At 38.3% G+C, this 72,089-nt stretch overlaps 4 protein-coding genes across 5 annotated transcripts in view; 2 read left to right on the top strand and 2 right to left on the bottom strand.

The window, feature by feature from the left end:
* Nucleotides 1–13,897, bottom strand: part of anp32e (acidic (leucine-rich) nuclear phosphoprotein 32 family, member E) — a 14,050-nt gene extending 153 nt beyond the window's left edge. The window contains exons 1-7 of one of the 2 annotated variants that reach the window (XM_073822046.1): nucleotides 13,711–13,897; nucleotides 2,822–2,971; nucleotides 2,331–2,453; nucleotides 2,024–2,186; nucleotides 1,810–1,934; nucleotides 1,668–1,725; nucleotides 1–1,595 (exon numbers count right to left, since the gene is read on the bottom strand). The exon at nucleotides 1–1,595 is cut by the window's left edge and continues 153 nt beyond it. In XM_073822046.1, the coding sequence (XP_073678147.1) occupies nucleotides 1,513–1,595; nucleotides 1,668–1,725; nucleotides 1,810–1,934; nucleotides 2,024–2,186; nucleotides 2,331–2,453; nucleotides 2,822–2,971; nucleotides 13,711–13,764 (756 nt within the window). In that variant the 5' untranslated portion in view covers nucleotides 13,765–13,897 and the 3' untranslated portion in view covers nucleotides 1–1,512. The remainder of the gene's footprint in view (nucleotides 1,596–1,667; nucleotides 1,726–1,809; nucleotides 1,935–2,023; nucleotides 2,187–2,330; nucleotides 2,454–2,821; nucleotides 2,972–13,710) is intronic. The other variant, XM_073822047.1, reaches the window with a different exon arrangement.
* A 17,570-nt stretch (nucleotides 13,898–31,467) lies between these two features.
* On the top strand, nucleotides 31,468–45,988 carry LOC141290081 (uncharacterized). Its single transcript, XM_073822277.1, has 5 exons — nucleotides 31,468–31,599; nucleotides 39,520–39,609; nucleotides 40,677–40,822; nucleotides 44,520–44,637; nucleotides 45,509–45,988. The coding sequence occupies exons 1-4, from the start codon at nucleotides 31,521–31,523 to the stop codon at nucleotides 44,592–44,594; spliced, it is 390 nt and encodes a 129-aa protein (XP_073678378.1). The 5' UTR covers nucleotides 31,468–31,520; the 3' UTR covers nucleotides 44,595–44,637; nucleotides 45,509–45,988.
* A 13,270-nt stretch (nucleotides 45,989–59,258) lies between these two features.
* Nucleotides 59,259–60,420, top strand: cart4 (cocaine- and amphetamine-regulated transcript 4). Its single transcript, XM_073822480.1, has 3 exons — nucleotides 59,259–59,499; nucleotides 59,797–59,877; nucleotides 60,005–60,420. The coding sequence occupies exons 1-3, from the start codon at nucleotides 59,374–59,376 to the stop codon at nucleotides 60,110–60,112; spliced, it is 315 nt and encodes a 104-aa protein (XP_073678581.1). The 5' UTR covers nucleotides 59,259–59,373; the 3' UTR covers nucleotides 60,113–60,420.
* A 2,984-nt stretch (nucleotides 60,421–63,404) lies between these two features.
* Nucleotides 63,405–71,286, bottom strand: jtb (jumping translocation breakpoint). Its single transcript, XM_073822117.1, has 6 exons — nucleotides 71,118–71,286; nucleotides 70,238–70,427; nucleotides 70,073–70,113; nucleotides 69,881–69,972; nucleotides 65,727–65,806; nucleotides 63,405–64,792 (listed from the first exon to the last, which is right to left on the bottom strand). The coding sequence occupies exons 2-6, from the start codon at nucleotides 70,339–70,341 to the stop codon at nucleotides 64,636–64,638; spliced, it is 474 nt and encodes a 157-aa protein (XP_073678218.1). The 5' UTR covers nucleotides 70,342–70,427; nucleotides 71,118–71,286; the 3' UTR covers nucleotides 63,405–64,635.
* Between the last annotated feature and the right edge of the window lie 803 nt (nucleotides 71,287–72,089).

The raw sequence follows: 72,089 nt of genomic DNA, 5'->3' as shown, positions 1-72,089 counted from the left end.
CTGGAGACATTAAAAACAGTGCTTCTTTACCCATGTTTGAGGCTTCCAGACAGTTCATGGGTCTCATTTGGAGAAAATCCCAAATTGTGTAATCAAATTACAGAAAGCTTTAGCAGACAAAGGTCCATCTTGAACAACATACCATGTCTTTTTAATAATCAAAAGGACAATTCACTCATTCATTACTACTAACTGAAATGGGGCTCATAATTAGGACAAAGGAGCTTGCAAACTTAAAAAAACTGACAGAAAAAAACCTAAACAAAACATCAAAATCCAACAACAAAACTAAAATCCTTTTAGAGAGAGGTTTACAGCACATAAAACCCCAAATACAACACTCGCACAACAACCAAGTACTTGAAATTTAAACAGGTGACCTGTGTGTATGTAAGTCCTTTGACATGTGCTTTGTAGTAAAACAACTGACCGAACAGATTAGTTAAAAAAAAGAAAAGGAAAATAAAACAACCTGTTGAAACAGATACTATATACATATTGCCATACGAACATTAGATTAAAGGTATTACTCTGTAAAATACCTCAACAAAAGGTAGAAACTAACCTGTTTCCACAGCAAGACAAAGATAGAAAGGTACTCAAGGGTACTGTTTAATCCAACAAAGCTGTTAAACCTGAACATCGTGAGAAATTTCCAGCAACGGCATTTCTCTTAAAAATGAACGAATCTCGATTTGAACGTCTAAGACGACATCTTGTCAAAAATAAGTGACTTCTGCATAAAAGGTGAGAAAGGGAACTGCTCATAGGTTACACATGATTGATCTCTTTATTAAAAAACTACTTTGAGATTAAAACTGAAATTCGATTTTGCCAACCTACAGCTCGACTCCCTCCATCTTTGCTCAATTTACATCACATTTACATACATCACACTTTAAAATTCACAAGATCACATACCATCTGGTCTGCCTACGTGAGCCTGATCTACAAGAAAAGCTGAATCAAGTGGAGACCATCCCATATAAAGAGTGTGACACAAGATCCTTGGCAGCGATTGGTTGATCCAGGAACAAAGGGGTTGACGCTTGGAGATGGTTGGCTTGCTGCTCCGTGTTGGGCTGAGAATGAGACCTGGAGAGGTAGATGAGGAGCAGGAAACGCTCTGCCTCCTCACAGAGGTCTTGGGGAGCTGGAGTTTCGTTTGCTGCCGTCTCCTCTCAGTGGTGAAATCCTAGCGCTGTCTTGAATGGGCTGTTCAACAGCTTATTTACAATCGAGAAATCTCACGCCCTCGCCAACCTCCCCGCGCCCACCCCCTGACGACACCGATTTATGCGCGTTGGGAATAAACTTGGAATGGCTATAAATGAATTATCAATAAACCCCCTTTTATATAGTGTAATATATAATGTATTTATAAAAGAAAACACTTAGCCTCTACAGTGATTTATCTATGGTTTTACAAAGAGAAAAACAATCTGCAAGATCACGGTCTTTTCAGGGTTGATCTACACCTTGGATATTGTTTCCAAGAAGTCGAACAAAGGGTTAGTCGTCGTCCTCATCGTCATCTTCGCCCTCGTCTTCTGCTTCCCTCTTTCGCTTCTCTCCTCGAACTTCGGCCTCATCTTCTGCACAAAATACAGGCATTAAAAAGCAGTTCAACTTGAAACATGATGTTTGGTTGCATAACGAATACTTACCCTCTCCCTCTTCCTCCTCCTCTTCCTCTTCTACATAGTCGCCATCATCTTCTTCATCCTGTTATGAAAGAAACCTGTTGTTATTGAGATGTAACTGTTTGAAAAACTCATTATTAATGGTAAAACGTTAAAGATACATCACCTGAATGTCCTCTTTCATTAGGTAGGACAGCCCAACTTCTCCACCCTCTGAGCCTTCCTCATCCTCCTCCTCTTCCTCGTATTCTCCCAACTGCCCTGCTCCTTCCTCCCCATCCTCATCATCATCTGCATAAAAGTAATAGAAATGATAACTTGAAGTAACATACTTTTAACTCATTTACTTTGCAGCATGTGTATGGACTCATGGTTCTTACCATCATCATCAACCTCAGAGTCTGGAGCTTCGTTGTCTTCTGCATCAAAGCCATCCAGGTATGTGACCTGAGGCAGCAGTTCGAAGATGCTTTCCCTGTAGTCCTCCAACGTGGTGATCTCACAATTGAACAGGTCCAAACTTTTCAGGTTCTTTAGGTTTTGCTGAGGGAAGAGCATGTCATACATCAATCAAGGTTGAAAAATGGCACTGGTATAATGACCGACTGATTGCATTAACTGTACCTTAATTTAAGAAAGAAAAATATTCACAAATATGTTGTGGTGTCAAATGTATTAATGTTTTACCAGGGCCTCCAGTGTGCTGAGTTCTTTGATCTTGTTGCCACTCAAATTAAGGTAAGTCAGGTTGGCGCATTTCTCTGCGAGTGTCTCCAGTGACCCTGAGATGTTATTATCACTCAGCTCCAACTGTAATAGAGAGAATTGCTCTTAAAACAAACTTATTTTTCACTGGAAAGGTTGAAACAAATGCTAACAGGACAATTAAAGCATGATTACACAAGTACTCAGTAAAACTCATCAATACTTATGTGCTTATAACACTAATTTATAACTACAATTATTTAACATGGATATAACTTTGTGTTTCCTTTGGGTATTCCCCATCCATTTTTGCACACTTTAATAATACAACGTGTCTACATTAATACGTAAACTGTGTTATGGTATCTGTTTTCTGCATGGTTAGAACATGAAACTTTCTTAAACGCAACAGATCTTGTTAAGAGCACTTTGCCTAGTGTGTACTAAACTGGATGCTTGATCTCTTGACTGACCTTCCTCAATTTTAGCAGTGTGGGTAGTTTGGCCAGGGAGGTGAGACCCACGTTGACCATGCTGAGGAACTCCAGTTCCTTAAACTCATCTGTCAGGCCTTCAATCTCACCGTCACTTGAGCGGCAGTTATCCACCACCAACTCTGCTACCTGTTGGAGAGATTAACATAATTAGTCCAATGGTTAACAAAGAATTATGCTATAGCCCTGATTTATCTTTAGGCTAAAGTTGCAACATCTGACAACTGAGAGGTTGTCCAACCAGCAGCCCATTAAATTAGAAGCTTTGTTTCAATTACTAAAATATTAAGATTTGTTACACACCAGGGCTGTCACAATTCAGTAATTCATTTAAAGTTAGGTTGTGCCGATAGACGATAGTATCGTGTATCGACGATAGTCAAAGATATCGCCTGTTGCTGATGCCTTTGACGATAGTAAGACGATTATTATTATTATGCGTCAAAAAGACATCTAACTTTAGCGATGCTTCAGAAACTTGCCGCGGTATGAACACAAGCATAGAGTAGATAGCGCCACAGATGTGTACAGTGAAAATGGGAAAGAGATTTATTCATCATACAGTGTACATAGATTAAGTGTAGACTTAAGTGTAGACAGTCATTAGGATAACAGAGGTAGTAAAATGTAGTTTAGGCTGAATTAAATATGATATGAGAATGTCTGTATATAGTAAACATAAACATTCACCTCAGTAACATCTGTATGCGTTAACTAGATGGCGATGCGATAAAACGGCGCTAAACATATGCACGTGAATTACACGGGCACCATTTCTCCACAATCAATATGAACTGAACTACAACATGAACTGATGACAAAGATCAGACATACAGCGGTAACACTATGACGGGTATAGAAAGATACATTCATTTACATTCACGCACGCACATTTACCGCTCCCTGAAGATAGCAGAGAATGAAACCGAAAGTAAACTTGAACCTATCCAACAGAACTACCGTCAGCGCTCTGTACACGCACAACTGTCACAAGTCACATGCACTACCCTTACAAAACGAGTAAGGAATTTATTACTTATTGACATATTTACATATTATTAAATAAATTAGAACGATAGTATCGTGTATCGGCGATCTCACAGGCTGACAATAGGACGATGTGAAAATTGTGCATATCGCCCAACACTATTTAAAGTACTCAAATATATATATAAAAACTTAATTGCATTTTGCCTGTGTCGGGTAACCCCTCAAAATACCAGAATCAATGAAATGCACCCTCTGCAGGCCTTTGATATAATGCATAATGTACATTAGTTATATTGTTTATAAGTCATTATGTATTTTTACAGTTTTATTCAATAAAACCATGTGATTTATTGCTTTTGATACTTTATTTGAACCAATTAGTATTCATTATGCAATAAGTAATTTTAAAGGCTATTGTTTGCTATTTTTATTATCTAAAAAAAAAAAAAGTATTAAAATTATTCGATTACTCTATTAATCGACCGATTGCTTGATTACCAAAATAATTGTTACACTCTAGATGCGTTTTCATTAAACTTCAAATTGTGCAAATTAAATTAGCAAATTGAAAATGTGCCTAATTGAAACGTCAGTTTCACAAAAACTCCTATATACTGCAAAACAGTTGATGTTCACATTAGGTGGTTTTTCAGGCAATTCGAAAAAAGAAATATTTCCCAAAACTGCAATGGTCCTCTGCATTTACAGCTTACTTAGTGTACGTAAAAGTCACATGATTTTTCTTTAATATAATCTCCAAGGAACATCTCTTATATGTAGCCACTCAGAAGTATAAGGAGCTTTCCTCGCCATTAATGCTTGAATAACCCCTTATTTACACTGCAGACATCTGCAGCACATTATGGCTTTAACACAGCCGCCGGAGCTGATCGCGGCCACTCTAGTCAATGCTTGCGTTTATACCAGCCACATTTCAGAAGCGGCTCTCTGCGCTGCTTTGCTAAAGATAGTGCGGTAGCGGCGATATACATAAACCTACCAACGATGGTCGTCATGACTTATCGTGAGAGGAAAAAGTGACGTTTTAGTTGCATAACATAAGGTTATGGAAACGCTGTCATTTCGCAATAGTTTTTTATTGACATTTATAAAATATCAAGAAAGTTTTGCACAAATCTATAATGAAAACGCAAATGTTTCACTTAATGCGCTACTAGTGGCACCAAACGGTACTGCAAAAACATTGAGCTTTTTCAAACAAGTTTCTCAACCCCATTGCTATTGGTCGGGCAAACATACAGCCCCGCCTCCAAACACACAATTGGTTAAGCCAGTTTTAGTAAGTTGGACTGCTGAAACGATTAGGGCTGGCTATTGTGACCAATTCGGCGATTCGATTCGATTCTTATTTTTATGGTTCCGATTCAATTCGATATCGATTTGATTCAATATCGATTAGCTATCAATATTTCATTTAAAATGTTAGTTTTGCAGACATGGGATCCATATTTTGATATAAATGCTGGTAACTGAAACTCTCCTACTTAAGTTTATTACCGAAATACACATCTACATTAATAATAGGGTGCACACAGTTTATTTTAAATGAACACTGTAACAAGAAGTCATAAATATGTGCATCCATTGTACACCATGTAAACAAACTGCAAAATGCACATTACTGTAAAAAATAAAAAGACTGTAAATGTGCAACAGTGAAATCTATTAAGAACTTCAAACATGTTTAAGAAATAAAACATTTTTCTAAATTCAAAACATTCGGGGGATTTCCCGAATCGATATCGTTGCATTAAACTGAAGATCGATTAAAATCGGAGAATCAATATTTTTTACCCATCCCTAGAAACGAACGTACTCGGTTACTAACGTAACCTCGGTTCTCTCAGAGAGGGAACGAGTACTGCGTAAGCGTTAAGCTTACGCTTGGGGAAAATCCTTTCCGCGAGAGATATTGAAGCCAAAAAATTATCCTTAATTTTGTATTAATGTAAAACGCGTTGCCGCAGTGAGCAGACATAGGCGAGGCGTCTTGCTTGCCTATTGGCTGCTCTGCAGCAACTGCAGCACCTATCGGGCGAGGCTTGGCGCGAAACCAGCTCCAATGAGAGCCTTTCGCGCCTAATACGTCATCTCCCGCCGAAAGTGGCGTGATCCAAGCCTATAAATATCGCTCGAAGGTAGCTACACTCTGGTTTTTTCATCATAAAAGCGCCCAGAGCACGCGCTTGCACGGCAAGGTACGCAGTACTCGTTCCCTCTCTGAGAGAACCGAGGTTACGTTAGTAACCGAGTACGTTCTCTTACGAGAGGTCTCTCGTACTGCGTAAGCGTTAAGCTTACGCTTGGGGACCCCATGTAAAACGCCGTGCATGCCAAGATCTGATACCATAGACCCGAGGGCGAATTGCCCGGGGTTCATATAGTGTTTGAACGTGCTTGAACATATAAGGGGATTAGGACCCTATAAACACTGGCTCCTGGTATATCCGGGCAGGTAAACGACCCGGATAAACTTGGAACATGGGTCTAGATATCTGTTAATATCTAGACCGATAGCAACTTGGCCTGTAGGGCGGGAACCTCCAAGTTGTAGAATCTTATGAATGTAGACGGAGAGGCCCAGCCTGCCGCCGTACAAATGTCTTGCAAGTTGATTCCACTCGACCAAGCCCACGACGAGGCCACGCCCCTCGTGGAATGTGCTCTGACACCCAGCGGGCATCGCATGCCCTTGGACTCGTACGCCAGTGCAATAGCATCCACTATCCATCTGGATAAAGTCTGTTTTGACGCAGCCATTCCTTTAGAATGCCCGTAAAACGAGACGAACAGCTGTTCTGTCTGTCTAAAAGCAGACGTGCGAGACACATAGACTCTTAGCGCTCTAACTGGACATAAGAGTCTCGCGTCAGCCTCATCATCCCCAACCGGCAGAGCAGACAGTGCGATGACCTGTGCTCTAAACGGTGTGTTAATAGACTTTGGCACATATCCATGCTTGGGTTTGAGTATAACTTTAGAGTCGTTAGGTCCAAACTCCATGCATGTCGCGCCCACGGAGAGCGCATGCAAATCTCCTACGCGCTTCACTGAAGCGAGCGCTAGGAGGAATATAGCCTTAAGAGACAGATATTTTAATTCAGCCGCCTGTAGTGGTTCGAATGGTCCGCCCTTCATAGCGTCCAGCACCACAGAAAGGTCCCAAGTTGGGACTGAAGGCGGTCTGGGTGGATTTAATCTCTTAGCTCCCCTAAGGAAGCGTATGATTAAATCGTTCCTCCCTATTGACTGACCTAGCGTTGTCCTCGAGAACGCTGCTATGGCCGCCACATAAACTTTGAGCGTGGACGGGGACCTGCCCTTGTCCAGCAGCTCTTGTAGGAAGGAAAGTACATCTGTCACTCCACAGTCTGTGGGTGAAGATCCGCGGGCTGTGCACCAGTCCGCAAATATCGACCACTTCGAGGCATAGAGCCGTCTAGTAGATGGCGCCCTAGCCTGTGTGATCGTTGATATCACTCCTGTGGGGAGTTCATCATATATTCCCTGGTGACCCATACATGAAGGGACCACAGCTCGGGGTGAGGGTGCCAAATCGCGCCGCCCGCCTGCGAGAGGAGGTCTCTCCTCACAGGTATTGGCCACGGTGCGATGCTCGTCATCTGCATCAGCGCTGGGAACCAAGGCTGGTTCCCCCAAAACGGCGCTATTAGCAGTATTGCACACCCTTCCTCCTTCACCCTCTCTATCACCTGAGGTAGGAGAGAGACTGGGGGAAAAGCATAAAGAGGACGGCGGGGCCACGCATGTGCTAGCGCGTCCTTGGCTTTGGAAAAGAATTCTAGACAATGAGCGTTGTCCTGAGATGCAAATAGATCTATCTCCGCTCTGCCGAATGTTTTCCATAATAGCTGCACCGTCTGAGGGTGCAGCGACCATTCGCCCGCCGGAACATTGTTCCTGGACAGTCTGTCTGGTCCTACATTTAGGGTCCCCCGCACGTGCGCTGCCCTCAGCGAGCGCAGGTTGCGATGAGCCCATAACAGAAGGCGTTCTGCAAGTGCATGTAGTTTTCTGGACCTGAGACCGCCCTGGCGATTTATGTAAGCCACTACCGATATGTTGTCGGAGCGGACTAATACATGACTTCCTTTCAATAAAGGAAGAAAATATGTCAGCGCATTCTCTACTGCCATCATTTCGAGGCAGTTGATATGCAGCGATTTCTCGCGTTCTGACCACTGGCCGAACGACGGTCTGCCGTCTAGGAGCGCTCCCCATCCCGAGGTGGACGCGTCCGTGGACACTACTTTCACTTTCGAGGGTCTCTCTAGAGTGACACCTGTTTGGAACCAGCCGGCTGTTCTCCACGGCATCAGGGCTGTAACGCATCTCTGATTGATCGTGAGACGGAGTCGACCGGACGCCCACGCTTGGTGTGGCACTCGCGCTCTCAGCCAGAACTGCAGTGGGCGCATGCAAAGCATCCCTAACTGTAGAACTGATGATGCTGACGCCATAAGACCTAACACTCTTTGAAAGGTTTTGAGCGGGGCAGACGCGCTGCAGCAGAGCGCGCTCACTGCTCTTTGAATGTTCAGCGCGCGCTCTTGCGTTAGCTTCGCTGTCATTGACTGCGAATCCAGTTCTATGCCCAGGAAGGAGATATTCTGGCTGGGGTTCAGCGAGCTTTTCTCCCAGTTTACTTTCAAACCCAAATTCTCGAGGTGATCGAGTAACATGGTCGTGTGTTCCCTGAGCATTGAGCGAGATTGCGCTAAAATCAGCCAATCGTCCAAATAATTCAGTATTCGCACTCCCTTCAGTCTGAGCGGGGCGAGCGCTGCGTCCATGCACTTCGTAAACGTACGGGGTGCTAGGGACAAACCGAATGGTAGGACTGTGTACTGATAAGCTTGGCCCTCGAAGGCGAATCTCAAAAATCGCCTGTGACGCGACGCTATCTGTATTTGAAAATACGCGTCTTTCAGATCCACTGACACAAACCAGTCTCCTCGGCACACTTGCGCGAGGATTTTCTTGGTCGTGAGCATTCTGAACTTTCGCTTCACCAGCGCTTTGTTCAGTTGTCTTAGATCTAGTATGGGCCTGACTCCCCCGTCTTTTTTCGGTATCAGGAAGTATTTGCTGTATAGCCCTCTTTCGCTCTGACCTTGAGACAGGGGTTCTATGACTCCTTTGCTCAATAATGTGGTCACTTCGGCTCGTAGCAGGTGTGCTGCATCTGCCTGTATAGTGGTCTCGACGCGCGCCGTGTAACATTGAGGGCGCCGTCGAAACTGGAGCGAATAGCCTCTTTTTATGATGTCCAGCACCCATTGTGAAACCCCCGGGAGCTTTTCCCATGCATTTGCATGTAAAGCAAGGGGGTGGGTGCGGAGCGCGCTCCGATCTGTTAATAACGGGGCCGCTGTGACATGTGAGGCTCGGGGTACGCTGACCGCGGGGACTGCTATGCTTGTGTGTATATGTGGTTGCGTAGTAACGGGCACATTTAACACACTCAATGCAGCTTTTAGCCGCGTAGACGGGGCGTCGTCCGGTTTCGTTTTTACAGAAACCGTAAGACCTGTCTGATATGATATGTGTGGGCACTTTTGGGTGGGCACAAATATCACCTGTGAAGCGCAGTCGATTTTGGTCGACTTTATGTGCGCGGGGTTTGTATGACAGGATGTGCTTATGTGTAGTGATGGGCACTGTACAGTGGGCATGCGTTCTACACACAAAACACCTTCGGCTGTGGCCGGGACACCAGAAAATACACTCTTTTGAGGATTTATTTGGGTAGCCGTGAGAACGGCTTTTGAGTGCAGACAGGCGGGCTGCAGCGCCGGCCTGATGACTGCGGATGATGCTGGAACAGCCACATTTCTTGGAGCTGAGCGAGCGAATACTTTCGGTGGGAGTCTGGCAGCCGCGGGACTCGCGCACCGGCGTTTTCCTAGCTGTACTAGGCCTGCTTCGGGGGGTTGGGTTTCAACTCAACCCTGGGTCTCTGAGCGCGCGCTCCGTGGCGGCGGCCTGCAGAGCGGGAACGCGGTCTCGCTCCCTGCTCCTGGCGGCGTTGTGAGACAGCTGCAGCGGGCTGAGGCTGGGGTCTAGAGTTCTGCGCTGGCGGCTTTGGGCGACCGGCAGAGCTAGACCGCTTCGGCAGGAAGTGTTTCATCGCCTGAGAGGTCTTCTGAACTTCTGCAAAGCGCTCAGTGAAGTCCTTCAAAGACGTGCCGAACAGACCAGCCGTGGAAAACGGCGCATCAAGAAAGGCTGTGCGCTCGGACTCCGCCATCTCTGAGAGCGTGAGCCACAAGTGCCTTTCTGCAACCGTCAGCGCCGCCATGTTGCGTCCTATGGCCTGAGCTGCCGATTTGGTGGCACGGAGTGCGAGGTCCGTGGCGCTCCTCAAATCTGGTACGCAGATCGCGTCAGGGCCTTCCTCATCCAGCTTTTGGAGAAGGTCGGCCTGAAAGATCTGCAGCGTGGCCATAGTGTGCAGCGCTGAGGCGGCCTGTCCCGCCGCGGTGAAAGCTCTGTGTAGCAGATTCGACGTCTGTCTGCAGGGCTTAGACGGCAGCGCCGGCTTAGCCCGCCGTCCAGCAGAGGGCGGGCATAAGTGGGCCGCGATCGCTTCTTCCACCGGAGGTATCGCTAAGTAACCTCTGCTCTCGGCGCCGTCCACTACAGAGAACGCCGGGGAGGAGGATGGGCGCACTCTCGCTGAGTAGGGGGCGCTCCAGGACTTTGCGAGCTCCTGGTGAAGCTCCGGAAGGAAAGGGGCCGGTTTCGCCAGCGACGTCCGTTCTCCTTTCGGCAGGAACCGGCCATCCAGCCGGTTGTGAGCAGGCTGCTCGGGTGAGGACCACTCCAGGCCCAGGCTCGCCGTGGCTTGGGTTAGAATCCTCATGAGCTCTGACTCAATAGAGGCTCTCGCTGTGGGTGGAGCGCGGGCAGTGGGGGCGATGTCCGCAGAGCTCGCCCATTCCTCGCTGCCTGACGCTGCCAGCGAGCAAGAGTCCTCCTCCTCCTCCATCCCACTCTCCTCGACAGCGACGTCGGCGGGCGCAGCGGCTGACAGCGGCTGCGCCAAATCCGGCACTGAGACGGTGAGTATAGGTGAAGCTAGCAGGCGCACCGGCGAGCTTTGACGGCTGGAGGATGATTCCGGAAGTCGCTGGGCACGGCGCTTTTTACGGCGCGGCGCCGCAGCAGGCATAGGAACAGGCTGCGAGAAGAAGGCGAAGCGAGTCCTCAGAGTCGCCATGGCCATTGGCTCGCAATGAGGGCAACCTCCCTCGGCGAGCGCTATCGCAGCATGCTCCTCCCCCAGGCAGGAAACGCACACGGCGTGGCGGTCCCCGTCACTGAGTGCGACTCCGCACGAGTCGCAGGATGGCATCTTTAAAAAGACGCTGCTCTTTTTAGAGTAAATAGCTTGTAAAGGATATAGTCGCCGGAAAGCGCAGCAGGAAGGCAGGAAGGCGGCGTAGCCAGCAGCTTCAGACTCGTCCCGCTGATGTACTTCCAGTCGACGGCGGCTTCTTCTCCAGCTCCAGCGATGCGAAGGCGTCGCGTGAAGGATGAAAAAATCAGAGTGTAGCTACCTTCGAGCGATATTTATAGGCTTGGATCACGCCACTTTCGGCGGGAGATGACGTATTAGGCGCGAAAGGCTCTCATTGGAGCTGGTTTCGCGCCAAGCCTCGCCCGATAGGTGCTGCAGTTGCTGCAGAGCAGCCAATAGGCAAGCAAGACGCCTCGCCTATGTCTGCTCACTGCGGCAACGCGTTTTACATTAATACAAAATTAAGGATAATTTTTTGGCTTCAATATCTCTCGCGGAAAGGATTTTCCCCAAGCGTAAGCTTAACGCTTACGCAGTACGAGAGACCTCTCGTAAGAGAACAATACCCAATAAGCTCGCTCCACTATATTTACACTATTCGGGGAAAGCAGAAATATGTCTTTCAGTTTTATGAATGACATTAAATAGAAACAAGAACAAAAAAAATCTATAACTATTTATTTTAAGGGTATTGTAAACATGCATTGTTTGAATGCCTAAAATAGTGAAACATAATTAAGTTTAAGAATTAAGTTTCAATTAAAAACTGAGAGTTAAAAATTTTAAAAAGTGTAAACGGGGTTTACGGGCTTTAAAAAACATGTTGGTCTTATATGCAAACAGTAGTGCACTGCAGCCCTAAAATTTAAATATTCAATAACTTGTTGCCCTTGTGGAAAGATACGACATTTTTCAGCACGTGATGTGTGTGTAATGTAGCCTTGGTAATGCTTCCACCCCCCTTTTATCACTTAGGATTTGCAATGAATTTACTGCCAGCGTTTCACAAGAAGATTTTCAGAACGCTCGCGATTATGCGCGCGGCAGAAATAATATTTTGCTCCTGTTCTTGTTCTGGTGGCGCAAGATACACCCAAGTTAAAAGCCACGTATTGTTTATAAACGTCCGCTGTCTGTGTCAGAGCATTAACTCAAGCTCGTGTAAAAGATCCCATCCATCAGAACCTCCATTCAAAAGAAGCGTGCTTCTCCACTTCGTTTCAGGCAAGCCTACAATAATCTACTAAAATCGGAGGGGAGGAAGGGGGGCTCGCCCCTTCACCATCTGCCACATTCCTTCAATTAATAAAACTGACGGATGCGCTTCGTAAAGCCGACTGCATATGGTTTAAACGTCAGTAAAATAATGTTACAGTAGGTTACATAATTACGCCATTAACGTAACCACAGAGGAAAATGGCAACTTGTTTTTTTAAATGGTTCGTACAGCCGCATCCGTCGAGCGACTATTTCTGGCTCTACGCGCCAATAATTCCACTCCACACAGCACGTAAGCACAGTGAAAAAGAAATCGCTCAACTCCGATGAATAAAAACACTGTAAAAGCCACAAAACACCGTCATTTGCGTCTCAACTATTGATGCAACAAAATGACTTCCACTCCCCGCCCGTCAACAACACGGAGACTCGAGCAGCTTTCACACACACCATCCTCACTACACACACTGCGAGGCGCTGCAGAAGCCATGAACGCTTAATTATACAGTTTGACCCGACATTCGCTCAATATGTGCTTGTGCTCTCAAAGCCTGAACTTAAATGGCTTTGAGGGTCTTAGGAGGAACACCGAAGGCAAGTGCCCCTGAATGTCTAATGTCGAAGAGTTGGAGAGTAAGATGTCCGCCTTTGGAAGACGAAACTGCTCGTTTTGCTAGGTTAGAGAAGCCATAGTGAGGTACGCATCCGTGAAGCTTGCCTACAATAAACTTTTTATATGAGGAGATGAGTAATTCATTCGCGTGATGTTTTGTTTGGTATTTTGCATATATGGGCAATCGGACTATGAGAACGTAAAACACCACTAACGTTTTGTTTTTTGCTAACTATACCGAAGCGAGAATTTTGTTGTATCGGGATACAATAATCGTCGTAACTTAATTGAACGTCACTTGTTGAGTAATAAAAATTATCATTAAAAACCATAAAATTAGGTCTTAAAAAAATAAGTGCATTATTTTGAGGTAACGTTACTAGTTGGGACGCCCACAACGACAAGTCTAATGCAATGGCGAAGGAGACCATGTAACGAGTTCACAAAAGATTCACTAAGAGTTCTGCGAGCTCACATAACTACTTGTTTTTAGATAAGCTTGTATAAATGTACAAATACATTCTGTGATGCATTCATTCATGACTAAAAATTGCATTCGCATCCTTCGGAGCGCCCATGTGGTCTTACAGCCGCGCTGCCATTCAGCGGAGTCCACCGACTATTTCTAACGTGTAGGATAGACAGGTTGCGAACTAACATCATTTCGCGATTCCGTGAAAAATAAATAATTAAACCTCTCACCTCCGCTGGAGTTTTGTTCCTCAGCTCTAAACTGATCCTCTTCTTCATCTCCATTTTGTCGGTGATTGCTGCACTGGTTAAGACCGTTTAAACAACAAAATGTTTGAGAAACTCCGGAGCACGGACCAACGGCTCGGCTATCTTCAATGGCTGCCGTTCTCTAACTGATCCTCCATGATACCTCGCACTCAACCCCCTTTCTGAGGTCCCGCCCCCACTGCGCCCTAATTGGATCGTTGTTATTTTTGAAAGCGTGATTGGCGGACCGGCCTGTCAATCAAACGGATCACGCTTATCAACATAATCGGTCTTTGTAGCCAGGCGTGATTGGTTGGAAATACGCGCGCAGTAGATTTTAGATGGGTCGGTCAGAACGTCAGTATGAAGCTTTCAAACTGTAAATCCGCCCATTCTTTGTTCTCATTGGCGCCTGGAAGCGATGTCCGTGCCCTTTAATACTCCAGTAAATCGAAATCAATTTGGAGACCAGGTTAAACTTGTATTTTGAAGAGTCAAAATTGAACACTAGCATATTAGAGAAATATATTAATCTTAATCTTTAATCTTGATATATAATGTACGTTATTTCCTTACAAATGTACAAAACGTTTACATTGTTTTAAACAAGTGATCTCATAATATTCTCAAACACCGAGTATCCTCCATACAATAATTCTACAAAATGGCTGACCATAAACCCAGACAGTCATGGTGGCTTAAAGGCTGCGCGTACGCCACGCCATCTGTCCCATGTAATGTGCTGCTGATCGCTTCACCACAGAACTCACAAAGGCCCATTTGCTGGTAGAGTATCGGCAGGCTATTCGATTGTTATTATAAATTAATAATCGTTATCCAAACTTTCTTCAAAAATGTCTTCATTCTTTTTTAAAGATTTTAAAAACAATTGTCCCCACCTTAAACGGAAATAAGCCCTGATGTAAAATGAATGCTTTTTCAGCAGTGTGCATTAGTGCAATACACCAAGGTGACCACTAGGGCTTCATGGCACACTGACCCTGAAATGGAATGGACACCACAACGGATCTCCTAAGCTGATTTATCCAGGCTGCCAGAGAAGAATTGAATAATCTTTTGTATAAAACAGTCATTAGGATAGACAAGATGTTTGTTTGTTTATTTGCCACAAGTGATGAGTATATCTCAAACTGTATCAAAAATTTACTTTTTTAATGGTTATTTTCTAAAGAAAAGTGGCATTTTTGACCTTTATGAGGGAATATGTTTTCTAAATATATACAGGTGTGGCATTTGTAAAATAAATGGGTCTGGCTTTCAGTCTCGTCTGCTTCCAGCTGTTTTTAACTGTACAAAACAGCTTGTGTGTCTTACCATATTATTTTAATGTATTATCTTAATTGGTTTGTAGTGCAAACAGTTACAGTTTACTGCACTTCATCATTCTACTCATTATTTCCCTACGACGGCTTATGAACCAGAAGTCCAACACATAACATAAAAACAGCTTACTTCCGCATTGAAATATATGGTGGATAAAACACTGTATTGTAATAATATATAATATATTCATTTTTGTTTCTAAATATTTAATTATTAAATTTTGTATTATTTTTTTTTTTTTTTCCCTGAGCCCTGGTGAATATGTGACCCTGGACCACAAATCCAGTTATAGCATGGGTATATTTGTAGCAATAGCCAACCATACATTGTATGGGTCAAAATTATTGATTTTTCTTTTATGCCAAAAATCATTAGGGTAATAAGTAAAGATCACGTAAATTTCCTAAAATCAAAATCTAATTTTTGATTAGTAATATGCATTGCTAAGAACTTCATTTAGACAAATTTAAAGGTGATTTTCTCAACATTGAGATATTTTGCACACTCAGATTCCAGATTTTCAAATAGATGTATCTCAGCCAAATATTATCATATCCTGACAAACCATGCATCAATAGAAAGCTTGTTTATTTAAGATGCATACATCTTAATTTTTAAAAAATGACCCTTATGACTAGTTTTGTGGTCCAGGGTCACATATGTCACCCTGCCCCCAAATACTAATTTACACCACAGATCAGTGTTGCCAAGTCTGCGGTTTTCCCGCGGAATTGGGCTACATTAACACTGTTGCGTGGGTTGTTTTTCATGTCTGCGGATTGAAGTGACCCAATATAGTGATATTTAGCCTCCTGGAATGCAAATGTTACCAGAAAAACCCAGCAAAAAAACTTCCTGGAATGCATATTTTAATGGTGGACTCCCCTCTAAACACGATTGGTATAGTTTTGAGTAGCAATCATGATAGGACATGTACATCACAGAGATGTCTATTTGACGTTTGTATCTTTTAGAGTGTTGCAGTACATCTATAGGATGTTTCCTACCAGATGTGAAATAGATGTTTATTAGATATCTTTAAGATCTTTATGATTTTAGAATGTATGTAAAACTGACATCTTACAGACATCTGTCGGATGTTTGTACACAGCAGATGCTTTCCAGATTAAGCTACCTTTAACAGACATCTTGCAGACGTCCGTGTGCTATCTCGTATTGTGCAGGTTTTGTTGCGAAAACCTGTGCACCTAATGTATCAGGTTGATAGATAAGCTGCATAACATGTGATATCTCATATATAACGTCCTGTGAATAAGATATTTCTTTGTTGTTTCTGTATGCAAACAATGGACAGCTCATAGGAAGCCCAGTATTTAGATGTTGGGTTGAAACGCATGTATACAACAGACAGGAAACAGGAAATGCTCTAGCAAAGTGGAAACGGATAAGATGCAGCAAAAAGTCTGCTCAGAATGACACAAATCAACACTTAATTGCTATTTCAATCATATTTGTTTATGAAAAGTATATTTTAGTTTATGTGTAATGTCTATAAGTTTTGGATTATAGTAATATCTACATGATTTTAGACAGAACCTGACAATGAAGTGTTTTATCATGCATTAGAAGTTTCGAGGGAGGCAAATTGGATAAATGCTGAAAAACAATGCCATCAATATCCACTAGATGGCAGACAGTGCAAGGACACAGCCCAAACCAGTTAGGACTGGTTAGGACTGCTTGTGTACCTTGTGGTCTTTTAGAAAACCATCGCTAGATGGAGCACTAGAGCTTTCCACAGACATATATAGTCAACATACTTCACATTTGAACCTCTCTAAGTTGGACAGTTGTAAGACTGTGACTTGGGCCACTTGTGTGTTGGACCAAGTTAACTAACGACGGGTAAAATTCATTGAGCTTGAACCCTGGAGCTTCTCTAGCTTGACCTTGATTGAGGGCCATTGTCACGTCTTCTCAATGTTTCCTGCAACCTTTTGTCCTCCGGCTGCATGGTGGCCTGCTGAGGGGGTAGACAGATGGGGGAAGAGGGTTTCGCGTTCAGGCAAGAATAATGGGAGACACACACTAGTGTATTCTCATGCAAAGAACACAATAGGCCAACGACAATCAGGCAGCCTTGGGATTCCTAACAAGTGTTTAATACTGGAGTGATGAGAGACATACACCGCCGAGCACAAAAGACAGACCCAAGAGGCTCAAGACTGACATTTTAGACTACAAGTGTGAGGACTATTTAGAACAATTAGTCGATCATTAAAATGAAGAACATTGCGTTCTGCTCTAAATGCTGCCTCGCGTGCTTTTATGAATTAAAATATGCAGATTAGAGTTTGTAAACAGTGTAGTAAGTTTTATTATTAGAATCAGAGTATTTCTCTGAAGAATTCGAACAAGTTATCCAAACAGCGTTGCCCTGACAAAGCACAACAATAACATGAAGTTCTGGACTTGGTTAAAAATAACAAAGAGGATGTGAGAGACGTTTAATTGGATCCAGGTGTAGCTGCCAGCCCACATGAACAAGGTCAAGTCTGAGTGGGTTTGTGGGATTTAAGGCTGTGGCTGTAGCGGTTTGAGATATGGATACCAAATTCTGGGAAAATGCTGTCTTATTTAGGACAAGTCTGTGTAAATCACAAGTACAGATGAAAAAAGTGTTAGCATGACCAGTGAAGTCCTTAGATGAACTGTAAAAATGCAGTTTAAAAGTATTAGACAACCTAAATTTTGTAAGTGGCAATAAAATCTTGAGTAATGTCTAAGGCAATGTGTTGTATTGGTAAACAAGATAACATTATCAAGTTATTTTCAGACATGAAAACGAGCCAGCAGCGAGCCTGCAATATTTTTTTTGGATTCAACATTGTTCATTCATCCCTGTACATATGCTACAGCCAAAAAGGAAGACTGATTTCATGTGGCTGTGCTAATTTTTTATGCTTTGTGAATGAACATATTACATTATACAGAGAGGGACTGTGATCACACATGAGCAGCATCTGTACTAGAGCCTGTTTCTAAGACATTGTGTTAACAAAGGGTTTATTTGTGCATATGTCTACATCACACACCCTGCATTATAACATGTAAAGGCTCGTGAGGGTGTGTTTGTGAGTGTGTCAGGGAGCGTGCTCCACATGTCAGGGGAGGTATCCAATATAACTTGAATTATGCCAGAAAGGGTGTATAAAGCAAGGCCTGACACTTCGTCTGTTCTTTGTTCTTGAGAGCTAAATTTAAAGAACTTTGAAGGAAAGAACAAGCCTCCTTTCTGTCACTTCAGATTTTGTCTCACAAGACAATTAAAAAAAGAATAATGTGTGTGTGTGTGTGTGTGTGTGTGTGTGTGTGTGTGTGTGTGTACCTGGTATTCATCACGTTGTGGGGACCAAATGTCCCCACAAGGATAGGAATACCAGTAGATTTTGACCTTGTGGGGACATTTCTCAGGTCCCCATGAGGAAACAGGCTTATAAATCATGCACAATGAGTTTTTTTGATGAAGTAAAAGTGTGCACAATCTCCTGTGAGGGCTAGGTTTAGGTGTAGGGTAGGTGTAGGGCCATAGAAAGTACGGTTTGTACAGTATAAAAACCATTACGTCTATGGAATGTCCCCATAAAACATGTAAACCCAACGTGTGTGTGTGTGTGTGTGTGTGTGTGTGTTTTTGGTAAACTGAAAATGTACTGTTACTATTTGTGCCAATTTGAAATATAGGAAAGTATTTGGGACTAACTAAACTGTATTTTTCAGTAGCTTAAATTACTTTGAAACCGTTTAGCTTTTCTGCCAACGAGATATTTTTTTCCAACTATTAGTGGTGGAGAGCAACCAAACTCAACAAGCTGTTTATATACAACTTGAATGCCAAGCGAGCTGAGGTATTCAAACACTCTCGGCTCGCTTACTGTCATATGTCGAGTTTGAAAGTCTAATGCATTCACATATGTAGTTTTGAAAAGGCAGATTCACTCTAAGAAATTGGTTCAATCAAACTTTTTTTGTAATTTAACAATAAAAACAAGATTCATAGTGTTTTGAGTCTCTGCATTTTATTTTTTTAAGCAGAATATTTTATCCATCACTATATGATATATCAGGGGTTCTCAACCTTTTTTATGTCGGGGCCCACCTCCTTCTCGGGTCAATTTTGCAAGGCCCTCCTATGCCTGACATTTCCTCTAAAAGTGTTTATTTTTTAAACCTTTTTTATTAACCAAAACATTTTTTCTGCGTTTTTATTCTTCTACTGCATGTTTTTAAAAAACCTCAAACAAACAAACTTTAAATTAAAGCTGAATTTAAAAGAAAACCCTCTGCTGAGTTCTAACTTTTTAACATATATATACATATACAGATTTAAAGCTCCTGAATTCTTTAATTCAGACATTCTTTACAACTTCAGAGTACTTTTTTTTCTTAAGTAAGTGAACCTGCCAAACAGAACAACAGGGAGATACCAAAATACCACTCACTAAACCTGTCCATTTGAACTGGACTGACTGAATATCTACTGTTTGTATCCATTATAAAACAAACAAACATACAAATGAAAAATACAGCAAATGCAATCTATGGGTGAGCATTCATTATAAAACACTCACAGGAATTAATTTTGACATCTATGCAAATATTTTGAAATTTCACGCAAAAATACTATGGATCAGAGCTCCGAAAGCATGAATAGTTTGTGAATCAATAGCGGACTTGTGCGTGCCTATAGACTATACAAGAATGTCATACATTAAGCGCAAGTTCGTTATTACTCTGATCGTCTTTACCTAATTAGCGCGAGGGTTTGTTTCATGCAGCCAAGAGATGAAGTAGAGACCTCCGTGAAGTTGACACCCCATAAAAAGAAATAATGACCAAAACTATGCCATTTGTTTGTGCTACGTTTGTGCTGATTTGTGCCGCAAAAACCAACCGTTTGTGCTGGTTTGTTGTTTAAGATATTAAACATTTATTTTTTTGACCGCGTGACGTCACTTTCCACCCCATGTTGTCCAAATCGCTCCAAACCGGCGCAGTTCGTTTGTGCTAGATTTGTGCCCGTTTGTGCCGTTAAAATAAACACTGTATCTGTTTTATTTCCCTAGGTATAACCAAAATATTTTCGGGGCTGTGACGTCACTCTCCACCCCAGTTGCTCTAAATCACACAAAACTGGTGTCATTCGTTTGTGCTCGATTTGTGCCGGTTTGTGCCGTTGAAATGAACGTCAAATATATTTCCATTTCTTAGAAATAACAAAAACAATTCGGGGCAGTGACGTCAATCTCCACCCCATGTCCTCCAAATCTTTCCAAACCGGTGCCATTCGTTTGTGCTCGATTTGTGCCCGTTTGTGCCGTTAAAACAAACCTGGTATCTCCGAGCCCTTCTTAAAGGTGCAATGTGTAATATTTAAGATGATCTCTAGACAGAAATGCAATATAGTATACATAACTATGTTTTCAGGGGTGTATAAAGACCTTACTTAATGAACCATTATGTTTTTATTACCTTAGAATTATCAGTTTATATCTACATACACCACGGGTCCCCTCACATGGAAGTCGCCGTATTGTTTCTACAGTAGCCCTAAACGGACAAACCGCTCTACAGATTGTGTTTCATCACTGTTGTTCTAGCGAAAAAACACTGACACAATGATGAACATGTAACTGTAATATTCACAATTACATCGTTTTATTGAATTATTAAGTAAATATAATTCCTTAATTTACGTTTTAAAAGAAACCTAATTACTCTTTGCTGTCTAAAATGACGACATCTTAATCCCGTGTGGGCCACCGTAGCTTCTGTAAAGGGAGGGGTGAGCGGTGGACGGGAGCCGTTGGTTGCAATTCACAATCTCACCGCTAGATGCCGCAAAATCTACACACTGCACCTTTAAATATAATGGGGAAAAACACTTGTTTGGGACTGTTAGGTAACTCTCCACCCCATATCGTCTAAATCTAGCCAAAAGGTGCCATTCGTTTGTGCTCGATTTGTGCCCTTTTGTGCCACTAAAATAAACATTGCATCTAATTCTCTTCCTTAGAAATAAACAAGCAGGGTGTTTTATAGCATATTTTACACGGAGCTCCTGCATATTTACACTGCACTTACAGTGTGTAAATAATATTATGAGATTAATAATAATAATAATAATAATAAAGAAATTAGAACAGTACGGTGCCCGCCAGGGGACACCTTCGGTTCAGTTATGTTTTTCATGGCCACGACATATAAACTCGTGGGAACGTGATATTATGTCGTGGCCACGAGATCATTTTGTCGAGGTAACGACATCCTTAAGTTGTGGGATGCGATGATGAGGGAACGAGATGCATTTCTCGTGGCCACGACTTCTTATATTGAGGGAACGAGTTTAATGCATTTTTTTTATTTTAATATATGTTATGAACAGGACTGCTATATTTCAAACATACTGATTTTTTTTTTTTTTTTTTGACGCGGAGCGGTGTTTCTGATATCAGTGAGCGAGGAGTGGAGCGGGAAATAATGAACCCGGAGCGGAGTGATTATTAAATGCACGGAGCGCAGAGGGGAAATTGTTGCCGCTGCAGGCTCCACTCCGCTCACATACTCTGGTCCCTTGCAGGTCTATGATGACGCTTGCGTGTAGCAGTTGGAAGTTTTGAGCCGCCGTTCAGTCTGTATTTAACAGTGCGATGAGGCTTGCTGCTCCGAGTCCAAAGCAATCAGTCACAGAACACGAAAGCGGCGTGCTTTGATCATTTTAGTATAATATTTAAATTAATTTTAAGCCATCAAGCGGCCCACCTGGAGGATCACTGAGGCCCACCGGTTGAGAATCCCTGTGATATATGATACGAACGTCAAAGAAGTTATAGAAGTTGAAAAAGCAAAAGTCATAGAAGTCATAGAAGAAGAAGTAAAATGAGGAGTGAAAGATGAAGTCGAAGAAGTAAAGGAAGTACAAAAAGCAGCAGTCGAAGCAAGTGAAAAAGAAGTTGAAGTCAAAGGAGGAGTGAAAGATGAAGAAGTCGATGAAGAAGTTATAGAAGTTGAAAAAGGAAAAGTCATAGAAGTCACAAAATAAGAAATCAAAGAAAGAGTGAAAGATCGAAGAAGAAGAATTTGAAAAAGAAGTCGGAAGAAGTGAAGAAAGTAGCAGTCAAAGCATGTGAAAAAATAAGTTGAAGAAGTCATAGAAGAAGGCGAACAAACAGAAGTTATAGAAGTCGAAGAAGGTGTAATAGAAGCAATCAAAGAAGTTAAAGAAGCAGAGACCATAGAAGAAAGCAGAAGTCAGTAGTTAGTTGAAGAATGAATGAAAGAAGAAATTGTTACAGTCATAGAAGCAGAAGTTATAGAAGAAGGAGTGATAGAAGGAACTCAAGTCAAAGAAGTAGAAGTCATAGAGAAAGGCGAAGAACCAGAAGGCATAAAAGTAGTTGATGAAGTCAAAGGAGTGATAGAAGAAACCAAAGAAGTCAAAGAAGTAAAAGTCATGGAAGAAGGTGAAGAAGCAGGTTTTAGAAGAAGTCGAAGAAGCAGAGGTCATAGAAAAAGTCGAAGAAGTAGAAGTCATAGAAGAAGTCGAAGGAGTGATGGACAAAATCGAAGAAGCAGAGGTCAGAAGAAGTCATAGAAGAAGGTGAAGAAGCAGATGTTATAGAAGTCAAAGTTGAAGTCGAAGGAGTGATGAACAAAATCAAAGAAGCAGAGGTCATAGAAGAAGTCGTAGAAGAAGGTGAAGAAGCAGAAGTTATAGAAGAAGTTAAAGAAGTCAGAGTGATACAAGAAATCAAAAAAGCAGAGGTCATATAAGAAGTCAAAGAAGAAGGTGAAGAAGCATAAGTTATAGAAGAAGAAGCCGAAATGGAAGTTAAAGAAGTCGAAGGAGTGACAGAAAGCAGAAGTTGAAGAAGTATATGTCATAGAAGAAGATGAAAAAGCAGAAATAGAAGAAGTAGAAAAAGTAATAGAAGAAAAAAGAATTATAGAAGTGAAAAATGATCTGTTTAGTTTAACTGGGATAGTTTGTTAATTCAAAAAATCTATAATGATTTGTCCTAGAATACTAGGGCTATTATTAAATATTGATTGAAAAGTTATTTAAAAAATCTTTAGCCACCTTAAGTAGCTTTACTGTACTTAACTATTTTTTGTTAGCAGCTTGTAGTGTGGCAAACTATAGAGTGGCTTGACTTTTGTTTAATCAATTTTGATAAGCTTGTAGCCTGACAAGTTTCAAAGTGGCATTGGTCTCCATGAAAAATCTGTCCACACTTGTATCTTTGTCTTATTCAAAGGCATTTGAATGCCCTACAGTCATATGGATGAGTCAAATCAGATGATGCAATCGTTTTCTAGAAAATTCCCAATCCTGTTTAATAAGTCATCTTTCATTTGCTATAATTGCCTTGAAGCCCCCAGCACAGAAATCACAGGACAGGGCAGCAGTGAACAGATACAGGCTTTTATCATTGACCATCCAGTAAATGATGAACTGAGATATGTGTGAAGAAGATAAATTGACTTTTAAAATGAATAAGCCCAGTTTACGCCCAGATTCATTCTCCCCTTCCCCCTTTCCTGTTTCTTTTCCATAATTTACTGGTCTGCAAGTCCACAGATACCTCTTAAAAACTTCCCACAATGAGCAGAAGGATTAGGAAAAAATGAAGACATCATCAGCGGACACACAATCGACCTAATTTAGCTGGAGCTCTTTTACTCTGGGAGCGTGATGTTAAGGTCACGTACAAATCAATCCCAGGCTCTGTTATTTTAGCCTTCTCATGATGGCCATTCTGACCATAGTCCATGGCTGATTTACAAAGGAAAAGGAACATGAACCTGAACACTGTACAAGGTCAAGGACAGAGGTCCTCAACTCCTCCTGTAGGGATGAGAAGAATGCTGACTTGGGACTAAGCTTTTAACCATTCCTGAAATGCATGAGAACCTATAACTCATTCTGAATCAGTGCATTTTTAACTCCTGGTAAGAGTAAACCAAACTTTAGATTGGGAAAACAGTGGAGAAAACAAGATTTATGTTGAGATGTCTTTTCATTTCTGCCATTTCTCATTCCACCGTCTTGTTTTCCAATTATGGCTGTTAACCGCTCTGCTAGGAAATCATAATTTCTGCAAGTTTAACCTACCCATGTGGATGTTGTACAGCCATGTGGTTTTAACAGCTATATGTCAATCATTTTTGCCTGTGCCGTAGTCACACACCATTTTTCTTAGTGAGCTCATTTCCTGCACACGCTTCCAAGAGGGGGGAACAATGAGAACCAGAGATTTTGCAGGTACCCCAAACTTTGGCCTCTATCTCAAATGCTTTTTTCGCTATACCTCTCCACGGACTCAGCACTCTGGGTGGTATTAAAGAAAAAAAACTATAAACCCGAAATACTCAAAATATATCAATTTGAACTAGCTTTACCTATAAAACATGTAAATGCAAAACAATCAAATTGTGGCCAGAAATATTGTGCAGAAGTTTAAGCCATTCCACTTAATGCATTTTTGGCATCTTTCCTTTGGAGACTGTAACAAATACAAAATAGTGTATTTTAGAGTCTAAAACTTCATGATTCATCAAAGTATTATATAACTGGTTTATGGTGCACAAGACACATACACGTCATGTCAAAGAGGGCTCTGTTTCCCCCAGCTGTGTCAACTGCATCTTCTCATTTGAGCGTATGCTGTCTTGAGGTTGTCCTGAGTCCCTGCTGCGTAACAAAAAGACTGATTCTTATCACTTGAGAACATCTCTTGGTGCCAACATTAAATGAATGATCCGCAGATGGGGGGATAAGTGTAAACAGTCTGCTGCTCTCAGGCTTTATTCTTGGCTTTCAGTAAGCAGCTCTTTAAAAATAATAGATGTTGGACCAAATATTATGGCCATGTTTTTACTCCATTATATCTGATTTCATATGTTGGAGCTTACGTTTAACATAATTTTTCCACTTTAATCAATGCCAATTTTTTTTCTTCTGTGGTACACTTGGTTATTTTTAATCTACTACAGTGGAAAGTGTGTTATAGTATGTCATTTTAAATATATAACCATGTAGTAATGTAAATACATTAAACCTCTCATAACTTACTGCATCATTTTTTGGTTCAATACAAGTGAGGCCCATAAAACACCATTTGTGGCATAATGTAACCAAACAATAATTTTGACTTTTCTCTAGCCTTTTCTCTTTTCTTTCTTTCCTTCTTTAAAAAAAAAAACAGTTACAGAGAGGAACTTACAATAACTAAATTGGGGTCCATTTTCATAAGATTTAAAAACAGAAATGTGAATTTTAGTTATATAACATGTTACAGTGGTGTGTGTGTGGTGTTCTAAAATGAGGAGGCAAAGTCTTCAAAGGTTTTAATCTAATGTTTTATATTTTATATTCCATTCATTAAAGCCAAGTTTGAATCTCATCAGGTTAGTTTTGAAGGATTTTACATTTATTCCAAAATAACTTATGTCCAGCTATTCTTTTTAATAGTTCACTTTTAACTATTTTAGATTTTTTTCAGATCATCAGTCATCAAAGCTCAAATTTCACCAAGCTGATTACTCACTAAAAACTCCCACAGATCATGTTTTCATGTCAATTTAAGTTTTATTTCGACTTACAAAGTAGTTATATCTAAATATGTGAGTAGTTTACTTACTTTTTAAAATTAGTCTTCCCATTAACGCCATTATATTGTACTTTCAAACTGATTCGCAAATGTGGAACGCGTACAAACACACGAGGCGGGATTTATCCCATGAACCAATCACAGCCGAACATTAGCAGTCATATCCAATCATATCGCAATGGAGGCATTGCCTCCTCTCATGTGGCTTTGCCCCATTCATTCTCAGTTACTTCACCACCAAACTCACAGCATGATTTAGGGGGTCTGTTAAAACTCATTGGGCCCAGGGGAGTCGAGAGAATCTTGTTGAGAGTCCCGTTGTAACTTTACTGACTTGTGTCGCTGTTGGACAGTATTTCTTCAAAAAAAAAAAATGAGCGATTTATACACTATTTAATGTTATATTTAGTAATATAAGCTTTGTTTTATTTTTTATACTACAATTTTTTTCTCATCCAGTATTTTGCCTCTTCAGAGCAAATGCCCTTGATATAAATGGACTTACATTAATTTGTCTGTTAAAACTTAAACAACATTACACCACAAATGTTGCTGGTTGAGTTTAACGCACTGAACCCAGAATACCCCTTTAATCTCTAATCATTAAGAGAAATTCACACATGCTGTGTGTAAGCAGTCCATGATGGAGAATTTCTTACAGGTCTGTTCTTACAGTGTGCATGGAAAACAGCTTCTGGATGAGGGCCCAGATTCCATGCAAATGTTCTCTGCTAAACACTCACAAATGTTTTCTCCCACTGGCTTGTCCATTGTGGGACCTCACAGCCAGAGCGGCAGATCCATCCCCGCTCCCGCGGGGGGTCCCCAGTGACCCCTGAGACTCATCCTCTCTCTGTTCTCACGTACACACATCCCATTTGATGCGCTGGTCAGCCGTGCCCACGCTGAGATATCAGTGGGAGTGTGGCTAACATCCCGCTCGCATGTAAATCAAGGAAGAACCCCAGAAATTCACCCCCATTGGATAATGTTCACACAGCCTGTCTTTCTAAACACTCCTATTATGGCTTAATCCCTGTAAAAGCTCAATTCAGGATCCAAAAGTGGTATTTTATGTATCCCCCAAAATACTTAATCATGACTGCAATGCAGTTCATATAATATTTACAAAAGAAAGCAATCCATTAGATGAAGCCAGATCTCTCTATAAGGGTAGGGAGAGAAGATATGAATCTCTAATCCGTTCTTTTCCCCCACTTATCCCTCACCAGAGAAATCCTATCCTACTTTTCCAGTGTGCTTCACCATGGTGGAAATTCTTATCAGCTTAGCTTCATTTCAAAACAACAGTTTCTTACCAAATTAACTAACAATGCCTAAATGTTACAGAAAATAAGCTTTGGTTGCTTTAGCAAGTGACTATTTTTGGCTGAATTTGGGATGCAAATGAACTAGTTAACGGCTTAAAACTGTTATTTATTTTTACCACTCTGTCAGCATCAAATGTGTGTCTGTTTATCAGGATATCAGCCAAAATGTGTGACACAAATGCCAGTTACAATTCTTCTGTCAAAGACAGAGCCAAGGGTGGCATCCTTTTGACTCTATTTCAGAGGAGAATAATAGTACTGAGAAAAATTGGAACAAAATGTTATTATTTACACTGTAAACAAAATCTGTAGAAATTACAGTATTACTGGCAGCTGGTTGCCAGTAACTTACTGTAGATTTAAATTTATGCTATTTACTGGCAACAGTTTGTTCAAAGTTAATTGAACTTTAAACATTAACAAGTATTTATCTTTACAGAATAAAACTAAAATAACAGCCTCATGCAAAGCATTCTGGGAACCAAAATCTGAAGAAAAAAAACAGAAAAAGGTTGATGAAGGTTTCTGGTTCCCAGAATGCTTTGCAGTAGGTTGTTATTTTATAGTTTTATTCTGTAAAGACAAAGACTTGTTAATGTTTAATGTTCATTTAACTTTGAACAAACTGTTGCCAGTAAATAACATAAATTAAAAATCTACAGTAAGTTACTGGCAACCAGCTGCAGAACTACAGCAAATTTTTTACAGTGTATGATTGACACACAAGTTAAGTTTTCTAGCCAATGACTCCAACTGCAAATCCCTCTAAAATGCATTTGGTTTTAACAACTGAAGACCTTTTTCAGACCAAGGACCTCTTGGTGAACAAATACTGTACAAAATATAGACTTATACAGTTGCAGAATCTGCAAAATGTTAATTATTTTATCAAAATAAAAGGGATCATGGAATTTTTATTTGGTACTGACCTGAATAAGATTTTTCACATGAAAGAAGTTTACATATAATCCACAAGAGAAAGTAATAATTGAATTTATAAAAATATCCCTTTCGAAAGTATACATACACATAATTCTTAATACGGTGAATGATCCACAGCTGTGGGTTTTTTTGTTTAGTGATAGTTGTTCATGAGTCCCTTGTTTGTCCTGATTCTGAACAGTTAAACTGCCCGCTGGTCTTCAGAAAAATCCTTCATGTCCCACAAGTTCTTTGGTTTTTTCAGTTTTTGTGTATTTGAATCCTTTCCAACAATGACTGTATGATTTTGAGATCCATTTTTACACACTGAGGACAACTGCAAATGCAACTATTACAGAAGGTTCAAACATTCACTGATGCTCCAGATAAAAAAAGCAATGCATTAGGAGCCTTTTGATCAGAATGAAAATGGGTACTTTTTTTTATATAATCCCTAAATGTCATATTTCTTTCATTTAGCACTGCCTACAGAAGATAAATGTTTTCCAGAAGACAAAATAAGTTTCCCCTGATCTTCAAATTCAAAAAGTTTCTTAATGCAAAAGGCTCTTAATGCATTGTTTTTCTGTCTGGAGCATCAGTGAGAATTTGAACCTTCTGTAATAGTTGCATATGAGTCCCTCTGTTGTCCTCAGTGTGAAAAGATGGATCTTAAAATCATACCATCATTGTTGGAAAGGGTTCAAATACACAAAAATGCTGGACCTGAAGGATTTTTATGAAGAACAGCATGCAGTTTGACTGTTTAGGACAAACAAGGGGCTCATGAACAACTATCATAAAAAAATTAAAATAAAAAAACACAGCTGTGGATCATTCAGGTAACAACACAGTATTAAGAATCAAGTGTATGTAAACTTTTGAACAGGGTCATTTTTATAAATTAAACTTATTTTCTCTTGTGGACTATATGTAAATGTCTTTTTTGTGAAATATCTTATTTAGGTCAGAACTAAATTAAAAAGTAACATGCATTTTGTAGGATTCCTCTTATTTTGGTAAAATAATGAACATTTTACAGATTCTGCAAGGTGTATGTAAACTTTTGACCTCAACTGTTTGTTCATAGTATTTCAATTTTACCAAATGTTAACATATTTTATGCAACAAAAAATGTTAGAGGGACAATTAAATATTTAGCCAATCCTTAGATTTATTGCATATTAAAAATCTTTTCACAAAATACATTTTAATTTTCCTTAAGACTTTTAATGCATATTCAATGCAAAACTGAACTAAAATAATTAATAATAATAATATTTAGGGGCAGATGAAATGTAAGCTTCATTAACAATAATATTGTAGTTTTATTGCATATTTTAATTTTAACTATAATTTTTTTGATGTATTTAATGCAAAAATTAAACACTATATAAGTATTGTATTTTTGGTTTAGCACCATGTATTTTCATTTTTTCTTCTTAAATATTTTGAGATCAAGAGATAACTGGCAGACCACCTGCAGTACCGCTCTGGCCCCTATATATTTCTGTCATTAAAAAAAAGGATTTAAGGGAAATAGGAAATAACACAAAGTGCAACCTTGTTAGTGGGAACCTTGCCCACTAACAACATGGCCATTTCCCATTATATGACCCATGTGGCCACTGACAGACTCCTTGCAGTCAATCTGAGGTTTTGCTGTCTTTTTAAAAGGAGGCATCTCAGATTTCAGCACAAGCCCAGGGTGTGTCTGTAGCCCACGGGCACAGACTAGGATTGAAATAAGAGGACTAGTTTTTTTTAAAACAGGAAAATAGATCTTAACTCTTCGAAGGAGGCTCTTGTCTTGTCTCACGTATGCTCAGCTCACCCACACAGTCCCACGGTCCAATTCACACAGCTGGGGCTTGTGAAGAGGGTTTGAACAGAGCCAAGTCTGGCTGACTCAGAGCGACGACTGGGGAACAAGCCACATCAGTGCCGCAAGACAGGAAAGGAAGGCTGAAAGGCCAAGAATATTCGTTCATTTGCGTACTTCACTAACAAACACCCCCTGCGCTTTGTCCTTTCCTGCTACTGAAGTCCACTTTTATGTACCTTGTGCCTCTCCTCAAGCCCCTGCTGAGTAGAAAGGATGGGCAGGTCAAAGCCCCCCTGCCTCCTCAATGCAGAATTCAAAAACATCTGGCACTTGGCATAGCAGCGGGTTTTTAATATAGTGGGACCCGCATACAAAGATATTCAGGAGTTTTTTTTTTTTTTAAAGATATTTGACACTAGAACATCTTTAAGTAAAATGAAAACAACTGTGTGTGAGTTTAAACGTCTCTTTGTCCTTGACTGCGAGTTTCTAAACTTTTAACTGAGAGTTAAAGGACTAGATCACTTCCAGAATGGCATCCAAGATGTTCATGCCTTTCTTTCTTTAGTTGGAAAGAAGGATTTTGGGAAAAGCATTCCAGGATTTTTCTTTATATAGTGGACTTCAGTGGGGATCAACGGGTTGAAGGTCCAAATTGTAGTTTCAATGCAGCTTCAAAGGGCTCTACACGATCCCAGCCAAGGAATAAGGGTCTTATCTAGAAAACAATCTGTCATTTTGTAAAAAAATTACATTTAAATACTTTTTAACCACAAATGCTCATCTCACACGACTTCACGCATTGCGTAGTCCCCGACTGGGATCGTGTAGAGCACTTTGAAGCTGCATTGAAACTGCAATCCCGCTGGGTCCCATTGAAGTCCACTATATGGAGAAAAATCCTGGAATGTTTTTCTTAAAAACCATAGTACTTTAAGAGCAGAAGTTCTCAAGCTGTTGTCCAAGGACATTTTTTTTATATCGTATGGAAAGAATTATTATTTCTTTTTCCTCAGATGTTTTTCTTTCGCTTGCTCACCAAAGCTGTTTTGGAGCAATATTTATGAAGAGGTTAAATGTTAAAATGTTACTATGCTACTACCATGGTACAAATCATGATATTATCACAAAGTCATAAAACTATGATAATACCCATCATGCAGTGTTTTGTAAGCATTCAGAAGTTTCTTGCTTGGGCGACGCATTAAATGCCTTTGTTAACTGATCTTGAAACATCCTTTCTGAACCATTAACTGCACAGCAGGCAACCAAGTTTATCACTATTCGAGATCAGTTGACAAACAACAGATACAACAGCAGAGTCACACAGCTGCCTGGATGACATTTGGATCTGCTGACCTACGAACATCTTCACTGACCTTTCCGTGGGCTCTGTGACCCACATCCCAAACCCCGGCTGAGTCTTTTCATCTCACTGCCTGTCTTAAAAAAATCATAATACTACAAATAACCTTCTTAAATGAATGAGAATTACAACAGCTACAGTCCAAATCCACTTTCAGAGATGAGACCGTCGCTGTAGTATTGTTTGAAGGCGGTGCTATAGTTAACAGATGAATGAGGCATCTAAAACTTTGGCGTTCCCACCCCCTCCTACTCCTTCCTCCCACCCCTTCTCCCGGCGGTTTCCTCTCCTCACACTCACTCACATGCTGCAGTCATTCAGAGGCACAGCGTGTAGGCTGCATATACACACACCAACACGTTCAGAGCGACATGGCAAGACTACCTCACCGCTGTGTGATGATATCAGTGTGTTTGGCAGGAGCTCTCCTACTGCTGCCGCTCTGCTTGGGTGAGTGTGTTTGAGTGAGAGTGAGCCTGAGATTGATTATGACTTTAATGGGGGAACTTGCTATGTGTGAATGTTTGGAATGAGGTTCAGATCTAGTGTGAGATAAAGTTCTAAAACTGCTCCTAAGGGACATTATAAAAAAACATTGCATTTGAAAAGATATTTGCATGTGGGACTGTGTTTGAAGCTGAGAACACTGTACAAACTAACTTGAAGTTGTTTGTGGGATAGTTTATCTCAAAATCACCCTCATGTGTTTTAAATCTACATGACTTTATTTCTTTTGTGGAAAAAAAAATGTTTGAACGTTTTTTGTTCATACAGTGAAAGTCAGTGGGGTCCAAAAGAGCACTGACTTTCACTGTGTGAGACATTTTTCAGAACTTTCAGAACAGTCTTTTATGTTCCAAAGAAAGAAAGACATGCATAGTTTGTTTTTGTTGGTATAACTTAATGCATTTTGGTTGATACAGGTATTAGCTTACCCATTTTTTTCACTGTATTGACACAAAAAACATTTGAGCATGCAGAGATCTACTGACAGGAAAAGTGTGTGTTGTGAGAATCTGGTTTTGATTTGTATCTTTGAAGTGAACAAGAAGTCAAAAAGTGCACTTTCATAATGTACTTAAAGTGCTTTATTTTGACACACTTATTTTGTCCTTAATATACTAAAAATTATTCTTCTTTAGTACTTCTTAAAATAAAATTAAGACCATCTAAGTGTACTCAGCTGTGCTATTTTGAGACATCACGAATATGAACTAAAATGTGCTACATCTGTATTTAAAAAAATTATTTAGTTACCACTTGTAGTATACTTGAGTGTACTAGTGTATGAAAGATGGGTTCAAGTGTACTACAAGTGGTAACTAAATACATTTTTGAAATCCAGGGAAATGGTTGCACTACATTTTGCTAGTTTTACCGCAATACAATTCAGAATACACAACTTTGAAAATAAAAAAAATGATCACAGCTTCTGAAAGAGCATACAGGTTGCAATTGATGTAGTTGTAGGCTTAAACCAAATGTCCTACCATCGATTTTCCCCACAAGGAGTCTAAACGTCCCAGATATGGAGTAAAAATTTGCGCTGAGAAACTTTTTCAGTGGCTGCGGCGTCATGACAAGCATCAGCATGTTTACATCCGGCCACGATGGCATCTATCGTTTCTTGTCTCTGCCGTTTGTGAGCTCTTTCGGGAGCTGTGGTCTACTAAAAGCCTCAAAGGCTTCAGGGCTAAAGTGGAGAGAACAAAGACGCTGGTCTTTAGAAAGTTTTATTCGTCCACAGGTATCTTCCCATTCTCTTCTTATCGCTAGAAAAAGCAGTGAAGACATACATAATTTCTTTTGTTGCCCTTGGACAGAAAATACAACCAAAAGCTGTATAATGTGGCATTGTATCAGTATTTATTTTTCCGAGTTGTGCTGCGGTAAAAATAGCAATAGTTAGCAGCAGTAGCTCACTGAGTGCAGCCATTTCACGTCATTGAAATAATGACTCCCCTTCCCATAGTCCAAAATATGTATAAAACGTTGTGGATTTTATAAATAACGTAAGTTAACACTCTTGGTTAGTGATCTGCAGCAGGTACACTGAAAATGTAGCAAACATGTAGTAACATCTAAATTAATTAATAAATTAACTGACTTAACTCAAAAACAGTATCAAGGCAATCTAAATACATTAGGTTATACCAACAAGATTACATTTAAGGGTTAAATTAGGCAACAAAATTAGTGTACAACAGACGCTACAGTTTGAGGCTGACTACACTGAACACAACAAAGCGACCGTTTGAACTTTGTGTCAGTACGTCATAAATAGAACGAGGCATCAGTTTACTGTCTGGGATTTGACATGTTGCGCTGCATCCAGTGAAGACAGCATCACTGATTTTAATGAGTTCTATAGTATTTTGTTGCACCGCACTATGCCACACAACTCCTGTCCAGTGTAAACAATGTTTTAAGGTAAAAAAAAAAAAACTTAAAGTATATATATAAATATATATATATATATATATATATATATATATATATATATAGATATAGATATAGATATAGATAGATATAGATATAGATATAGATATAGATATAGATATAGATATAGATGTGTGTGTGTTTGTGTGTGTGTACACATGTATATTACTAGGAACAAAAGAAGCAACCATTAGTCACCATGGAACTTGCTCATTTGTAAACTTAGTTTGTAATACCCAGTGCATCTATATAGAGTTGTATGACAGCGCAATTCATTGCAAACTCTTCGACATGACAGACGGCCCCAGGGGGTCATAACAATCACGAGGGCAAAGTAATCCCACCGTGTTCCCTGCACAGCTGTTTTGTGTCGACGCACACTCACAGCTTTGACTTCCTTCTCTTTTTTTGTTCATTGACTACCAACAGAAACAAGCAGGAATTTGTTCTTTTGTGTTGAGGAAGTGACAGAACATCCATGACTTTAGTGTGGTGCACAACTACAATAAGTGATAATTAGGAGTAGAAGACTGAATGATATCCTTAGCAAAAATAAAAACTTCACCGTAAAGATTTACCCCCAAACGGCTATACACAAAGTGTCAAACTTTATAAACAGCCGCATTATTCCCGGTAAACACCAGTGGAATGAACTAATGTGTTGTCTGCTTTCAGTGCACAGACAATTTATGTTGAAATGTGTTGTTAAGACGAAGCACTTGGCAACCCGCGCTTGGGGGGATGTGCCCAATGTGCCAAGAGTCTGGTGATTTTATGAATGAATTACTTGAAAACAGAAGATAATCTGGGAATTAATAAAGCAGATGTCATGAGATGAGTTACATTCATGCTTTTGTTTTACTGTTGGACTGAACCCACCACCTCCTGGGGTTTGGTAAAGCGATAAGGAGGAAAATGTTAGCCAAAAATCATTATGGGAGGGGAAGTTTTACCTTAAGGATATTTTCGTAACTTTAGGTTCATGCTTGTTTTGACATTTCTTTAGGATAACATCTTGAAATCACAAGTTTTAGGGGCTTTCAATGACTGATGGTGGTTGGTGGGAGTTGGAGGGTCAAGTTCCGCCTGACTAAATTTCCCAATGCCTCGCAAGAAACTACGTTTGTCAGTGACTGTTACGAAATGTCAATCTCAGCTTCGAAGCAGTGTATTCTTAGTTAAAATAATGTTCCTGAGGTTTGTTCCCAGCTTTCATTGTTCTCGTCTATGTTTTAGCTTTCATGTTCCAGCTTGTTTGCTCTGTTTGATTGGTGTGACCAGGTTGGGTTTTATAGTCTATAGTGAGAACATGAAGTTGGACAAATGCCAGATAGAATGCTAAACCTCTAAACTCTGGAATTTTGCTCATATCTCAATGGCAATGACACAAGAACAATAAGTTAAAGGGATAAAGGCCATGCAGTGGGGTGAACAATAGGGTAAAACTTGCAAAAACCACAAGTTTGAGCCGTAGGTCCACAGCTCTGCTTCATTAACTTTCCTCACTAAAGGAGAACTTAAAAAGAAAAACCCATTTAACGGGGCATGTGAATACCTTCACCCTAAAATCCACCATGTCAATCTGCAGACAAAACACAACACTGTTATTTTTGCTTCTTTATTTGGCAAAGCTATCTGATTAAGGGGGCATGATAATGTTTGGATAAGAACCCATAGCGTGAGTTGTAGACTAGCGTGGGACTCCATTCGCAGTATTCAGATGGCACTTAATAGACAGTGACTGTTTTACTCTGGGGATGATGACGTTTAAATAAACATCACATTGCATGCTCACCACAGACCTGGCCAGACATCTCGCTCACTGATAGCTAAGAGCGTTTATCCTCATGCTGTTTATGGCACCACATGTTTATTGGTGTTGATCCAGGTATTAACTCGACCTTGTTTCCCACGAATCTCAAGAGTAAGAGAAAAGATTAGGCTTACAGATACTTATTAGCCTGTAGACAACAGTCTCCAAAGAACTGCAGTTTGATTGTGATTTGTTTGAAAAGGTCATGAAGAACTTGTCATGGATGGTGCAGCGTAAGAAAGAAGTACTCCAAGCTTATTACTTGTTCCTTCAGGGATGATTGTAATGATAAAGCTAGGCAAGTCTGGGAAAAGTGTTAGAGTCCTAGTTGCACTGGCAAACATCCATAAGCCAAAAGCCAAGTGCCATTTCTTAGGCGTGTGTGGCAAAGTATTTAGGTTTACACTATGTTCCATGATGCTTTCAATCAAACACACTCTTGTATACTAAGAAACGATGTAATAATGTGTTTTGTTTTTAAATAAATTCTGTGGATGTCGAAACTGAGATTAACAAGTGAACAAAATAGAAAATGCCCAGCAGGTTTTTTCACTTCAAATAAATAAATTAATTCTTTTTAAGCTACTAAGTCATGGCTACGAGATATTAATAACATTTCCTGATCCAGTCCCCCTAATCTCTTCCACTTAATTTCCTGTCTTACTACTGTCCTATCAATAAAAGTACACCAAAAATACATCTTAAAAAAAAAAAATTAATTACGACATAAAAATGTAAAGTTTTAATGCCATTATTATTACACTTTTTATGCAACAGTTCTTTCTGGTCCTCGAATCTGATTGGCTGATAAGACTGTGATATTAGAGTGATAACAGAAGTCCAACAACCGTTTTACCGTTTGTATCACTCCACTTGCGACATTTCTCGCAGCGAGTGTCATGGCAGATGCCCAAATCCACTATAATTTAAAAAAATAATACTGTTTTTGTGTCACACAATGTAGTTTTACATTTTTTGTAGACGAGAGTGTACTTGTTTAGACTTAAAATATGCGGTTTGTTATTAAAGATAATGTTTTATTTTATGTAAATTTAATGGTGTTTATCAGAGCACTGCCTTTGTGCTTTTGACTGAATTGCCTAGCAAATTTTTATCATGGCTGTTGTTGATTATTAAATATTATTATTTAATTAATATAGGTTATATAAATAGTAGTAGTAGTAGAAACAGTGAGTTTTCATGATGGTGATTTTAGTTACATTGTTCCGCTATTAGATGGTGACAAGAATGTTTTTATAAGTCAGCAGTAAAGACTTTTATATTGAAAGAGACTGAAACGCTGTTGAACAAGTCATCGGAAATCACCTTTAAAGGAGTAGTTCACTTTCATGTACTTTCATCACTTTCATAATGTACTCACCCCCTTGTCATCCAAGATGTTCATGTCTTTCTTTCTTCAATTGTAAAGAAATGGTGTTTTTTGAGGAAAACGTTTCAGGATTTCTCTCCATATAATGGACTTCTATGGTTCCCCTGAGTTTGAACTTCCAAAATGCAGTTTAAATGCAGCTTCAATGCAGCTTAAATGATCCCATCTGAAGAAGAAGGGTCTTATCTAGTGAAACGATTGGTTATTTTCTAAAAAACATTTACAACTTATATACTTTTTAATCTCAAACGCTCGTCTTGCCGAGAATTATTAGAAAATTAGAAGACCCTTCTTTCCTCGGGTGTGATCGTTTAGAGCTCTTTGAAGCTGCATTTTGCAAGTTCAAACTCGGGGGCACCATGGAAGTCCTCAAAAAACTCAAAAAACATAATTTCCTTATGACTGAAGAAAGAAAGACATGAACATCTTGGATGACAAGGGGGTGAGTACATTATCTGTAAATTTTTGTTCTGAAAGTGAACTACTCCTTTAACAGATGAAAGGATAGTAACTTGTGACATAGATAGCCTATCGCTCTCCTCAGCAGACTAATGTTATATTATGAATATGAGATTGAGCTGAAGAATGAATTCTGTATCAGAAGCAGGTAATCATACTCGCTCAGTCCATCGCTCTCTGTACTCAACATAATACAGTGAGCTTTTAATGAAGTAACACAATAAGCTTTCAATGAAGCAACTCAACGTTCCTTCATTACTATTTCTAAAGTGACGTTTTCGAATTAGTAATGGAGGATAAGTAACGGCTTTGGGCTCAGCTGTTAAACTGCCAAACTGATATTTGAATCCATGGTGGAAGGAAGTAGTTCTGCATAAAATCGGGATTTTAAAGACACTCTGTTGTTGTCTTTTATGTATTTGCACACTCGTGCCGCAAACTTTTGTATAAACGCAATATCACGCTCGTAGCCGTGAGATATGGCTATATATCAGCACGGCTGTGATTAGTTATTAGTACAATGAGGAAGAGTCACAAAGGCAGGCAGCAGAGAATCAAACAAGGCAGTACAGGCCCAAAAGTTCTTTGAAGAGCCAAAAATGGTTATTCTATGGCATCACTGCATAAAAACACTTTCGGAGCCTTCAGTAGAGAAAAAATATTGCAGGTTACCACTTTATACAGTGTATATGACAATGGAGTTCTTTCACAATTGGAAATTTGTTACGTTTTTCTGCTCTGACATCTGATATTTACCTTTATCCCTAAAAAGTTCAAAGTAAATGGAGTCGGACAAATCCAGATAAGCCTAAGGCAAATGAGGTGGGCTTCTTGGGCTCAACTCCCAGGTGTAGTCTGGATATCATTCACATTCCCTCAAGAAAAATACTGACACTGATCACCTTGGTCTTTACTAAACAGCTGTATAAATGAATAACATGTAAAGGGAAAAGCCTGACAGATTATTTTTTCAGACTAAGGAAGCAGATTCTCAGGTCAGTTCCCATCTTCTGTACTTTAAAAGCAAGTTCTGTGGAAGGTCAGCACTTAAGGGACTTCTGTGTGTCCAGGGGCCCTAAGTCCCAAAAATACACGGTGACCCAAAGGTTTAAAAGATTTCCATATGATCCTAAGGAATAATCATCAAGAGACTGATGTTTTTGTATAGTGCCAGCCATAATCCTAAAATGGAAGCTCCATGTGTGCCGGTTACTGAATTAAGAAAGTATAGTTTTCTTTTTCAAGCATTCCCAGATGGGAATAAAAGACAGATCTGTGATGTCATACAGTACTGCTCAAAGCTTTCGGGTCAGTAATTTATTTATTTATTTATAGTAATTTAAGAAATTAATACTTGTATTCAGCAAGGATGCATTAAAGTGTCAGTAAAAGCAACTTATAATTTGAAAAATATTTTTATTTCAACTAAATGCTGTTCTTTTGAACTTTTATCAAAGAACCCTGAAAAAAATGTATCACAGTTTTCAAAAAATATCAAGCAGCACAACAGATTTCAACTTTGTTAACAATAAGAAATGTTTTTGAGCACCAAATCAGTAAGTATCTATTTCTGAAGGATCATGTGACACTGAAGACTGAAGTAATGTCTGCTGGAAATTTAGCTTGGCCATCAATAGAATAAATTACATTTTAAAATATAATAAAATACAAAAGTTAGTAGGTAATAGTAAGACTAAGTAAGTTATCAAATCTAAATGAATTCTCAGAAAAAGTTGCAGAAAAGTATCTGTTAACCGAATCTCGAGCCTGACAGAATCAGCTTCACAGATGTTACTGCCGACTCTTCATTCAGTAACTGCCCAGTCTCCAGTAATCCCATAGTATCACATATGTCAGGAAAAAACAGGATGCTTGGAAAGAAAGAAATGTCATGGTGAATAGTCTCACATAACTGACAAATGGCAATAGTATGTGAGAAGCAATACAAAGATCTCAAGTTACTGACACTGCTTCTTTTGAATGGGAAACAATGTCATCTATAGTTCAGTGAGGTGACTGAGCTGTGATGCAGTGAAGATGGCCAGATAATGTTCAAAGCATTAATTGTATTTGTGAAATGAAGACAAGTCATAATTGATGGCTAACATGCGGTGACAGTCACTGTCTGACTGGTGTGAATGGAAGATTATAAGAAGGACAGACATGTTGAGTGATCTGCTCAGAAACTGACCTCCACATTGCTTTCCATGTAAAACTTGACGTTTTTCATAAAGAATAGCTAAATCAAATCTCTGTTTTGTCTTTGCAGGTGTTGAGGATGACCAGTATAATTTTGACTATGATTCCACTCAAACCCCGGAGTATGACTACAATTCAACATTCGATTTCTCATTCTTCAGTAGGTTTTTATTTGTTTCACATTTTATTACCAAAACACACTTAAAATGTTCACATTTACATTAGGTTTGTTTAAATTTGATCCTTTTGTTCCTTAGACTTGATCAGACTAGTATGCATATGAGTTAATGGCAGTTTGAATTACAGTGGGGCAAGTGGGCTAGAGACCCCCCTTGTTCTAGTCATAGACCCCCTCAGTTATCTGTACCATCAGACTGGGGGCTGAGGGTTGACCTAACTGCACCCCAGAGTGTCATTTATTATTACAGCAGGACGTCGACACCTCCAAGATACTGAACAGGAATTAATGGTTTAAAATAAACCTTAGTCATACACTAATTGTGCAAACATTTCTGTGGAAAACTATGGGAAATGTCCAAAAGACCCTTTTTGAGGTGGGAGGAAGTCTTACAGTGCCTTCATTAAATACATATATATATTTAACTAAAAATTGTATTAAATAAGTTATAAAATTCTAAAAAGTAAAAAAAACTCTAGTCTATAGGAATGAATAAAAGATCATATCAATACACTACCAGTCAAAAGATTTTTGTTTTTTAAAGAAGTCTCTTCTGCTCACCAAGCCTGCATTTATTTGATCCAAAGCACAAGAAAGACACTATTTTGAAATATTTTTATTATTTAAAATAACTGTTTTCTGTATAAATAATGTAAATACTTTATATAAGTCATGCATTTATACACCTGCCCAATTGCTACTCAAAACAGCCAAATTGCATTTCAAAGGGAGTCACCTGGTAAAAAAAAAAGCATTCTGGGGGGTTAAATACACATTTTGACTTGCAAGGATACAATATTTTTTATTTTTTTTAAATATATTCAAACAGATAAGAGTTATTTTAAATTCTAATAAAATTTCTAAATATTGCTTTTTTTAATGTATTTTTGATCAAATAAATGTAGCCCTGGTGAGCAAAAACAAAACAAAACAAAATCTAAATCTAATGTGTGAAAAAAACGTAACCCCAAACATCTGAACCGTACAGCAGTTTATATACTCGCATAAAGCTTAACCATTACTCATTCTTTATGAATGTGTGTCACTAGGCAATGCCAGCAGTGAAGACCTGGAGAGGTTTTTAATGGGAGGAGGGACGGACAGTGCAACAAGTTTTACAGAAACAGAAAAAGAAACAGATGGAGGTGCACATGAAGAGAAGCCTACTGAGCCCACAATCTTTGTTATGAGCCAGGTATTTATTAAAGCACTTCTGCTATACTGCTTGATGCATTACAATATGCTGAATACCCAAAACACTCACATGTGTCACAGCCAATACAGTCCTGGGTAATGTGGTTTGTCTTTTTTTGAGAAACAAAGGCTTTGTGTCTTTGGGATGGGATTATGAAAGGGGGCTGGCTTACTTTACCATTTTTGTGGGCGGACAGAACTCCTCCACACAGGACTTCGAAACGCCGAGGTCAGATGTTCAGCATCTTAAACCCTGTATTCGCAAAACGACAAACAAATGATAAATCTGCTCAATAATAGAGAAGTGTTATCTTTTGTGAAAAATGAGAGAAATATGTCACTGACCTGTTCTTACACCCCAGGAAAAAAAGCAAACGTTGTGAAATCCTGAGTTGCTGAACTTTTAAACTATCTGGATGATTTCAAGAGCACATCATTTCCATGAAACATTTATGCGTGACGATTAGAAATTAAATACTCATCTCTATATTTAATGCCAGCACTGTATGCTGTGAAAATATCAGTGGAGGAGATAATATTCATGTTTAATGAGTGCAATAAAACTCTGTTAGGTAGGTGAAATGTCATTTTTTTTATTAGATTAGCCGTGGTGTGTGTCTGATGAGACACTACAGACCTGCTGATATGGCAAACTGGGAATGAACATGAATGTAAACAGGTGTCTCTATTATTTTAAAAACATGAATTCTATTTGAAAGCTCCATCTGCTTCTTATCCTCATGTGTTGGGAAGTTAAACAATGGCTCTGCTCTGCATTAAAGGAAGGCATCTGTAAATAGAGGAAATGCGAAGGGGAAGACGGTCCCAGCAGTGCCACACTATTTAGTGCCACCTATTTAAGCATGCACATTTAATTAAACAAGCTTCTAATTATACAAAGTCGTTTGAATTCCTGTGAGAATGCAAATGCATTTCATTTGCAACATCTGCTTTCAACACACAATGGGAAAAATCTCAGACAATAAAACACTTTGTCATACTGCTCCACATAGTGGAGAGAACTATAAAACACAAAACCACATGAACAGCTTGAACTAATGATAGTTGGATGAACATAAGAGAAGCAAATATCAAAATGCTGTTAGAGTCATATGAAAAGATTAGAAGTGCACTACTAAAAGGAAGTTATTACATTACAAAAGTGTGATCCAACTCATTAATGTTCCTATTTCAGACTTCCTCTCATCACAGATCTCTAAAAATTGTACATGAAAAGGATACTCCACCCAACAATGAACATTCATTTACTCACTCTCATGTTCCAACTCCGTATGACTTTCTTTCTTCTGTGAAACATAAAAGATAAGAATGTTGTTAACCAAACAGTTTCGTCTGCTCTGATTTTCACCAACATTCTTCAAAATATGTTCTTACTTTTGTTTAGAGACTATCCCTTTAATGCATTAAACAGAATCTTTTTTAGCGGTTCAAGCATGTAGCACTGAAACCCTATTGTAATTTTTACAATGACCTAGGATCAGCAATCTCCACATAAAACTGATTGGGCAGACCAAATTGTAAGTTGTTAAGACTTGAAACTTGGAGGCATGGTAGCTACTCACTACACCGTCACAGAGGCTTGCCCCAGTCGGCCTAATGGGGGCGCTACAGTGATCAAGTACAGAATTGTTCAGAACTCTTAAGCCGTATGGTGCAGGCTAAATTGCTTATGTCAAAATGCATGCCTTGGATTCGTCCATCATTTAGCAAAACTTTGAGGTATTCTGCATTTCTTGAAAAACCTACTTTTGCAAACTAGTCCTAAGCTTTTTGTCCGATTGGAACCTAACCAGTGCAGGAAGATTCCCTGGAGAGTGAATATTAATAATTATAAAAAAAAAATGTTGTTTTGAACCTCCGTTGCAAAGGAACGCCAAAACATTTGAAAGGGGCAGGGCCACATAAATCTTTATGTTTATTCACATAATGATATTCTAGGGAATTGTGTGCTATTAATTTTATAGCAACAGTTTGGACATGACCCCTTTCTATTCTAACATGACAATGCATCTGTGTATAAGGCAAGGTTCAAAATAAAATGATTGATTCAGTCAGTGTGAAAGAACTTGACTGGTATGCATAAGGCCAAGTCCTAATCCCACCTGAACAGCTCTGGTGTGACTTTAAATGCAGACCTTGAGCCAAAAACCCTTCACAAAACACCAATGACTTGTACATATGGGTACAGTCATTTTATACACTTCCAAAACTGTTGCAACATAGATGGAATTAAATTTGTATATACATGAATCATGTTTCCATCTGTGTTGCCACAGTTTTGGAAGTGGCATTTTCTGATCTAAAGAAGGAGGTGTCACAATATTTTTGTCCATAGTGTATGTAGTCATTGGTGTTTAGTGATGAGTTTATAGCTCAAAGTCTGCGTTTAAAGTCACACCAGAGGTGTTCAACTGGGATTAGGACTTTGCTTACTGCAGACCAGTCAGGTTCTTCCACACTGACTGTATTAATCTTTTCTTTTCAAACCTTGCCTTATACACATTTGCACTGCCATGATAGAATAGAAAAGGGTCCTGTCCAAACTGTTGCTATACAATTAGAAGCACACAATTCCCTAGAACATTGTTATATGCTTAAACATTAAGATTTGTACTCATTACTAAAGTAGCCAAACCTGTTCATTAGAAGGGGGTGTCCCAATTCTTTTGGCAATATAGTGTATGTAAGAGCTGAATCTGAGGTCACATGAAAATAGTTGTGGAGCTTGACCACTTGATGGTGCTATGATGGTATAAAACATAAAAATGGCCCGTTATTGAAATAAAAATGCATGATGGTATACATGGTCTTGGTCTAAAGTGCCACAAGTGGCTATAAGGACATTTGTGTATCTCAAAAACCATAGCCATGGGCTGATAAACTGTGAACACCTATTAGACAAGGTTAACGGAAGTCATTCGTAATGAAACTCGTTGGCCCTGTTTGACTCACGGTCCTATGGCGGCCCTACAGGCTGTTGGCACATTTTTCAAGGGCGTAAACAATTGAATATTGCACACTTTTTCACACATACATGCCATATTTATATATTGTGATAGACCTTCTCATTTCGAACAACATTGCCTGTAGAACCACTGCTGTCAAACAAACCATTTGTTAAATGATTAAGAAAATGTATAAAACCTCAATTTATATCATACTGATATAAATTGAGTGAAAAAACTAGGACTACAAAAGTTTGTAGTCCTAGTTTTTTCACTCAATTTGGAAAAAAAACACTGCAGTCAATATTTATAAAAAAAAATGTTGAAATTTACCCTTTGGGAAGCTATAACAGGGTTGTTTAGAAAAGGGGTCTGTCCAAATATACCCAAAAGCCTATAAAGCCTAAATGAAAAGTTTTAGGGAGATCGGACCACAGCTGGCACTATAATAGTTCAAAAAGATTCAAAAACACTGTATGTCTATGGTAAATTAGCTGGATTTGCAAAAAAAAATTTTTTTACATTGGTTTAGGTGGCTACAGGCTTGCTAAATAATATGTAATGTCTTTTTTCATATATGCTTAAATGCCTTAAAGTGCTTTAACCTTGCTAATCACTGCTTGCATCTATATTTTATACTCAAATACTTCACAGGCTTAAACCCACAAACATCTACAAAATCTCAAGCTTGTTTGGCTAATGCAATATCTTTTTTTATTATTCTTATTTTAGGCATCTCAGTCAACGCCTCTGTGTTCCCTTCTTACTTTGGTTCTGATGGTTCATCAGCTGCTCAGACTACTATAGCTGACACACCGCACATTAGAGGACCACGTAACAATCTGAACAGGTATATATAACTGAATATGATATAGAAGTCAGTGCAGTGTTAATTTCTTGTGGGAAATTCAGAAAATTATTTAATAGAATAAATTAATCAGGGATGGACTCATATTAAAATTTGGACCCATACTGATATATATATGACAATATATGTACACTAGTATATACACAGGTATATTTGTAGCAACAGCCAACAATACATTGTATGGGATGTATTGTTGATTTTTATAATTAGGATATTGAGTAAAGATCATGTACCATGAAGATATTTTGTAAATTTACTACCGTAAATATATCAAAACTTAATTTTTGATTAGTATTATGTATTGCTAAGAACTTCATTTGGACAATTTTAAAGGCGATTTTCTTAATATTTAGATTTTATTTGCCTCACATTCCAAATTTTCAAATGGATGTATCTCGGCCAAATATTGTCCTATCCTAACAAACTATACATCAGTGGAAAGCTTATTTATTATTATGTTGTATAAATCTCAATACAAAAATGACCCTTATGACTGGTTTTGTGGTCCAGGGTCACATTCTTTTTTTAAGGAATGCTGAAACGGTTGTGAACAGTTGTGTGTTCTCTTTGCAGCCTGCAGAGGGCACTCAAACGTTGTTTTTTTGTGTCTTGATATAACAGATTGTATAGAGCACAACATACTGTGATTTGAAATGATTGTCTGGAAGCCTTAGTAATAAATTGATTAGACTTCTTGACACTCATTAAGTTGCAGTACATTGCTTTATGTGCTCTCGGCTCTCCACCTCATACAACTGCACTCATCATGAGATATATATCTAGCCAATAAACAAGCGATAACATCTTTTAATATTTTAGACTCAGTGGCTTTCTCTTTCTCCAATTATTCTAGAAGTCCAGGAAGAAGAAGAGCAGATGGACAGATAACCTGAACGAAAGACATGTGGACATCCAATACAGACAGACACACACACATGCTCATGCATACGCACTCATAAAGCTCAAGCAAAAACAGCAGTGGATCCATGACAAACAATGACAACACACGGCTTGCAGGCTGTACATGAAAAGACACATTGTTCGCTATTCTTTGTCACCGCAAAACAAGCACACAGAGGTCAAAGGTCTCATAGGCTGGATCAATGGAATGGAATATGAATGTGAAATGGGGCTAAACTAAATGACAGCTTCTTTTGTGGGTATTCTTTCAGGTTGTGACTCAGAGGAGGTGATTTGAGGTATGAATAGCAAAGAAACAGAAAAACAAGATCTATCTCTTTTGTTAACGAAGAGATGTGCAGGCTGCCCACTGTCATTTAAAACAATGCAATTTTTTGGGAAAAAAATCAATACATTTGTCTTTTTTATGAGACTGCCTGTTTAAGCATATTTTTTTTATCTATAATGAGTATATGTAATTGAGAAGAAAGCAAATCAGACATCAGTGTTACATAATGTACAATTTATTATGCCAATTTTATCTTAAAGGTAACCCTGGGTGTTAAGACTTGTATAGGTTAATATAACGTAAAAGATGTCTCATACTAAAATCTAGTAGAAAACCTACAAAAGATTTACATTGTTTAAAAACTCCACATCATTTTATATATATTTTGGACTGAAGGGGAGGCCATTATTTGGATTACGTAAAATGGTTGCACTCTGTGAGCTACTGGCACTATCTGTTTCTATTTTTACCGGAACACAACTCAGAATAAGCCATTTAAAATAAAATACTGATACGATGCCATATTATGCGGCTTATAGTTGGTATTTTCAGTCAAAGGGCAACAACAGAAGAGATGTAAGTCTTCACTGCTTTTCTAGCGATAAGAAGTGGAGAAAAAAAATTGAAAGATGCCTGTGGACGAATAAACCTTCCTAAAGACCCACATCTTTGGTCTCTCCACTTTAGCCATGATGCCTCTGAGGCTTTTGGTAGACCACAGCTACTAAAAGAGCTTACAAACAATGTAAAAATAGCAACAGGTTGCACCAGTGTGTAACAGCTTTATGAAAACAAAATAATGGCGCCCCCCATAGTCCAAAATATGTATATAATGATGTGGATTTTTTAAATAACATATTTTTTTATGGGTTTCTACTAAACATTTCAGTAAGAGACATCATTTTCGTTATACGGATCTTAATACCCAGGGTTCCCTTTAAAGCAAAGCTTCACACAAACTGACCTGGATTCATGTTACGTTTGGGAAACTGTAGAAACACACTAAAGTTTTACAATTAGTTCAAGCTTTTCTAGTCATTCAAAGCATCATGACCTCTTACAGATATTACATGTAGGCACTTTCCTTCACCACTGCACTTCTAAGCCTCACTATTTCTTCAGTAATCCTCGATACAAGCACATTTTTGTTTTGTAATGGATTTAATATCTTTTTGTTACAAATATGATGGTGATTTACACCAAAATGCACATGAATTTGTGAGACAAATACTGAATAAATATTTTTTCAAGTAATACACCACTGTCTTCATTTTCTAATAACTGAGATCACACAGATGATACGAAAACATGCTGAGAAAAAAAGTTGTTATATCGGTATTGATGATAATCGTGATATTTTAAGGGGGCATAACACACAGTTTCACCCAATCTCATGTTAATCTTGAGTACTTATAGAGTACTACTGCGTCCTTCATGTTTCCAAAACGCCTTTAGTTGTATCATATTTACAAAAGAAAGATACAGCTTTACGATTCTCTCCGAAAACAGCCGAGCTCCTGGAGGCGCGCCGTGGGCGGGGCTAAAGATCGACCGATTGCTCGCCGATTGCCAACAAAACACATACATTTGATGCCGTTTCACTGACCAGCTGCAGTTCTGAATCATAAACGGTATTTTTATAGCTGGGACCACTCCATCTCTCAGTATCAAACGTTGTGTAAATCCAGCGTCGAACTTGTTTATAAAACGCTCCATGTTTAGCATGGTAATCCAACTCTTTAACAGTGTAAATAACTTAACATGCATGAAACAGCATTGGAAACTTGGCCTTGGGCACCAGTGGACATTTCAGCACGACAACGACCCAAAACACACAGCAAAAGTGGTGAAGAAAATGGGTAGCAGACAAAAACATTAACTTTTGCAGTGGCCCAGCCAGAGTCCTGACTTAAATCCAATTGAGAATCTGTGGAGGGAGCTAAAGATCAGGGTGATGGCAAGGAGACCCTCCAACCTCAAAGAGTTGGAGCTCAATGCTAAAGATGAATGGGCAAAAATACCAGTGGAGACATGCAAAAAGCTAATAAAAGATGTGTAATCATTTTGTCCACAAAGATGCCTCTTGTACATAGTCTTATTATCTTCTTGGCGACGTCTGTTTCATTTCTAATCAAAAAAAAAAAAAGCTTGATGGTTGAATAAAAGTAACTTTAAGTCAGAATTTGCCAGGGGTCTGAATAATTTCGGGGTTGACTGTATATATATATATATATATATATATATAAGATTTTTTGACTGATAGCACGATTTACTTATTATCCTTTTTTTTCAAGATTTCTATAGATATTACGATATATTGTTATTGTGATTTTTGAGGCCATGATAATAGTGTAGTGATAAATTGATATCGTGACAGACATACTGTTATGCTATTTAAACTTATTATTATTATGTTGGCTTGGAGAGCCAACATACTGTTATGCTATCTAAACTTATTATTATTATAGTTATTATTATTCTTCTGATCCGTAATTTGTTGAACGCATTTCCTCCTAGGCCTTTAATGCCACAAGCCCCAAACTTGGCAGAGACCTGGGCCCTGATCTGAAGTTAGTTGCTATATCTTTTTAGACTGATCAGACTTACATTTTATTTATTATTAATTTTTAAACATGAAAAATTTCTCATAGACTTATATTGGCTGAGAAAAAATGCCCCCTCTAAAGGAGCAATTCCACTCCACTGAAGAGGCAGGGTGTACTTTCACTTTGAACTCGGTGGAAAATGCAAATAAATAATGCCTTTAAAATTAAAATATTAGAGCGATTTAATTCAATCCACCCATCAGAACACATCAAGAGCTGAATTCAGCTGTTTCTGAGCTGTTTTATTTAAAACCTAAAGCTGTTTTCCTTCACCGCGTACATTTGCCTTCAACGCGTACAATCTCTGTATGTGTGGTCACAAACGACATAGTTTGCACAAATTTGACCGCCTTTAAAATTAAAATATTGCAGCGATTTAATTCAGTCCACCCATCAGAAAATATCAAGAGCTAAATGCAGGTGTTTGTGAGCTGTTTTATTTCATACAGAAAGCGCTGTGTTCAGTGAGTGTGTTAGACAGACATGAGTCTTTTAAAAGCATTTAAATAAAAACACTCCAGCGATTGTGCACAATAAATATAGAAGAACATTTTAAAGAGCTACATTGAGTGCAAATGAGCTGTTTCATATGAATTTCACTAACAACGGCGGCACGGCTGGCATTTAACTGCACAGCAACGCGTCGTGGCTTTGACGCACGCGTTCTGAACTACATTAATCCTTGCTTCTGCCAATAAGAAACACTTCTCTTGGACAAACACAGACAAGATCATTTCAAAATACATCAAAGCTTAATGAATATAACCGAAAACAGTTGTTTATGTCTCAAGTGAACATGAACTGTTGAGAAATAAATCGGATGTGGATCATTATTGGATTTCAACATTAAAGCGGCTGCATTCTGCTTTCTGTCTTCAATGTTACTCCATAAAAAATCGTTCATTTGTCTTGGCTTCTTTTATGTATTTCTGTATGCATTTATTTATTGCTCTAACAAGGATCATTACATAATGGAAACAGTTGTTGTGAACTTTTCTCAGAGACCAGGAGACGTTTTGGATATCTTGAAGCAGAAGTTTCTCTTTATTGAGATCCTAGCTGTCCGTTCGCTGCAGTCATCAAAATTCGTCTGACTAATGTCAGATACAATACAGTTTAAATATATTTCCAGGGGGAGGATTACATAGAGGTGGAGTCAATCTAAACAAAGCATGCAAATGCAGTACAGGAATCAGCCCGTTACCAGAGTTCCCCAGCCCTGATCTCATTATCATAACAGTGTCATTCATAGGCATAGGTGCTAATCCAATCAGTCTGACAGTATTGCCCATACCTTCACATTATCATAGAGACAAAGGCATCGCTGTAGCTTGAGAACAAAAGGTTAATGTCTCAGACACCTGGGCTGCCTGATTTGATCTTCTTAGAATGTCATCATCATTACCTTTAGAAGCTAAATAGAATATACTTCACTTTAGATTTTCCTGTGAAGCTATGTCAGAACATATGATCAACATTTCTTAAATTTGTAATCCTACACAGTGCAATGTTCAGGTTGTTCATATTGCTAATGTTGTCCAAAAGAGGGGGCCACAGAATAACTAATGCTTCAAGATCTCAATTCAGAGACCTATTTACAGTGTTTCATTTAGGTGTGATAACTTTGAAAATAGCAAACAGGGAAAACAATTACAAGCATATAAAAACAATACAAATAATTATTTCACATCCAGCTAGCCAACTCTGATGAACCTGTTGTCATAGCCTAGTCTGCTTTTTTTTATTAGAATGTGAAATATCAAGGGCGCATTTTCGCAGGGGGGCAGCTCGAGAACGCCGGACACACAAGCGCTCTGCCTCTTTTTCCCCAAGGCTGCCCGGGTTGGCTCTCCAAGCCAACATTTAAAGTTTGTAATCGAACTTTAGCTACTAGTATCTTTTAAACTTGATCAATTTTGAAATGCAGCCAGGTTGTTCTCTATTCAAAGCCATACGCACACGTCTTCATCAGTAAGGAGACAAACACAACTCTGGGTCACGTTCTTAGAGATAGTCATTGGTTAGTCAGCATTACCCAATTAAAGCATATGAAAACATGTAGCGAATGTGTCAGGAATAGCCTTTCTCTGCATCAACAGCACACATTAAATTCCGGCCTCTTCTCTGCACTTATTCATTTAACTGCTGTCAGTGGGTGTCAATTAGATCATTAAAACTGGAGAAAAAAATATCATGAAGCCTGTATATGCGTCAGCCCATTTCAGCAACAATTGGTAAAATATTCATGATTTTTAGCTGTTACTCTGCTATAATAGAGAGGCCCGAGTCAATAGGTCAGTGGGAGAAAACAGACAGAGGCGTCTGAGGGTGTTTAAATACAAACAGGGTAAGGTCAGAAACGTTGTAACGTGGCTCAGTGCTGCTGATGACGACAGGTGATATCTAAAACGGATTCTTATCAGAACTCTTCAGACAGTTTATGTTCTGTACTGCTCATTTTAAAGCAGCTTTATAAGATGTGCTTCTGATAAAGGGAGCCAGGAAAATCTCAACGGCTGAATCTGACGTTTTAGTCAGCCGATGTGTTCTCTTTTTTAAGACTGGCTTTTAAAGGATAAGGAATGAGGAATAGATCAGACTGACTTTCAGACAGGGTACCAGACTAGAATTGTTCAGATAAATTGCAGTCTTTTCTCTGCTGGGAAAAAAAAAAAAAAAAAAAAAAAAAAAAAAAACGTTGTAGTGAGTTTGGTCTCAAACAGAGATAAAACAGTTTCTGTGAGTCTTTAACTATCATTTAAAAGAAACCTGTATTTAAACAAAGTTATTTACAAAGATCTAATAAAGTCTTTTTTATATCTCTGTCATGCCACTTTTTATATTTAATTTGTGAGTCAGTGGGTTTATACAGCCAGTCTGATGTTTCATTCAGTATATAACTGATCATTCGCACTCATGGTCATGCTCCAGTAATGATTAATTTCAGTCATGTTCTCTGTTTTCCTGCCCCATTGTGTTTCCATATCAACACTTTCATATCAGTTTTGAGAATCATAATGTAAAGACCAGCTGAGGATGGCGCGGAAGAGGAAAGATGAGGCGAGTTTTTCTTCATCTCTCACCGTGCACAGTCAGACCACTTTCAGTTTGTTCTAAACAGACCAAAGCCATCAGAAGCCACCAGAATCACAAAACGTGATTTGCCACTGAAATAGATCAATGCAAGCAAACAGCTGGCGAGACTTGGCCATAGTTACAATGTACCACTTCAGCCGATAATGTCACAATGCGTTCTTCACATCTGGCCTTTAAAAACTGTTGAGTTTTGTCTGTTGAATCTATTTCTATCATGACAACTCTCAGAAGATTTTAGCACGGTAATGAATATGATAATGTTAATGTATTTGGTCTTGGTGAAATAGATCTACTGCGCTGCTGAAAATCTGCTGCTGTTGTTATTTGCTGTTGTTGTAGATTATTGCAGCAAAGCAAGTACAGGAACTTGCTACTGCCAATACATACGCAGATATGGTGCTGTGAGTATTTAAAACATACTGCCGCTGCACAAATAGCATATATAATAACCCGTAGCAGATCTAAACAGGTGAAGCTGGGGAAGGTGAAGGGGAAGCGTGTTGCAAAATGCTCTAGTGAATGCTAACCAGTCATTGGCTGCGCATGCAACATAAACCAATTAGCTTGTGCCGAGTAATTTAACACTGTGAACATTGTCAGTTTGTGATAAGGACCCATCAGCATGTGCCATCTAGAGTTTCATGACACAACTTGGCATTTAATGGGTTCTGGGATGGTGTTTATATTGTGATTCATATCATTTGATGGCAAATTAATTATTTGAGTTCTCCAGGACATTTTATCAGTGTCTAAAATGTTTGCTCCAAATTAGTTAAATCCATGGTCTTGACAGGTTTATTCTAAGGCTAATTTGAAGCTCTAGTCTGAAGGTTCTTTTTTTAGTATGAAACAGGAAAAATGTGCTAAAATTATACCATTAGGCTTACAGCAGCTTATCAGTAAGCTTAAACAGACAGTTCACCCAAAATGGAAACGCTTTCATCATTTACTCACCCTCGTACCCATATGGCTTTCTTTTTTTTTCAGTGAAATATAAAAGAACATACTTTAAATAATGTTGATAACCAAACAGTTTTGGTTCCCATTGACTTCCACTGATGAAAAAAAAAAAAAAATACTATGGACGTCAGTGGAAACTGAAACAGTTTATATATATATATATATATATATATATATATATATATATATATATATATATATATATATATATATATATATATATATATATATATATATATATATATATATATATATATATATATATATATATATATATATATATTTTTTTTTTTTTTTTGGCAGACTATCACTTTAAATTTACATCTTTGTACCTGATTTATTACCAAAAGGTACTTCAAAGCCAATAAAATACTACTATTCAACTTTTAGCAGTAAGTTGGCACCATCCCAGTGACATGCCAATTAATTCATGCATTCATATTTACACATATTTTAATGTTTTTTTTTAATCATATTTTAATGTTTTTTTAAAGAAGTCTCTTCTGCTCACCAAGCCTGCATTTATTTGATCCAAAATACTGCAAAACAGTATGATTTTGAAATATTTGTACTATTTAAAATAACTTTTCTATTTGAATACATTTTAAAATGTAATTTATTCCTGTGATTTCAAAGCTGAATTACTTTAGTCACATGATCCTTCAGGAATCATTCTAATATTCTGATTTCCTGCTCAAAAACATTTATTATTATTATGAAAACAGTTGAGTAGATTTTTTTCAGATGAATAGAAAGTTCAGAAGAGCAGCATTTATCTGAAATAGAAATCGTTTATAACATTATAAATGTTTTTATCATCACTTTTGATCAATTTAAAGCATCCTTGCTGAATAAAAAAAAAAATTAAACCGCTTTTAAAGGGTATAGTGTATAATGTTACAAAAGTTTTTTTATTTAAGATAAATGCTGATCTTTTGAATCTTGAACAGCTAATCAGCATATTAGACTGATTTCTGAATGTGAAACTGAAAACTGGAGTAATGATGCTGAAAATTTAACTTTGATCATAGAAATAAATTAGTTTTTTTTTTTTTTTTTGCTTTACTTTGGGTTAAATAAATACAGGTTTGGTGAGCAGAAGAACTGAACAGGATTTTACTTTTTAGTTTGGCTATCACAATACATTTCCTAGGTCTTTAAACAGCTTTAAGAGAGAAGGAAACGATTTACCAATTTATACAGGAAAACAGCTCTTGATGACACAAAATACAAACACAAATCCAAGAATGAGCTTGGACCCTTGACACTACCTGTGTATCTGAATGGCAAATATGGGATGCACCTTTGTGTGCAATAGTGGCATTCACATTCATGGACTGATTTGTGTCGTCAAGGCACATGCATCTACTTTTTAAGGTCTTCTATTTGATTCCAGATACATGAGGTCATACATTTTGTATAAAACTGGCTCCTCTGTGTGCTTCACAAGGTTACTGTGCTAACCAGGTGAAGGGATGAATAATGGTCTGACAATCCAGAGATGTGGATCTGTGGCAGATCCAGCACTGCTGAATAATGCAAGGAACAAACAATCAGCACACACACATTAACACAAACAACTCTCAACGAAGGACCACACTGTATTGGATATATTTAAGTATCCGCTGTACTTGCGTACTTGTGTTAATTGCAATAAATATCAGTTTTACCCTGATGTTGATACTTTTTGAACCGTTGTTGAACCGTTTTTTCTTTTTATTACTTGGTTACTTTTTTTTATCACACAGAGAGCAAGTGAATGGATTTTAGTGTATTACATATCATATACATACAAAAGCCCTCATTTCTATAGAAGGTTAAAGATCTTACCCATCACCCAAAATTGAACATTTGCTTAAAATGTACTCACATTAAGATCATCCAAGATGTAGATGAGTTTGTTTCTTCATCAAAACAGATTTGCTCACAAATGGATCCTCTGCGGTGAATGGGTGCTGTCAGAATGAGAGTCCTAAATGCAGATTAAAACATCAAAATAATCCACAAGTAATCAATTAAGCAAGGAATAATTGACGACGGCCGGTGAATTCTTATTCAAAATATGCCGTTACACCTCGGGTGTGCATTATTTTCGTAGAATTCAACGGACCGAAGTCAATTATTCCGCTTATACTACGGTTACCACACCTTAAAACATTAATCAGATGATATATTTCAAGACAATCGTCCGTTTTTTGTCCTTAAAACGCTATTGTGAGTGGGATTAATTTCTTAAGGCCCTTTCAAGGCCCTTTCACACGGGACGCGGCAAGCGGTAAAATCGCCGCGCGGCTGCCGCCTTCTCTTGTAGTGGAAGCGTTTTGTGCAGTTGAGGCGGGGTGTTCGCGACGCGGTCTGGGGGCGGACGTTGCCATAGTTACAGTTGCTTAAAAGTCTAAATAAAATGGAAAATTGTGTTTGTGTCATTCTGTCATTAATTATTGTCATTATTATTATTCAAACTTTTTAAAGATATAGTTTATTATAACACCACGCATAATAATGTATTGTTTGGACACTTTGTACATATTTGTATTTTTACCTGGCAAACTAACTCGTGTGCTCACCCCAAATATGAGATTTTAGATGATTCATACAGTTCTGGGAAATCCAGCACACTTAAAACAATCTTCTCCTCTATTTTCAACTATCCGTTATAAATTCAGTTAAATATTCTATGATTGGTTTTTAATAATCTGTTCACTGATTGGTTGAAGCCGACGCGGCTACCGCTGCCGCTCACAAAAAGATAAAATATTTTTATCTTTGGCGGCGCCTGCCGCGAAGCGCCGTGCCCGTGGAAGCGGCATGATTTTGGGTGCACGAGCACCGCTTGCGCTCCGCCTCCGCGCCGCCAGCGAAACCGCCTCCCATTGAAAATGAACTAGACACTCGCGACTGCCGCGTCCCGTGTGAAAGGGCCTTTACGCAGCTCATCCAATCCTTTCGTTACTAATTCCAAAATGTCATTTTAGATTTAGCAACGACATTTGAGCATTTGATAGCAAACTGATGCAGTTATAATGACGTTTAGACAGACCGACAGGCAAGCAGACAGATGGCAAGAGAAAGGGTGAGAGATATTAATCTGGTGAATTACCTCTCTCAAGTCTGTGCATCTCTCAAAAGTGATTGACAGCAGTGTAGTGAAACTTTAACTTAATTTTTCTTCAAGTTACCTCGCGTGTGAGAACTGTCATGTAGTTTTTAAGTTGTTAATCGTCAAAGCAGCGCTAACAACATTAGCGCATATGTGTGCAAACTGTATTGTGTGTGCGTCTGTGAGGGAGAGAGAGTGGGATGTGCTTTCCGAACATAATAAAACGTAATTTTGAGGCAAAAACATGGAAATAATCTGTCGTTTTTATTCTATTGTTTACTGTGTTTATTTGTTTGGCCAGTGTCGTTGTGAGTTTGGGTTATTTTGCTGTTTTGGCCTATAAGGACCTTTGAAATAACTGATATGGTGTGGCGAAGTGATATAGACGTGTAATGCGGTCAAGTGCTGCCTGGAACTACATTCACCGTGCGTTTCCCTAAAAATAACACACACCATTAGAAACTCGTCAGCCAATCAGATTCAAGCATTCAACGCCCAGTAGTATAATGTCATATAAAGTTAAAAGCTGTGTGTTTGTAATAAACAAAACCAGTCTATAATCCATAATAATGCTTCCTGCAGTGAAACAGTCCATCTTTTCACATTAAAATCCACCAACATAATTTTTTAGAACAGTTTTGGACTATTTTTGCTTGCTTAACCTGTGCATATTTTCCCCAGATTCTCCCCGATTCAGATGAGATGATTTTTCATTAAAGCAATATTTTAGATGTTAAAAACCCCTTAACAGTGGATTTTTTTCCCACAAGATGTTTATTGGAGATCACATACAGATTATTGTAATTTTTTTATCAGATATGATATGAGAGATTGACTCTCATTCTTACGGCACCTATTCATTAAAGATGATCCATTAGTGAGCAAATGATGTAATGCTGAATTTTTCCAAATTTGTTCTGATAAAGAAACAAATTCGAACTCATCTGGCCTTTTCTGATAATCATGAACTCTTGACTAAGTGAAGATGAATTCCCTATGGACTAGTGGTATGGATGAGCCACTTCTATGTTCACACTTAAATAAATACATTTGAACTTTTCCTTTAATGGCTCCCACTCTTCCGTTTTCACAAGAATGTGAGCATTGACATGAGAAGAGTGGAGCTTTAATTACGAGCTGTTGAGAAGATGAGTGACTCCCCCAGAGGAGAGAAATGAGACACAGTGAGGTGGTGAAAATGTCAGAAATCTGACCGCACCTAATCAGAATGTACGATATTGTCGAGAAGCTGTCTTCATCCTGTCACAGTCTGCTCAGGACGTTACGGGGGAAAAAACCCATAGTGAAATAATGAGTATGAATTAGGAGAATTCTTAGAATACCTAGAAATGAACTGTGAGATTAAAAATTACCTACACCTTTGCACCATATTTCTGTTTCGATGTAATTATTATATTAGCTATGCTTGATCCATCAATTCATATTTGTCAGGGTAATTATTTTAGAAGAGCTTTAAAATAATAAACTGAGAGGAGATAAGACTACTTTTAATAAAAGAATTACACAGTCAATTTAAGCGATTCAGAGATTCAGAGAAAGGATAAAATGTATGAGATGTATTATGTTAAAAGCTGTTTCTTTCACATTCACATCACATTCAAATATCGAAGTTTGTGATTTTGGATAATAACTCTGTCATTTCTTCACAAACATTCTGTCCATTCATTTAAGAAGCCAATATATTTACATACTTCAGCCCTACTGAAAAAAAAAAAAAATCTCAAACAGTAAGTAAATCTTGGCATACAAAGATCAGAACAAGGCAGTGTTGGATCAAAATGGATCCATTTTTTTTCTAAAGAGCATTGACAGATGAGATATAGGTCATATCCAAATACAAATATTCAGTGAAAAACAACATGTCTGATGACATCTTCCTTCATCAGCACTGTGAAATATAGGTCACATACCAATGTGACACTCGGACATAGATACTATTCTATGTGTGATATATAAAAGCAATGACTTTTAAATTTTTATAGATAATTATGTGGTGAATATATTGGTGAACAGCCATTGCCAATTAGAGGTGTGTAACCTTCCAGACACGAGTGGAATTGACTGCCCACTCACAGAGGTGATTCATAAAACCTTTCATTAAAAAACCTTTCATTGATGCTCATGTTTTTACCACATGCATTTACTTTAACTATTGTGCTCACAGATGCTGAAGGTTACAGCACTTTTAATACAACAATAAATAGATGAAATGCTAAGACTGACTTTTAAATAAATGAGAGAATGGATTATAAAGACATACTGTATTCTACGCTCTTACAAGTAATTTATGCTCTTGCAGGTAATCTTCATGTTGCCCAATTTACCTAAATGCACTCTATACTCTTAAAAATAAAATATCTTTATTTTAAAGAATTAGTTTACTTCCAGAATAAAAATTTCCTGAAAGTGTACTCACCCCAGTGTCATAGATGTTCATGTCTTTCTTTCTTCAGTTGAAAAAAATGAAAGCATTTCAGGATTTTTCTCCATATAGTGGACTTCAATGGAGATCAACGGGTTGAAGGTCCAAATTTCAGTTTCAATGCAGCTTCAATGGGCTCTACATGATCCCAGCCGAGGAATAAGGGTCTTATCTAGCAAAATGATCATAGTCTAAAAAAAGTAAAAAAATTATATACTTTTTAAAGCACAAATGCTGGTCTTGCACTAGCTTGACTTCACGCATTACATAGTCACGCTGGAAAGGTCACGTGTGACATAGGCAGAAGTACCTACCCAGCGTTTACAAAGCAAACATGCAAAGAAAAACGCCCTTTACAAAAAAGGATAAAAAAAACGATGTTAGACAATTTTAAAGTTGGAGGGAAAAAATGAGTGACTACATAATGCGTAAAGTCATCGACGTGCATCACAGAGCTACTGCAAGACGAGGATTTGTGGTTAAAAGTACAGAAATTTTTATTTTTTAGAAAACGACCAATTGTTTCGCTAGATGAGACCCTTATTCCTCAGCTGAGATTGTGTAGAGCCCTTTGAAGCTGCATTGAAACTGCAATTTGGATATTCAACCTGTTGATCCCCATTGAAGTCCACTATATGGAGAAAAATCCTGGAATGTTTTCCTCAAACACCTTAATTTCTTTTCGACTGAAGAAAGACAGACATGAACATCTTGGATGACATGGGCGTGAATAAATTATCAGGAAATTTTTATTCTGGAAGTGAACTAATCCTTTAACATTTGGATTCATAAACAATCTTTATAACCCGTGGAACCTGTTCAACGCACAAACATTCTTTTAGTGAAAAAATGTAATTTAGATGATTAAAAGAAACCTAAAATGGTTTCTCTATGTCATCCCTTTACAAAAATCCTTTTGAAATCTTTATAAGAGTGTTTACTTAGCAACAGTACGGATAACATTTCAAACAATTGCATGCCAATAAATACATTAGACAAATTCTCTTAGCAGCCAAACGGCAGATTTAAATTGCACGGATGTCAAAGCGATATCACCTCTGATTCAAACTGACTCCAAGCTGGTTCTTGAAAAAAAAAAAAACAGCCTACTGAATACGGATGTAGTGACGTTACGTGAATACATCAAGTAGCAGGAACACCGTATAAATAGAGAAAGTTTCCCAGCAACCCAGTGAAGCAATAGAAAGCGGCAGCGAGACCACAAGACCGAACTTTCAACGCTGGTATCGCCAAAGAGTAATAAAAAGTATTTTGTATTTTAAATTCGCAGTTTTACTTTACTGACGCAAAAACATTCAGCACCATGGACAGCGTCCGCGCAGCGATTTACCTGAGCGTTTTCCTCTCGCTGCTGTGCGTCTGCAGGGGTCAGATGTCACTGGACAACCGACTGACCGAACAAGATGAGCAATTCATCAAAAGAGACCTGGTAAGAGAATAAATGAGACTGTCAACAAATGCATTGTCAACCTGTTGATGTAAAAAAAGTTTCAGCAACAACTGAAAAACAGTATGTGAGCAGCGTAATAAGTCAGGACTGAGTTTATTAAATGAGTTAATTTCAAGTGAAACTATACGTGAAAGCCGCGTGAAATTTGCTGTAACTTCCAACGATTTTCACAGTGGAATGAGCTGTTATTAAGGTTTCACTTAGATAAATATAAGACTGCCGCAGAAATTAGTCTCTAATGTCTAATCCAAATCCATGTTTTGTGTTTGTGTTTAGGCTGAGGCGCTCGATGAACTTTTGGATGGAGATCAGGACAATCGGATATCTGTGGAGAAAAAAGCTAGCGTCATTCCAAGGGTAAACACATTCCTCCACTGTTTTATTTTATTTATTTATTTTTTAGTTTTCTTAGAAATACCGTTAATCAAGTAAAAGATGTTGACTACTATTAAAAATATCTAATGCGATGCATCATGTTTCTTAGTGTGATGTTGGGGAGCGCTGCGCCATGAAGCACGGACCGCGCATCGGTCGACTATGTGACTGTATGCGAGGAACAGCCTGCAATACTTTCTTCTTGCGCTGCTACTGATGGAGCTCGCCGCCAGCTCTCTTCTCTCTCAGGCACTGTGCTAAGAAACCCGTGACAGAAATGCTTGGGAGTGGGACACCTCGTCTATTTAACGGTTTACTTTTACGGGTGAAATTACATGGGTGATGTATTGATACTGTTGTATTGTTCGTAATCTTGACTACATGTGTATATGATTGTTTATTTTCAGTTAATAAAATGTCTTTAAGGCTCATTCGCTCTGAATATTGTCTAAATGAAAGTATGTATACATTCTCTGTGAGTTTATAATTTAACTATTAATAAAACCGTAAAAACTGTTAGAACAAGGTCTGAACTGAGGCATGTTATTACAAGTAGGCTAGCCTACATAATGGGTGCGATTAATTATGATTAACAAGTGTCTTGATGAATAACTAAAACCTCGATTTGAATAATCGTTAATCACTGGATTCTAGTGAATCTTTTAATTACGAAAGGAAACTGATGGAAAAGATGTGAGCGATTTTCGGTGAGCAATCAAATCACCAAAATAGCGTTTAGCGCAGTTAGCAGTTTGTGATTATATTTGTGATTTATATTTATATTATATATAATGCAGGGACAATGCCATTTTTGTTGTTTTAGAGTCTGGTACTTATCTGAAAGCGCTTGAGAAGCGCTATTACATCTTCAGGCAAATTCGACTTGAAATGAGTGTCTGTTTAGCGCAAACTTGTAAGATAACTTTTGTCGTTACACTTTAACTTTCAGTGAGAATAAACATTACATAATGTAAGCATACCCTTATTGATATTATTTAAGCCTAGATCCAGACTCATGTTTCTTAAATCCTCTTTGAAACAAAGAGGATTAGGGTACGGCGAGATCTGTCCACAGGTTTTGTGGTCACCAATAACTATTATATAAATTGAAGTAGCCTAAAAGTCAAATTGAAAGGAAATCTACATATAACGACAATGATAAATCCTTGATAATCTCATCAAGCCGCTCTTTCAGTCGATCAGCCGCGGTGATCAACAACCGTGTGACGTAGAAGCAGGTAAGACGTTTTAAGCCCCACAAACCTTTGCGTGAGAACTCGTGCTGGACCCCTCACGACTAGAAGCACGAATACGTGACTATAATAAATATATAATGTCAAATTTATCTTTACTTCTTGTAGCGCTTCACTGTGCTGTATATATTTATTCTAAAATCAGTGTTGTGGATTCAAGACCGCCAGAATACGAGCTAACCAAAGCATTCACTGACGACGGGACAGAAGTGGTGAGTTGAAACAGGATATTGCGCGGGTTCAGTTTTGGACCGCAGATCGTTGGATAATCGGAAAACTTATTGTTTATTTCAGACAAGAGCTGTGACAGAATATAAAGACAATCTTCAAAGACAGGTCGTCCCTATTTTGAAGAGAAAGTTCAACCGTCTTCCAGGAGTATGCAGGCGACTCAAAAGGAGGAGGATAACAATTCTGGTACTTCACTTTTGCTTATTAGAAGTCTGTATATCGTGACAAACACTTTTGTCGTGTATATTCTGCAGTGAAGTCATATCTGGTACGTGTCATCAATCATTTACTCACCCTCAAGTTGTTTCAAGCGTGTTTGGGTTTCTTTGTTCTGTGAAAAAAAAAAAAAAAAAAGACATTTGAATAATGTTTGTATAGACAGTTGCTGGAGAAATACTATGGATGTCAATAGCTACAGTTGAGGTCAAAAGTTTGCATACACCTTGCGGAACCTGCAAAATGTTAATTATTTTAGCAAAATAAGAGGGATCATACAAAATTCATGTTATTTTTTTGTTTAGTACTTACCTTTATAAGATATTTCACATAGTAGCATTTATAAAAATTACCTCTTTTGAAGTTCACATACACTTGATTCGTAATACTGTGTTAGCTGAATGAGTTAGTTAAACTGTCAGCAGTTATTCAGAAAAATCCTTCCAGGTCACTTAAATTCTTTGGTTTTTCAGCATTTTGTGTATTTGAACCCTTTACAACAATGACTGTATGATTTTAGGATCCATCTTTTCACACTGAGGGACTAACTATGCAACTATTACAGAAGGTTCAAACGCTCACTGATGCTCCAGAAGGAAACACAATGCATTAAGAGCCGGGGGGTGAAAACTTTTTGAATTTAAAGATCAGGGTAAATTTCACTTGTCTTCTGGGAAACATGCAAGTATCCTCTGTCGCTTCTAAAGGGCAGTACTAAGTGAAAAAAAAAAAAAGATATTTGGGCAAAATAAGAAAAATCACATCTTCATTCTGTTCAAAAGTTTACACCCCTGGCTCTTAATTCATTGTTTTTCCTTCTGGAGCATCAGTGAGCATTTAAAACCTCTGTAATAGCTGCATATGAGTCCCTCAGTTGTCATAGTCATTGTTGGAAAGGGTTCAAATACACAAAAATGCTGAGAAACCAAAGAATTTATGTGACCTGAAGGATTTTTCTGAAGAACTGCGGGAAGTTTAACTGTTCAGGACAAACAAGGGACTCAACTATCACCAAAACAAAAAAACAGCTGTGGATAATTCAGGTGACAACACAGTATTAAGAATCAAGCGTATGTAAACTTTTGAACAGGGTTATTTTTATAAATGCAACTATTATTTTCTCTTATGGACTATATGTAAATGTCTTTTATTTCAAATATCTTATTCAGGTCAGTACTAAACAAAAAAATAACATGCATTTTGTATGATCCTTCTTATTTTAGTAAAATAATTCTGCAAGGTGTATGTAAACGTTTGACCTCAACTGTACCTACCACTGTTGGGTTAGTAACATTTGTTAAAATTTGTCTTTTTTATTTAATAGATGAAATGAATTCACACAGGTTTGAAACAACTTGAGGGTGGGTAAATTTAAAACAATTTCATTTTAGGTCAACTATCCCTTTAAGAAACCAATGGCTTGTAGTAGAAGTTCATCCTTTTACAGAAAGTACTTTCTGAAAACCAGAATAATATTTTTGGTTACTTGTGACAAATTTTAATTGGCTTTTTTTAAATTGTTTCATTTTAATCAAATTATACAATTCTAAGTCCCTAAGGTTGCAGTTGAGAAGTATTTCTTACCATTTATCCCTTTTCTTCTCTTCACAGTGTAACACAGCAAAGTTCTGTAATTCGATTACACGTTTCCCGCATGGCCACATCTGCTCCTGCCCAAAAGGATCAAAGTGCACGCATTTCTTTTTATGGAGTTTGTGACCTCTTTTTTTTTTTTTTTTACTTTCATCACAATACATAATCACCCATCACGACGGACGCATGCAACAACAGACAAACTAAGGCAGACGATTCCTTTTTCCCCATTTATTCCTCAGTCCATTATCAACAGAGGAAAAGAAATGTCACTCATCTTTCATAAAAATACACTTTTTACTTTTAAGTACATCATTAAAATCAGTTACGGGACAAAGCTTGATCAAATTCCACACGGCTTCCTTTTTATCTTGTGGAGTTGAAAAAAAAAAAACAATCAGCCTTAACACAAAGGCATTACTCTGTCAATTTTGCTGTGAAGTGCTTAAAAAAAATAAAGAAAAAAAATTAATACATCTTATCCTCTTCAATTCAAGTCCAGCAGCTTTAACATACACTACAATGCAGTCTTGCATATATCAGTCAGATATGAGTACAGAGCTGGTATTTTTGAGACTGACATTATGAACCAAGACGTTTGTTCACATTTTATATAAAATATTTCTTTTTACTCAGGAGGGCAAAGACTGCAAGTAAACACCATGAATGAATGAAAAAAACTAAAACTTTAATAAAGAGCTCCTACAAGTCACTAAAGAACGTGTCAAAAACACTATAAAAGTATATACTGAAAATAAGGATTTAACAAACAGCAACTGCACATTTAAGATGAATTAAATTACTCTTAATGTTCCTGGATGAAACATGTCAATGGTAATGGATGGACGAGTGTGTCAGTTTGGAAGTCAGGAAATCTGTGATTTCATGACCGATAGCATGTTCCAAAATGAATGAAGCTAAATGAACAAACCCTGAAACTCACCCTGTCTAACGCAAACCCGTTGTGATAAAACACAAAACTGTCTCTTCTTTCAAGATTTTGACCATATGGTTCAATCTCAGCTTGACAAAATACTTGATGTGCTTTAGGATTATTGAAAACATGCAACATACACACATATTTTGTTCTACACACACCACCTTTACAGCATTTGAAACAACAGGTATACGCAGAGCTGTACATCTTCTGTTACAAAATAGGGACTGGACTTCTGTCTTGCATAATGTTTGCTGATTTGATGGGATGGTCTTGAGATTCACATCTAGTTAGTTAAATCCTGCACAGAAGCAGCATTCACTAGTAATGTCAGTCTGACGAGTAACTTAGAGCACATTGTGCCCGTTCAGAGCTTTGTCTTTGTGCGTCCGGTAAGATTAAACCAGTGATAAGGTCTGCAAGCCTCCATGGACTGTGGGGTTATGCCCTTTGCTGAGAGTTTATAACACCAGGCCACAGGCCCATTAACTTTTAGTACAGTCCGGTCTACTAAATAGATTCTATCTGTCGCCGAACCTTGTCAGAGGCTTGGCGGTCAAGGGAGCGTTGCCTTGCGACCACCACCATTGCAAAGACAACAGTGAGAGCAAGCATTGCGCCCTCAAATTTCCAAAAGAGATGCTCCTCCATTCTGGTTGAGCGACAGCTGAATTGAAAACAAAGAGAAAGAGTGAATTAAATTAGAATGATTTCTAGTTGGGTTAATAAAGCTGCCAGCCTTTTTGTTTGCAAACATTTGGTATTTCGCCATCAAAGCTGTAAACTTAATTTGTGATTGAGTGTAATATTACACAGTAGAAATGTTTGCAAATAAAGCAGTGTTTATACAACAGAAAGCAAAATCATCGCTTTCATTAATGACTTTTTCATTAAAGGGGTCATGAACTGCCTTGTTTTATTATTTTGAACTGTTCTTTGAGGACCACTTGTAATGTCAGAGATTTTTACATTAAAAAACAATTTATAAGTTTGAATAGGTGTGGCAGATTGTAGACTCTGAAGTAAACACCCACTGCTATTATGGGCTAACAGTTGTGTAAGTTTGACAGCCTACATCCTTTATAGATTGACACTGCTGTGATTTAGATTAAAAATCCATAAACACTCAGTACATATCAAACAATCTGTAATAACAGACAAAATCAATAGTGACCACATAAATAAAAAAAAAGTTACTCAAACTTGTGTGGTGCAACATTACTATCGGATCCAATATAATTGGCACAGCATCATCTTTTAGTTTCAATCTTTCTGAAAATGCAAATGTGTAAACAAATCCATGGTAAAATTAAGTTAACAAAAGGACCTGGAACTTGGTGTGGCACATTCCACAACCTGTTTTGGCAGACTGGCTTCAATATAAGCTTTTTTTTAGACTAATGAGAAAGTTGAGTTGGAAAATTTACACAATTTTATTTTTAATAGTACAATAATAGAAATAGAATATTGATTTCTCAGTTGATGAACCCTTTAAATAAATTAATTACCTAAGGTTTAGAACATGCAGACAGAACAAAACAAAAAGACTCGATATGCTATCGCAAGAATAGGATATATATTTGTGGTAGAGAGACACTCACCTTTTGTATTCATCTCTGTTAGACTTAGTGCAGTTGATCTTTTCTACAAATCCTGTTTGGCTGCAGGCAGGTATAGTTTTCTGTAAAAATTACAGCAGGTTTACACTTAATGTTTTACTCATAATGCATAACTCATAACTTTTTCTTCTGGAGCAACAGTGACTGTTTGAACCTTTTGTAATATGTATGAGTAGGAGTAAAGATGGATCTCAAAATTATACAGTCATTGTTGGAAAGGGTTCAAATACACAAAAGATGCTGGAAAACTAAAGATTTTTCTGAAGAACAGCAGGCAGTTTAACTGTTCAGGACAAACAAGGGACTTGTGAACAACTATTACAGAAGGTTCAAATGCTCACTGATGCTCCAGAAGGAAACACAATGCAATAAGCCAGGGGGTGAAAACTTTCTAAATTTGAAGATCAGGGTACATCTAACTAAGTATCTTTTGTAGCTTCTGAAGGGCAGTACTAAATCAAAAAAAAAAAAAAAGATATTTAGGCAAAATAAGAAATATATACACATCTTCATTCTGTTCAAATGCTTACACCCCTGGCTCTTAAAGGAACACACCACTTTTTTTGGAAATAGGCTCATTCTCCAACTCCCCCCCGAGTTAATAAGTTGAGTTTTACCGTTTTGAAATCCATTCAGCCGTTCTCCTGTTCTGGCGATATCACTTTTAGCATAGCTTAGCATAGATCATTGAATCCTATTAGACCAATAGCATCACCTTCAAAAATGACCAACGAGTTTTGATATTTGTCCTATTTAAAACTTGACTCTTCTGTAGTTATATCGTGTACTAAGACCGGCGGAAATGCAAAGCTTCAATTTTCTAGGCTGATAAGATTAGGAACTTCACTCCCATTCCGGCGTAATAGTCAAGGAAGTTTGCTTCCGTAATATGGCCGAAGCAGGAGCAGTAATACCACGTAGCACATGTGCAAATGCTAAACTAGCTGGGAACTCATTTCTGATAATACTCCGCCTGCTTCGGCCATATTACGGCAGCAAACTTCCTTGACTATTACGCCGGAATGGGAGTGAAGTTCCTAATCTTATCAGCCTAGAAAATTGAAGCTTTGCATTTCCACCGGTCTTAGTACACGATATAACTACAGAAGAGTCAAGTTTTAAATAGGACAAATATTGAAACTCGTTGGTCATTTTTGAACGTGATGCTATTGGTCTAATAGGATTCAATGATCTATGCTAAGCTATGCTAAAAGTGATATCGCCAGAACAGGAGAACGGCTGAATGGATTTCAAAACGGTAAAAATCAACTTATTAAGCAGGCAGTTTAACTGTTCAGGACAAACCAGTGACTATAACAAAAAAAAAAAAAAAAAAAAACAACAACTGTGGATCAATCAGATAACAACAACACAGTATTAGCAATCAAGTGTATGTAAACTTTCAAACAGGGTTATTTTTATAAATTGAACTATTATTTTCTCTTGTGGACTAAATGTAAATGTCTTTTATTTCAAATATCTTATTCAGGTCAGTACTAAATAAAGTAACATGCATTTTGTATGATCCCTCTTATTTTGGTACAGGGTATATGCAGGAATTCTAAAGGTAATTTCAATACCTTTTTAAGACTTTTTAAAGACCTTCTCAGAATATTTTAAGACCTCATCGCCACTTCAAGTTCTAATCAGTATCAAACCATTAACTTAATAAACAGTTGTTAATAAACAGTTGTAGTTAATTATACTACAGGGCCATTGAATGCCGTCTGATTGGCTGACGAACGTTCTAGAGGTGTGTATTATTTTCAGGGAAACGCACGGCGAACGTAGTTCCAGGCTGCTTTTGACCGCAGTACATGTCTATATCACTTCGCCACACGATTTCAGTTATTTCAAAGGTCCTTACAGCCCACTAATAGTAAAATAACCAAACCCCACAATGACACTGGCCAAACTAATAAATACAGTAAACAACAGGATAAAAACGACGGATTATGTCCATGTTTTTTTCCCCACAATATTACGTTTTATTATGTACGGAAAGCACAAACTCTATTTCTCTCGCTCTCTCTCACTGACAGACGCACACACAAACAGCACTCGCGCTAATGTTGTTAGCGCTGCTCTGGCAATGAACAACTAAAACTACATGACAGTTCTCACAAGCGAGGTAACAACGGCGTGGTCTTGAAGAAAATTAACTTAAAGTTTAACTGTTAGTAGAGACGATGCTGCCAGTCACCTTTCAGAGACACACAGACTTGAGAGAGGTAATAATGCACTTAATCTCTCTCCCCCTCTCTTTCTGTCCGTCTGTCTAAACTTCATTATTAACTGCATTAGTTTACTATCAACGGCTCAAGCGTCGTTACTAGTTCTCAAACGACGTTTGGAACTAGCAACGAAGCTGTTGGATGAGCTGCGTAAGAAATTAATCCTAAATTACTCACAATAGCGTTTTAAGGATAAAAACCGGACGAATGTCTTTAAATATATCATTTGATCGATGTCTTGAGGTAACTGTAGTATAAGCGGAATAATTGACTTCGGTCCGTAGATTTCTACGAAAATAATGCACACCACCTCGTGCATTATTATTCTCCCTGTGCTGTTTTTTAATGTTTCAAGTGTTGCATGTGTTTTTGTCCTGTAGCTTTTTTTTTTTTTTTTAACTAAGCATAAATTTTTCATTATGTATGTATGTTTAGTAAAATCATTTATTAGTCTTAGGTGGGATAGGTATTTTCTAGGGCTGTCCCCGAATAGTCGAAGATTCGATGCATCGATATGCGGAGCCTGATTCGACCACCGATCTCACAGTCGAATCTTCGCGGGTGAAACGAGCATCATACCATTTTGGCAATATGGGGGTGCTCAATGTCTAATTGCACACAGAACTACTGGTTTTGTACGGTTATATTAAGTTATATACAGCCTTTGATTATGATAATGCAGTAAAAACAAAAGTGAAAAGAAAGAAGCGTTCAATAAATATTTTTAACGTGTTTGTGAATAAATCTAACCACCCCTGTGACAGATTTAATTTTCACTTGCCCTGATGCATGATGAGATGCGGACCATCTTGACGGCAGGGATTAAGCGGCGATCACACAGAACGCGTTTTTGAATGGTTTTCTGTTGGCAGTGAGCGTTCTGCGCTCTGTTTATGCGCCCCCCGCGCCTCGCGTTTTTGCAGGAGCGCTCTGAGCGCCTGAAGTTGAAAAAAAAAAATCAACTCTGAGCGGAAAAACGCCCAACGTCATTTACGTTCTTTTCCATTGTCCAATCGAATGAATGGAGAGGCGGGTCTTCTGTTGTGATGGCGAAAGTTTACCGTTGCTTAAAAAGTCCGGAGACTGCAAGAAATGGAGGAGAAACCTTTGGTGTCTATCGTGGGTAACCAGGAGCTGTATTATTTAGGGTTTCTGCTAATATGACAGTTTACTTAACTGCAAAAAACTAAGATTTTAGAGCGTTCGCGCTATAATCCTTTGATTTGACTGACAGGACAGCTGTTTCGGTCGTTGCTTAGCAAAAAAGGCAGTGCTGTGCGCCTCGCGTTTTTAGAACTAAAAGACGCGTTCTGTGTTTTTATTTAAACCTAAATAAGTTCGTCTGTCAGTTGGCAGGCAGTTTTGGTCGCTTTATTAAAAGTTGTTGCTGTGTGCAGTGTGTAAAATAAAATAAAAACTGTTTTACCCTCCTGCTGACTAGTGTCGTGCCCCTCCCAACCCATTCACACACACACATAGGCCTAGATGATTCGACTATCGGTCGACTATAGAAAGATTCGAAAATTCTGATTCGACTATGAAAATTCATAGTCGGGGACAGCCCTAGTATTTTCGGGAGGGGGCGCCAGATTTTTTTAAAGGTTTAAAGGGGGGCGCGAGCAAAAAAGTTTGAGAACCACTGGACTATGCCAGGATTAGGCCATAGTTCTATTAAGACATTTAAATATTTTTTTACGTCTTGAGACAAAACAAAGGTACTTATATATTTTAAGATCAGTCAGTGCAAGTTTCTTTCAGCTGAAACAGCTCAAACTTACATTTTAGTCTGGGATTAGGCTTGAGCCTTGTCTGTGAAACTGGGGAATGATAAGTAATACTGACCCCAAAACTTTTGAGCAGTTGTGTGTGTGTGTGTGTGTGTGTGTGTATATGTCCACTCACCGATTGTAAACCTTCACATGCACTGCACTCTTTAGCCACCACAAACTCCTCCAAATGCCAGCATGGTGCTGTCACTGCCTTTGTTACTGCAACTACAACAAAAAAACATAAGGACAATTACAATTATATGAACTTGGTACACTTGAAAAGAACAATCTTTGATGAAATACTGATTTAAAAAAAAAAAAATACCTGCTGCCTTCTCATCACTAAGAAGAGCTGCTCCAAACACTCTAGAAGAAAAAGTTTAAACATGGAATGAATGAAAATGATCAAAGGTTTGTTTTGCATTTACTCTGCATTAGAAGAGAATCACTTAAGGTTATCTGTATAAAAATAATCTGTAATTGTTCTCACCTAAGAGACACTAAACCCCAGAATAAAGCATGCAGGGCCAGTATCCGGGGTCTCAGACATGCCATAGGGATCCTACAGTCACTCTCCATCGCTCTGGTGCACATGCGTTTATAAAGTAACACAACTGACGCTCACAGCCGGTTCATAGCTTAAAGTTTCTTTCCTTGAAGCAGTAAAACATCCAAAGTACCTACAAATACACACAAGAAAAATAAAATGAAGACACCAAACGTCACAGAAACACTAAACACACTGCCACAGGCGATTTGAGGTAACTTCTGATCTAGACTGACTGACGTAATCTCATTACCTGGGATATTTACGTGATGAATCAAGACACAGTGACGTGTTAAAGAAAACAGACTAATATAAAATGTATCACTTTTGTATTATAGTGGAAACTACGTTAGCAGAACAACTAAAAATCCCGTTTAAGAAATTCTGTAGTTGTTTGCCACGCTAACGTTACACATAACGTAAAACGATTAAACTAACGTTACATGATACCACACTGGAAGTTACTAACAAAAAGTAACAAACTACGTTAAAGGTACTTGAAATGTAATGTCATTTAAATATATAACTATTAGATTAAATGATGTTAACTCAACGCAGTGTTTAAATCTCACTGGGTTTTGAGAAACAGTCTTTTAACTGACAAACACCTACCGTTAAACCAACGTAAATGTATATAAAATCGAAGAAATAACTTCCGCTGTATATCAAATTGCTTGACTTCGCTCGTCCCTGATTATAGACACACACAAATACAGAAGTAAGCCCGCTGATGAGCTCACGAGTTTCGTAAACAGAGAAAGTGTGGTAAGCTCCAACTAAACACGGTCCACATCAGCAGGGAACACGCAGTAACGTTACTCACCCGAAATCATATTATACGAGCGCCCGTCTCTCCGGACATTCCCATGAGAGGATCTCTGAAACACTTAACGGCCAGCAGTCATCGATCACTAGATATACACACGACTGTTAGCTCTGAATTAACCGTATAAATGTTTTTATTTACAGAGACCTCTAGCTAAGGGCCTGCCTGCCATACTGAAACGGAGAGAATTACGTCACAGGAGACTGTGGCTTTCAAATCAGATTTAAAGCGTATCGCCCTCTAGTGGAGCGGCTCTTCATTATCACGACCGTATTTCCTCTCAAAATGTATTTGGATATGTACAGTTGCAATCGAAATTATTCAACCCCCCAAAGACTGCAGTACTTTACATATAAAAGCTTGTCTGAAGATCCAGGACTTCATAAAAATTGCATCTACAACAGTTTACTGGCATATTAAAAGTGATAATCTCAATATATAATGTAATGTGTTTGAGTTCTAGGATTTGTTAATAACACAGCTGTCATTATTATTCAACCCCTATTCAACATTGCCGTTTTAAGTCATCTATTTTTGTGGTGAACAAAAATTGTCTTAAAACACAATTAAGCCTTCAGAAACTAATAAAAAATCTGAATCAGCTTGAGATGTTACACATCCATACATTTTTCCCATGCATGTGCTGAAGTTGAGTAGCAAATATGGTCAACAGAGCTCTCACAAAAGATAGAGAGAAGAAATTGTTTTATTATATTAGAAAGTCTAAGGCTATGTGAAGATTTCCAAGACATTAAAAGTTCCTAGAGACACAGCTAGCAGTCTTATTCCTTAGTTTAAAGTGTGTTGTACCAGAAATCCTTTGAGGGTGTTGAACCAAAAATGCACAATTTCATAAAATGTTTGATCAGATCAACTGAGAAAAACCTGCAATGTACAGCCAAAGACTAGCAAGATGACTCGATGAAAGGAGGAAAAATATTTCATTGCAGAGTAGAAGATGAACATAAG

This window comes from Garra rufa, chromosome 17, assembly GCF_049309525.1.
Source record: "Garra rufa chromosome 17, GarRuf1.0, whole genome shotgun sequence".
Taxonomy (NCBI): domain Eukaryota; kingdom Metazoa; phylum Chordata; class Actinopteri; order Cypriniformes; family Cyprinidae; genus Garra; species Garra rufa.
Note: the sequence above shows the minus strand (reverse complement) of the source record. Positions and strands in the feature narration are given on the sequence as shown.

Excerpts from the sequence above, each read along its gene's own strand:
- cart4 (XM_073822480.1), top strand. The coding sequence starts at position 59,374 with ATGGACAGCGTCCGCGCAGCGATTTACCTGAGCGTTTTCCTCTCGCTG. Across the intron at positions 59,500-59,796 it reads AATTCATCAAAAGAGACCTG|GCTGAGGCGCTCGATGAACT; the intron begins GTAAGAGAATAA and ends GTTTGTGTTTAG. Across the intron at positions 59,878-60,004 it reads AAGCTAGCGTCATTCCAAGG|TGTGATGTTGGGGAGCGCTG; the intron begins GTAAACACATTC and ends CATGTTTCTTAG.
- LOC141290081 (XM_073822277.1), top strand. The coding sequence starts at position 31,521 with ATGGCAAGACTACCTCACCGCTGTGTGATGATATCAGTGTGTTTGGCA. Across the intron at positions 31,600-39,519 it reads ACTGCTGCCGCTCTGCTTGG|GTGTTGAGGATGACCAGTAT; the intron begins GTGAGTGTGTTT and ends TTGTCTTTGCAG. Across the intron at positions 39,610-40,676 it reads ATTCGATTTCTCATTCTTCA|GCAATGCCAGCAGTGAAGAC; the intron begins GTAGGTTTTTAT and ends GTGTGTCACTAG.
- jtb (XM_073822117.1), bottom strand. The coding sequence starts at position 70,341 with ATGTGCACCAGAGCGATGGAGAGTGACTGTAGGATCCCTATGGCATGT. Across the intron at positions 69,973-70,072 it reads TAGTGATGAGAAGGCAGCAG|TTGCAGTAACAAAGGCAGTG; the intron begins GTATTTTTTTTT and ends TTTTTGTTGTAG. Across the intron at positions 64,793-65,726 it reads AACAGAGATGAATACAAAAG|CTGTCGCTCAACCAGAATGG; the intron begins GTGAGTGTCTCT and ends TTTTCAATTCAG.